The sequence below is a fragment of the Misgurnus anguillicaudatus genome, chromosome 5, assembly GCF_027580225.2.
Source record: "Misgurnus anguillicaudatus chromosome 5, ASM2758022v2, whole genome shotgun sequence".
Lineage (NCBI taxonomy): Eukaryota > Metazoa > Chordata > Actinopteri > Cypriniformes > Cobitidae > Misgurnus > Misgurnus anguillicaudatus.
This window is the reverse complement of record NC_073341.2, coordinates 11,946,905-12,018,993: the sequence shown is the minus strand read 5'-3', so window position 1 is coordinate 12,018,993 and position 72,089 is coordinate 11,946,905. Positions and strand designations below refer to the sequence as shown.

At 37.1% G+C, this 72,089-nt stretch overlaps 3 protein-coding genes across 6 annotated transcripts; all 3 read right to left on the bottom strand.

Moving 5' to 3' along the window:
• Positions 1-4,623: 4,623 nt before the first annotated feature.
• ankrd39 (ankyrin repeat domain 39) lies at positions 4,624-7,492 on the bottom strand. 4 transcript variants are annotated; one of them, XM_055167561.2, is made up of 5 exons: positions 7,339-7,492; positions 6,953-7,093; positions 6,404-6,507; positions 5,850-6,053; positions 4,624-5,747 (listed from the first exon to the last, which is right to left on the bottom strand). In XM_055167561.2, the coding sequence occupies exons 2-5, from the start codon at positions 7,020-7,022 to the stop codon at positions 5,598-5,600; spliced, it is 528 nt and encodes a 175-aa protein (XP_055023536.2). In that variant the 5' UTR covers positions 7,023-7,093; positions 7,339-7,492; the 3' UTR covers positions 4,624-5,597. The 4 variants fall into 4 exon arrangements, with proteins under 4 accessions (XP_055023536.2, XP_055023534.2, XP_055023533.2 ...); XM_055167559.2 differs by having other exon boundaries at positions 7,002-7,093; positions 7,339-7,491; XM_055167558.2 differs by having other exon boundaries at positions 6,953-7,123; positions 7,339-7,413.
• A 911-nt stretch (positions 7,493-8,403) lies between these two features.
• Positions 8,404-18,918, bottom strand: kctd9a (potassium channel tetramerization domain containing 9a). Its single transcript, XM_055167551.2, has 12 exons — positions 18,700-18,918; positions 16,766-16,887; positions 16,353-16,396; positions 16,172-16,268; positions 15,375-15,433; positions 15,159-15,287; positions 14,356-14,423; positions 14,181-14,276; positions 11,954-12,103; positions 11,437-11,542; positions 11,212-11,345; positions 8,404-10,012 (listed from the first exon to the last, which is right to left on the bottom strand). The coding sequence occupies exons 1-12, from the start codon at positions 18,745-18,747 to the stop codon at positions 9,896-9,898; spliced, it is 1,170 nt and encodes a 389-aa protein (XP_055023526.1). The 5' UTR covers positions 18,748-18,918; the 3' UTR covers positions 8,404-9,895.
• A 23,218-nt stretch (positions 18,919-42,136) lies between these two features.
• npy8br (neuropeptide Y receptor Y8b) lies at positions 42,137-69,831 on the bottom strand. Its single transcript, XM_055167552.2, has 2 exons — positions 69,598-69,831; positions 42,137-45,390 (listed from the first exon to the last, which is right to left on the bottom strand). The coding sequence occupies exon 2, from the start codon at positions 45,151-45,153 to the stop codon at positions 44,008-44,010; it is 1,146 nt and encodes a 381-aa protein (XP_055023527.2). The 5' UTR covers positions 45,154-45,390; positions 69,598-69,831; the 3' UTR covers positions 42,137-44,007.
• Between the last annotated feature and the right edge of the window lie 2,258 nt (positions 69,832-72,089).

The window sequence follows — 72,089 nt, the reverse complement described above, 5'->3', positions numbered from 1 at the left end:
CAATGCATCAGCTCTTTGAAGTTTTTCATGCGTCAAGAGGTCAGTGGAAGAAGTGCAGTGGAGGAAGGCAAAAGGTTTGTGAGATGTCTTACCTTATTTGTCTAAAATATCATGATATATCTAAGAATTCTGAGATAAGATTTTTTGGATGTCATTATTGTTACTCTTTTTATAGCTGGGAGTGTTAAGATCTTTACATAAAAATACATTATACTGAATAAGTATGTGATTGTTACTGATTAAATAGCACATGGCTGGTGGCAGCCATTTTGTTAAAATGTTTGTTTTTTCTGTAAATTATCATTGGTGTTACCATCATTGGTGTTATCATCATTGGTGTTACTTCTCTAATGAGTACTTCCTCAGCACTATTCCTTTAACTGACCAACATAAAAGCATACAAACAAAACAAGATGGAAAATATTATGAAAGTTTATAAGTTTTATCATGTTCATTATCTATTATGATATTCTAATTGTGTCATTGGTGTTACATTGTGTCATTGGTGTTAAACCAAGTTTTGGTGTTATGAATGTATTTTCTTGTACTTTCTAGTAATATTTTGCTGTTGATATGGGATGTAAGCAGGGTTCCAGACTGCCACCAAATGGTCGCATTTTGCCACCAAAATTTGAGAGTGTGCCACTGAATTTTAAATCCAGTCGCACACGTGCGACCAGTAAATTTGACCTTTTTGTGATGTGACACTATATTTAAAACAGAACATTGTACTTTCTGCATCTATCATCAAAGCCTTCATTAGTAATGCAATGTACTTAATAGAAATGTGAATATTTGGTTAGCATGTTGATTTATGGTATGTGCCCCTAAATTTTCTGGTTGCGCCCCTAAAATTTTCAGTTGGGATCCACTGTGCTCCTAGTGAAAAAGTTAGTCTGGAGCCCTGGATGTAAGACATTGTTGATATTTCAGTCTTTGCATCAAAGCCTTTTTGGTTGAATATTTTTGTTTTTGTTGGTTTTAAAGAAAAAAATCAAACTGAGAATCAAATAATTTCAAACAATGCTGTGTAAAAATGAAGAATTTAATTAAACAAATATTAATAATCAATTATTTTTCTTGCTGTTATCATTCCTCTACAACCTTTAAATACACAAGCTGTAATGAGAAAAAATATTTAGTATCAACATTAATGTTGTTTAAATCACAGGTAACAGCAATGACAAATAAATGACTCATGGATTCTTTATTAAAAAGTTAAAAATAGATTAAGCTCTCTGTTTTGGGGATTCATAGATTTGACAAGTTAATTAATGCTATTAAAGAAGTTTTGGGTATGTTGAAAGAAGTAAATTTAAGCAGATTTCCATCACCCTGAATTCTACCATTACTGTTGAATGACCCAGTTATTTTGGTAGACCAGTAAAAAAACATGGTTCTATAAAATAACCATGGTTTTGTTATACGAAAAACATGTTTACTGTAGTAAAAGCATGGTTTTGCTAATGGTAATTAATACGACCAAATTGGTTACTACAAAAACATGGTTAATATTCAATAGGGCTGTTATAGCTCCTTACAAAGTATGTATAACGGAAACCCACCATAATTAATATCAATAATATTTTAGGCAATTGTTAATTGTTGGTTTAGGGTTAATAATTTTAATCTCTACACCCCTATAACTACTTCAATTTCAACTCGTTTGTCACAAAAATATATATATTCTTTTCTTTTCATGTTTTTGATTTTTTTTCATATGGCAAAAATCATATGGAGGTTTTATGATACCTACAGCTTGTAAATGAAAGAATAGGATTTCACAAATGACCTTCTTAACTATTCACAACTAACTTGTTACCTGTTTATTCAAGCTGTATGCATGAACCCTAGAAACCTCAGACATTGTAAGCTCGGACTGATTTTGGCAAGTGAGAGATGTCCTCGGGGCAACATATTGGGTTGACCCAAGGACAACATTTTTGTAAATAATACCTAAAACCACCCTAACCATAACCAAACCCTAAAATCAGAGGGACATGATAAGTGAACAACAATGGTCTAGAAACAGCTAATCCTGGTTGTAAGCTTAAACTTAAACAAACTGTAAACTTATTTCTGAAATCTGATTGGTTGATTGAAATGTTGCCCTGAGGACATCAACCACTTGGCAAAATCAGGAGAGCCACATTGCAAGTCAAGGTTTTACTTGTTCCTTAAATTTACATCAGGAAGTTCAGAAAGTTAAGTTGATTTAAAAAAACTCTTGTACTGTGGTATTTTCCAGATGTGTTGGCTATCATGTGTCTCACCGGTGCACATCCGACATCCAACAGTGCGATGTGTTGGTTTAAGTACAGGCCACAAACCTCAGCCCAAATATCAACCATACAGCCTTGATCCGACTGACGCAAAATGCTTTTTTTGTTGACAAACAGCATTTTATTAACCCTATTTTTAGACCCGTGTTGTCATTTGAAGTGTTGCAAACACGGCCACATTAAACATGGTTTGCTTTTATAATGCATCTACAGTGATCAGTCAAAGTAAAATCGGTGCTGCTAGTATTTACAAAGATATTTAAAGGTAATCTTTATAATCAGCACTTGATAGGTATACAAAGGAAAAATGTATTCAAGCTTCACAGCGGCAGAAGTCCTGGGTTTCCTTATGAATTAAAACAGGGGAATTGCACCCTCTACTGGAGAATTTAGAAACTACACCTCACTTTATTCTGAGGAGGTTTGTTGTGGCTCTCCTGATTTTGTCAAGTGGTTGATGATCAGAAATAAGTTTGTTTCGAGTTTAAGCTTACAATCAGGATTAGCTGCTTTTAGACCGTTGTTTTTCACCCATCATTTCCCTCTTTTTTTAAACAATATGCCGCCCTAAAAACATCTCTCACATTAAAATCAGGTCGAGGTCATTCAAAGAGGGAGCATTCAAGCTGTTCAACCAAAATGCAAATTCTCTTATAGTTTACTCGCCCCAGATGTATATGAATTCTTTTCTTAAGCTGAACATAACATTTTATAAAAATATCTCAATGTACATATACGTAGGCCTAAAGTGTTGTACGTTTCAAATAACACACAGATGCATCATAAAAGTCATGCAGACAACTCCAAAAGTGCTTTATTTTTGCTAAACAATCTCTAAATATTTTTTGTTTTTCTTACATTGTTTCACTTCAAGATATTTATTGACACAGTGGAATTGCCTGGATTAATTTTATTATTATTATTATTATTATTTTAATATTATTATTAATGTGCTTTTGAAGCAAAACTTTGGGACATACAGTATGTACATTAAGTGATGATGATTATTTAACCCCTTAACTGGCACAAATCCCTTTGGGGGGACTGTGATGTAAACATTCAAATTATATACCTCTGGCATTTTTTGGTCTAGAAGCCTAATCTTGGTTTTGTTTTAAAGAAGACAATTTAAGGTTTTTAACAGAAGTGGAGGTGAAATTATCAAATACAAAATTGTTTTAACAGTTTTTATTTTAATAAATAAAAATAATGCAATAACATTATTTTATAAATAACATATAAATTAAATTATAAAAATGTAAATAAACACGAAGCCACAAGTCTCAAGTAGTTGGGATCCAAATTTCAAGTAAAAAAAAAAGAGGTTTGTGACACACTTTTAGAGGTTTTACCAACAACTGCCACTAGGTGTCAGTCGTTTGCGGCATACTCTTGTCACAAATTAATAAATTACTGTCACTGCATTAGTATTAATGCACAAAGGTTTTGAAATATGAAAATTACATTCTTAGAGCTTTCCAATGATACATAGTTTGTCAACATTTTTGAAGATTTATAATAGGATAGTGTTATAAGTAAATAATAATTAATATGCATTCCTTTGGGGGGAAGGTCATGTAACAATAAAACTGTCACTAAATTATTTCTATCATCAGATGACCTTAAAATATAAAAACTACATTCTGAGAGCTTTCCAGTGATATATAGGTTGTCATGATTTTTAAGGTATAGAGTAGGATGTTAGTGTAATAAATGTCAAAAATGTGGCCTACCTGTGGCCCCATGACATTTTAGAAACTGCCTCTCACTACGTCATAATTTTCCCAAAATGGTAATGAAATATGAAAACTACACCATTAGCCATTTCCACTGATATATAGTTTGTCAAGATTGTTTAGGTTTAGAACAGGGTATTAGTGTTACAAATATATAATAACAAAGTGGGCCCACCTGTATACCCGTGGCATTTTAGAAAATGGCTATGTCATTCCTTTACCACAATGGTGATGATCAATTAAAACTCCACTCTTAGAGCTTTCAAACAATATATGTTTTGTCATGATTGGATAAGAATTCACACCCACAACACTGAAGTAAACGTAGGGATCCCACTGGCGGGACAGTGACATTTCGCAGGATAAAAATCTTTTGAGGCACACTCTTCATAAATAAATCAATTACTCTCCCTACATAATTTATTTTATAAAACACTGTTAAAATGTCTATTCTAGAGGCTTAGACCTTTACAATGATACATAGTTTGTTGTGATAGATAAAAATGTACATGCAAAATATTGAAGTAAATCAGGTGTCCCGCCTCAGTGCCAGTTAATTAAATAAAATATCTGGGACGACAGGAGGATGAGTAAATTATGTGAAATTTTTTGAAAATGTATAACTTTTTTATTTGTTACAATGGCTGTTGCTCAGCTGGTGCATACAGGGCTATGTGACCTGCATGCTTTGAGTCAAATGGTTTTTTAGCCAATCAGCTGAGCCATAAATAGCATGTGACCAATCAATCTTAAGCGGCATGTGAGTGCTGATTGGCTGATGACATCACAAACACGCACAGTCTGAGGCTCTGTCCCAAATGGCACACTCCAGACTTATGGACTTCCTCAGAGTCCACATTTTGATGACGTCATGTAGTGCAGACCTTAGGGACCCTTGACGCGAGTACACAAGGGCGCACTGGATTCGTATTTTTGGACAGACTTGAGCATCATGCCGGAAACAGGGAAAAGACCGTCATCTGATTGCTCTTTCGCAAGGACTTTTGGGTTGGTAAAGTGCGTGGAGCCTCCAGGCTTTGCAGAAGAGCGCATCAAGGGTGCAAAGCAGGCGCTGATGAGCACATTTCGGACATATAAATGACACGCGTGCAATTTAAGGCCACAAGACTGAAAGTGCGCAATTTGGGACAGACCTGATGCTTTTGATGACTATCTTGGGTCAAAGTACATGAAAAAAAATCACACATTCAATTGCACCTCATTTATACAATTTTATCAGAATACACGGCTACTTGCCATCCATAGAAAATATGTTTTTGTCAATAAAATTGTTTAGTACCATCCTTTACCTGTTATGAGGTAACTATCTACTGTATGCTAACCAGCCAAACCTTGTTCTTCCAGTCACTGACTCAATATAAAAGACATTTGAAAGCGTTAGCCATCTTTCTAAATGTGCCATCTCTTCCAAGCCCTTTTGCTGATCTGGTGGCAGAGGATCTGGTAGTTTCTCTAGGTGATCATTAAAGACCTCCTTCCAACCATAAGAGATGTCTCCAAAGGCACAACCTTGATAAGGTTCTTGATTCCTTTATGAGGAACCCCCAGGCACAACAAGTCATTGCGGTGGTCTCAGAAACTCCCAAAACGTGTCGTGCTCCAGACAGAGATCAAAAGGTAACCGTGATCTCTTATCCTTCACACCTCGTAAGGTTGGAAAAAGCTTCACCAACAGCTCGCAAACCTCAAGATGCTTCTGCTCAGCAGCCTGCATGTACATACAAGCACAAACCCAGTCAATCATGTAAACAAACTGTACATCTATTAAGTACGTCTGGCACGAGTTAAAGGAAACTCTGATCAGTAGTACCTTATGAAGTGGTGTGGCTCCATCATCATCAGTCAGGTGTGGATCAGCACCACGGTCTAACAGTAGATTCACCACTTTGAGATGACCACAGTAGGCTGACCTATGAAGAGGGGTCGCTCCGCCACGAGTCTGGACGTTAAAACAAGCTCCGTAGTCCAGAAGTAACTCGCACACTGACAGGTGACCTGCTCGACCGGCATAGTGCTTGTAAAAACAAAGAAGATCTGTAAGACGAGTTTATTATTTATATTATGAATGGGAGAGAATTATGATGTTAGAAAATATCTTTGATAGCCCAAGATATTTATTCACTGCATGAAAGTTACTTTCATTTAAAAGCAAAGAAATTTCAAAATTACTCTTTCTTTTCTATTTATTATTTATAATTATTATACATGGATATTTTATCACCTTACATTACTTGAGAATATACTTAATATTTCCACTTATAAAAATGTATCAGACACGCTAAAAAATTATTATAGACCAGTGAATGCAAAAATACATTTACAAAGCGAAAAATGATAAAAGTGAATTATACAAAGACAACAAACCAAAGCGGTGTAGTTTGCCTGGTCCCTTATATTTGGATCAATCCCTTTTTTAAGAAACGACTTGACTCTCTCAATATCTCCATCCATCGCAGCTGACCAAATACCTACAAGACGACAATACGTGTTAGAAATACTAATGCTGTCGTAAAAACTGTATATGGGTGATTATAATTGCAGGTACGCATGCGCACGCGTCTGTCAAGAGGTCTAACTATTACCTTGGTAACAGAGTTTGACGGTAAAAGAGTTTGACAGTACCAGAATTGACACTTGTTCGACTTCATGGGGCGCCGCAAGAAACATCAAGCGGATGACGTCAAAGTACCGCGAGAGCGATTCGAGAAACCATACGGAGAAGTCTAATTTCGACTCGCTCTCGCGGTACCTTGACGTCATAAGACTGTCAGTTCTTGCAGAGCCGCATTAAGTCGAACAGACGCAAACTTACTGACTAATTCGGACAACAGGAAATCACGATGAGTAAGTTACCAAATATTAAAATAATTAAAAATATAACCAATTGGAAAAAAGACTTTGAAATTAATGTACCTGCAATTATATATTCACCCTGTACAGAAATAGTGTGCATGTGATGCACCTCTTTCAAAGTCCATCTCATCCAGGGTTTGATGAACGCTTGGTGTCGAGCGATGAGCGCTACATGTGCATTGAGTTTTATGCGAATCCATCCTAAAATGCCATATAAAGCAACACAAATGTCTAATATACAAAGAGTCGACATAAATATGCGCAAGTGTATGTAAATAACCGTGCTCTTATTTTGTATAAACTAACACAGCACAAGCGACAATCTGAATAACATTATAAACAAGCGGCATATATGCGACATAAGCGATTAAAAAAGTATACTTTTTAAGTCAATTAAGTAAACATGCGAGTATTTAAAAAAACAATCAATATATAAAACTCATTACCTGCATATAAATAAAAAGATAAAGCTCGAGGTAGCGAGCTAACGTTACTACCACCGTCTGCTATAACTTAAGCGGCGAGCTTTCAAAATAAAAGTCCGCTAAATGAAAATCAACACTCCCGAGGACCTACAGTGAGGTATAGGTTCAAATGAATATTCATTAATTTTTTTCTGTATTTTTAGGGAAATGCTTTGCAATAAACATTGCTTATGTCATGTAAAGTTATGAAAGTAATCATTTGTTACTGTAGTACACGTACATCACTGTATTTATGAATTAATTTGATATACATTTATTTAAAATAATGGTTTATCCATTCAATACCAAACAGCTCACATAAAAGTTATTAAATATTACACTTTGTAGTGTGCATGGCTGACTGTGATGCTCACTTGCATAAATTAATATACACCTTAACACGTTCTTCAAAATTATGATTGTTCCTTCTTGTTGCTATCTGAAATAAAATATATCATACACATTTTGTGTACACAACATTCTTTATCTCAAATATAATTATTTATTTATTTATTTCAATTGTCTATTAGAAATGAAATAACAGTAATTCTAAAATCTTCTAGTCATTCTTTAAAAAGTTGGGGCTCTGCTTTTTCAATGTAAAAGGTTATACATAATGGGTTTCTTGCAACCACTCATATAAGTGTTTAGTGTATAATGTTTTTTTAAAGCACAGAGGCATCACTTCTTTCACAAGTGTTAGTTTAAATGTGTCATTATTATGGCTGTGAAACTAAACCACAGCTGTGAAATTACATTAACATGAAAGTTATGAGTCATGTTTCATAAGCCCATATTTTGTTGCCGGTTTCCATGATTATGTCAAGACTTCAGCATATCACTGGCTTAAACCGTAGTCAGATCAGACCAAGATGGATTAAACATTTACTGCAATATGACTAGAAATATTAAACATGAATCGTGTTTCAAAACGATTAGTACTTTCATAAACTACTGCAAGATTTTGCAAAGCACCATGTATACACCCATATTAGAAATATTTATGATGCATCAGACAAATGCAAGCAAATAAAGAGACAACAGCAGTTTGATTATAACAGTCTATTTATGGAAATATACTTCCGTAATAGAGTGAGTGCAAGAGAGTTAGGTAAGTATTGAATAGGATCCTCACCTATACCTTACATAAATACAGCCTGATACATAAATAAATAGCTTGCACCCTTTGCACAAGGGTCTGATATACATAGAGAATCACACTTAAAGTGCAAAAGTCTATTTTGATTGCCTTCATTTAACAGGATTGATATAGTACCTACAATAACATTTGTGAAAAATAACATGAAAAAATAACAGCATGTTATATATATATATAACAAATAAATGTCGCTATCATTTCTGACTGAGATGTTTCGGTTTTCATTTAAACCATGCAGCAAATAGGTCGGCTGACATTAAAAAGTCTATGATGCAATATATGCGAAACACTAAGGCCAAAATTGCATGTTATAAATGTGCTACTTAGCCTTATTTTATATAAGAGCTAAATGTGTAATTAGATATTGATAGTTTAGCTTTGGATATGATTGCACAAAGTTCAAATTTAGTGCTTTGAAGAAAAAAAGTAGGATTATGCAAAATACAACGCAACGATAACCATTAAGGAAGCACCGGATTAGAAAATGACATAAGAAACATCACTTAAAACTTTTTGGTATGAATGAACAACAGTTGGTCGCATCAACATGTTCAACAACTAAAACAAACAATATTATATAAAGCTGGGGGGGGTTAAAGAGCGAGGAGTTGAAAAAATAACATTCACATAGATAAAAAAGTAATCATGTAAACCAGCATATTGGCACCACTGGTTAATTATTGTGCATATTAACCTATGGCTATTACACAGTTATCAAAGGGTTAATATGTCTGAAAGTGTGCAGCAAATTTTGGTGTGTTTTTGGTTGAAATCTTTGCATGACTGCATGGATTCGAAAACATTAAGTGAAGTGAAACTAATAAAAGAGGCGAGCGGGATGGGAGGTAGATGAAACAATGAACAGAAAACACTTTGTGTTTAAATACGAGAGAAAGGACATCATGTAAGAGCTATGTGTTGCATATTTAAAACCAGACCTATCTGCTACTCTATATACAAACGCTACGAGCATGTTTTATCTGCGATAAGCTGTGCAACAATGGCAATATAAGCCTCTATTATAAGCCTTATCATAGTTTGATATATTTGGTTGTGAACTTCTTCAGCTGGAATCAAACACAACACAAAACGTATACATTCTGTAAAATCAATGGTTTAACTCGAACCATAAATAAAACAAAAACTTAAAAGCAAATAGGTTTGGTGAGATGTTTAAACATTTGTGATCTCTACAAGAAGCTTTTTCCTTTTTTGGCCGTGGATGTGCACTAGTGCAGGAGAATAAAGCTTAAATTGAAGGGGTGGAGCAAATCAAGTGCTAGTATTGTATTGCATACGGTTCCACGGGAGCGTGAAACAGGAAGTGGGGGGAGGCGTGGCTGGCTGGTGAGGTCGTCGGGCAAGGAGCAACATAATTGGTTATCTCACACTTTGGGACATGTGCAATGGAGTCAGCATCTCTTCGAAAATAGCTCCTTTCACGTTTGAGCCACGCAGGTTCGCTTCTTGTAGATCACAGCCTGAGAGATCGCAGTTCTGCACAAGAAAAACTCGGTTTGGTAACACTTCAAAATAAGGTTGTATTTGTTAACAGTCAGTCCACTTTTTTTGATAATAGGCTCATTTTTCAGCTCCCCCAAAGTTAAACATTTGATTTTTACCGTTTTGGAATCCATCCAGCTGATCTCCGGGTCTGGCGCTAGCACTTTTAGCATAGCTTAGCATAATCCATTGAATCTGATTAGACCATTAGCATCGCGCTCAAAAATAATTAAAGACTTTTGATATTTTTCCCATTCAAAACTTGACTCTTCTGTAGTTACATCGTGTACTAAGATCGACAGAAAATAAAAGTTGTGATTTTCTAGGCAGATATGGTTAGGAACTATACTCTCATTCTGGCGTAATAATCAAGGACTTTGCTGCCGTAACATGGCTGCAGCAGGCGCAATGATATTACGCAGCACCCGAAAATAGATTGAAAGTTACCAATAGCAATAACTGCGTCATTTTCCGTCGGTCTTAGTAGACAATGTAACTACAGAAGAGTCAAGTTTTAAATAGGAAAAATATCGAAACTCTTTGGTCATTTTTGAGCACGATGCTAATGGTCTAATCAGATTCAATGCATTATGCTAAGCTATGATAAAAGTGATAGCTAACATGAAGTTTCAATGAACAATACTACTTCTACACAGTGCACCTTTAACATGAACTAAGATTAAGAAATGGTTTAGACTTTAGTGGCATCTAGCGGTTCGATTGCAATCAACAGCTCACACCTCCCTTTCGAATCGCATAGAGAAGCTGCGGTACCCCCCACAGGACAAACATGTTGTTGTCTGAAACAACGTAGTAGCGAATCGCGCTCTTTGGAGCACTTTGTCCGTTTAGGCCTACATGGGGGTGCAAAATGGCAACTTTGTGTAAGGGGACCTGCAGTGAATGTAGATAAAACCGGTTCATTCTAAACTAATAAAAAGAATACAGTTCATTTTGTAAGGTCTTTATACATCACTCATATATAGTTATGTATATTATATTGCATTTCTGTAAAAGATCTTTTTAAAAGTTACACAATGAACCTTTAAATTGTATAGTGATTATACATATTTGGTTTGGTTTGCGAAAAAATCTAAAAAGGCTAAGTTTACAACTTTTAAACATTTTCAATAAAAAGTCTGCTTTATTTCCCAATTTAAATAAGCAGATGTGTGACAACAATGATTTCTTACCTCGAGATCTGTGCCTGCTAATGTAGCACCGCGCAGGTTACAGTTTTTTAGCTTAGCATTTTTCAGGGTAGCCACACGCAGGTTTATCCCAGTCATCTGACTGCCTTCCATGTCAACCCCTTTCAGATTAGCTCCTAGTACAACAGTTAACCGATTACAAACAAGATAAAAACGTAACATTCATTTCGCAAAGATATTTTGTTCAAAGATTGAAATAAATTTTACCCTCCAAATTAGCCTTCAGCCCAGATGGATCCTCAAAGTTACAACCTTTCAGAGACGCTCCCTCTGCATTCGAGCAAAGCATCTTCACACCCTGAAGATTAGCACCCTGTAGCACATCATGTTGGCATGTCAGAATTGATTAAGGGGATAGTCAACACAATGTTATAATAATTTGTATGTATCTTACGAGATGCCTTATTCGTAATAGTTTGTTCGACCACATACATTTTTGTACAATTTGCTGTCACCCATGATGCTGCGGTTAGGGGCTTGGATTTTATTGTTTTTTTTATTATCATACATTGTAGTTCATACAAATTAGCCCACTTCCCATGAGATCAGGCTGGGATAGTTTACCCACAAACTAAAAAAAATTAACATGACCTCCATGTAATAACAAAATGTGAAATTGTAAATCATGCATTAATCATGCTTCACAAAACCATAAATAGTACATCATTCACAATTTCACATTCAATTGCTATTATCTAAAATAAATGAGAGATGTTCAGCTCACATCCAGGTTGGCTCCAGATAGGTCCGCCCTCTCCAGGTTTGAGCAGCACAGGTTTGCATAGGTGAGATTACAACGACTCAGATTTGCCATCTTAAAATTTATATAGCGTAAATCCAGCCGAGAAAGATCAGCTCCACTAAAATTCAGACCCTAGAAAGAAAAAAACTAATATGAGTAGAGGGCATCTAACACTGAACCATGACTGTAGCTGCGTTTCCATTACTCTTCAAATTGCGCCAATTGAAATAGCGAATTGAAAATGCGCCCAATGGAAACACGGCAATTTCGCATCCATGTCGTATTAATGGCAAAAATGCTCAGGTGGTTTTTCCGGTCATTCCAAAAAGAATATACCGTATTTTTCTGTCTATATGCCGCGTTTTTTTTCATAACTTGGCTGGTGCTGCGTATTATAGTCAGGTGCGTCTTGTAAGTCAGTATGAATTAATATTGACATTTATGAGGCAAGAGACAACATTACCGTCTACAGCCGTGATAGTCCGCCATATGCTGCTTCTGTATTTATGTAATTCAGTGGATTCAGTAATGTGGAATGACGAGTATGCGAACTTCACGCTAGTTGGCTTGTTTGGTTATTTTAGCCTATTCAACCTTCCAGGTAAGTTCTGTATGATATGGTTTATTGTTTAAATAACTGATAATATTACTTTAACGTACAGACATCTATTCAGCCTGCTGTTGTCTGCTATTGTTTAGTTGAATAACTTGCCTTTCCAGATTAAATGTCTGTTCTTCGGCTTGGATTTTGTGAAATAATTTTCTAAATAAACGCGACATATAGTCCACTGTGACTTATATATGTTATTTCGTCTTAAAGCAATATTCCATTTGCGTAAAAGAAAAATTCAGATAATTTACTCACCACCATGTCATCCAAAATGTTGATGTCTTTCTTTGTTCAGTCGAGAAGAAGTTTTTTAAGGAAAACATTGCAGGATTTTTCTCATTTCAATGGACTTTAATAGACACCAACAATTAACACTTAACAGTTTTTTTCAACTGAGTTTCAAAGGACTCTAAACGATCCCAAACGAGGCATAAGGGTCTTATCTAGCAAAACTATTGTAATTTTTGAAAAGAAAAATAACAAATATACACTTTTAAACCACAACTTCTCATCTATATCCGGTCCTGTGATAAGCCAGCGTGACCCGACGCAATACGCCATGAAGTCAAGAGGTCACAGAGGACGAACGCGAAACTCCGCCCGCCAAGTGGTTGAAAGAGGACCGTTCCTACGTTGTTGTATGTCAACTGATACTAATTAATGTCTTTGTGTCAGTTTATTGTTTAAAATGGTCCGCAAATGTGCGTTTTATATATGTAACACGTGACCTCCCTACGTCACTACGCATTTACGTTAGGTCGCGCTGGACCGGACCCAGACGAGAAGCTGTGGTTTAAAAGTGTATATTTGTTATTTTTATTGTCAAAAATGACAATCGTTTCGCTAGATAAGACCCTTATGCCTCGTTTGGGATCGTTTATAGTCCTTTGAAACTCTGTTGAAAAAAACGGTTACGTGTTGTGTTAAGTGTTAATTGTTGGTGTCAAATAAAGTCCTTTAAAATGAGAAAAATCCCGCAATGTTCTCCCCAAAAAACACAATTTCCTCCGGACTGAACAAAGAAAGACACCAACATCCCGGATGACATGGTGGTAAGTAAATTATCTGGATTTTTCTTCTAAGAAAATGGAATATTCCTTTAATGACGCATTTATGAATAATACGGCTTATACTCCAGCGCGGCTTATAGTCTGGAAAGTACGGTATCACAAAACTGCAATGAAAATTCACCGGTTACCTGACATGCGTAAAAATCACATGATCATTCTTTAAATATGGCGCAGTATGTTTGATTTAAGGACAAGACAGAGGAGGTGGGGTCAACTTCATGCAACGCCACTAAAAACGACAAGTGCATGACATCAAAATACCACGAAAGTGATCCGAGAGTCGACTGCTCTATATGCTTTCAAAATACACTCTTGTATTTTGATGTCATGCGCATGTCGGTCTGTGTGGCACCGTATGAGGCCAAACACACCTTTCCACACACATAATGGAAACGTTGGAATTTCGTAAAAGTTTTTTGTGGACATTAAGAAAATAAAGCAAAAGTTTTGCGCAAATCTGTAAAGGAAACGCAGCTTGTGTGATGTTAAAACACGACTAAACTATTTAATCCCAAAAAACATCCTCTACCTGACAGCGTAGCTCAGATTTGGTTGGCGTAGCCAGCAGAAACCGAACAAATTCTTTCCGGGAGAGCGGAGAGTGATCTTCAGGTGGATGAGAGTTCTGTTATGAAACAAACAAATAAATTAAACATCTATACGTTAACGAAAGTGAATGTATAGAAACATTTCCATTCTGTTACCTTTATGGCGACCTCTAGCTGTTCAGCCAACTGCTCAACTCCGAAGAATCGAGCTTCTTCCAGTACTCCTAAAACCATAAAAACATTACTATTGAAATTTGGCTCCCCTGGTGATGTCAGAAGGGGATAATACTGCCCCTTTATCTGCACTATCCAACCACAGCACTGCCATTTAGTGCAGAGATCAGCTCATTTGCAATTTTAAAGGCAAAAAATGGCAAACATTTTTGCACAATTTTAACTTGCTATAATAAATTATATGCTATTTTGAGCTAAAACTTCACATATGTACTCTGGGGACACCAAAGATTTATTTGACATCTTAAAAAATGTTCCCTTTAAAATATGTCAGTGCAAGCTGTTTTTCGTTAAGACAGCATTTTAGTCTTGGAAAGTCTTGAAAATAAAAATTTAGATGTTATGATGTTTATTGGACTTTCATTAAACATTAAGGGGCGGTTTCCCGGACAGGGATTAGACTAGTCCTAGACTAAAATAAACTTAAGAGCTGTTCAAACTGAAAACCACTTGCACTGACATATCTTAAAATACATCAGAGCCCTTTTTTTAGCCTCAAAATGCACACCAGTAATGTTTTTAGTAAGACATGTTTGTTCAAACTAGTTATATTTTCTAATTAAACTAAGGTCTAGTCCTGGTTTATGCTAATCCCCGTCTGGGAAACCACCCCTTAAAGCTGTAGATTATAGTGATTTTACCAGCTACATTTATTATTTTATCACGCAGTAACAAATGAGATGAATTAGATGAATAAGTCTTGCCCATCAGTAAATGCCACTCACCGAGTAAGTTTATTCCTTCATTGACAATGATCTGGCCATGCCTTAGGTAATTTAGGATGGGCTCAAAGTAGTCCGGGCTGCGGTCAATGAGGTAAGCCCCGTGTTCATCCTGCTTATTACCCCAGACATCTGCAGTTCACATAGTGGAGAAACAACATTAAACTAGCAAAACAATGCATAAACAAAGTTAGTGTAAATGAAGTTTACTAAACTTACTCTTCTCTCTAAACATGTTTGCCAACATACTGTCTGGCTCTTTATTCACAAGAGTACTCCTGAAACAAGAGCAAACATTTGACATAAATGATAGTGTTCAAAGGTTAAACATGCATGTGCAGACAACATATCAATGCAACAAGTAAGATTTAACATCTGATAGTTTAAGTCACATTCTGATGGTAAACCACCAAAGATTAAACTGTGCGGTATGGTGATTTTACTACAGTTAGAAGTCATGTCTAACCATTGTAAAAAAAAACATCACTGTAATGCATGACCTTTCAGAGGTCATAGCTTGATTTTCTTCATATTTTCATTAAAAAGTATCACTTAGAAAAAGCTTAAAGTATAACACTTAGGGATGCATGATATATCGGCCGACATATCGTTATCGGCCGATAACTGCATATTTTTAATATTATCGGTCTGATAGCAAAATTAGGCCGATAAATGAAAGCGGATAAATGATGGATTATGTTGGTTTGTTGAACCACTTCACTTGCTCATTGCTGGCCATGTGGAGTTTTGATTGGTGCTTTCTGTGACATAGCACAAAGATGACACGTGTTGCGGGCTTAAGAAGAGTATGCTAGTCTAGCGCAAAGACATGATGTCCGCGGTCTGCGAGTTTTTTCATTGTGAAAATAATATGAGTATTTATCGGCCTATAGATATTGGTTATCGGCCCCCAAATTTAAAGAGTTATCAATGCATCCCTAATAACACTGATTCAATTAAATTTTACGAATACTTCATTTTAGGCAAATATGACTGTAAAGCCTCTGTATGATTACCTAGTTGTTGTAAAAAGCCGGCCACCAATATTAAGCGTCAGCCAATCGGTCTGCGAACCTGAGTTGTCATCTGATGTCTTTCCATCGCTCTGAGGACCTAAAACATAAATATAGTGATACTACCCTGTAAGAGTTCATCTTATTGTGTTATTTGTAAGAAAGTCACAGCTGATCAACTTACTGATAAAAGCATCTCCTTCTGACACGTATAACACATCATCATCTCTGTGGAACACATACACAGTTATTAGCATCCTGTCACATGACCTTCGATTTCCCTCTTCTACTTAATAGTCGAGTACAAAGCTCGATGTGATCTCCGTTAGGTCTTTTGTGTATTCATACTGAGCTCATGCTGATACAGAATAACAGAGAACAGAGGTGTGATTTTCCATTACGTTTATTTTAAGGTGTTACATGATATCACAGAAAAACCATTTTGGGCTGAATGTTTCCATAAATACCCATTATATGAAGAACCTGGTTCTATGTGGCATCGCTGTGAAGACATGCTTACTAGGCACCCTTATTTTTAGAAGTGCGCACTGTGAAAGCTCTCTTTCCTGAAATATGAAAGAATTAATGAAATCTCACCTGATGAGAGCAATGTCATCTAGGAGTCCACCTTTCCCATTATAAAGGTTACAAGCCCTGATTCCCAATTTATTGCTGGCGACTGTCAAAAGATCGGACAGAGTCCCATAAACAGCTACAACCTGCAAAAGAAATTAGGCATTACAATATACTCTTTAAAGAGGACATTTCACAAGATTTAAGATGTCAAATAAATCTTTGGTGTCTTATGAGTACCTACGTAAAGTTTTAGCTCCATAATACCATATTGATAATTTATTATAGCATGTTAAAATTGACACATTGTTGGTGTGAGCAAAAATGTGTCTGATCTCTGCATTAAATAGCAGTGCCATGATTGAATAATGCAGAACCCCCCTTCTGACCTCACACAGGGAGCAAAGTCTGAAATTACCTATTTTTCACATGCTGACAGAGAATGGTTTACCAAAACTAAGTTTAGTGCTGCCTCACGATTAGTCGCGACTAATCGTTTGCAGAACAACAGTTTTTGTTTACATAATTTATGTGGATGTACTTTGTATAATAATAATTATGTATAAATACACACACACACACAGACAAGCATGTATATAATTAAGAAACATTTGCATGTGTATATACATGTTTATATTTATATATAATCTATATTATATATAAATATTTATTATATAAATATATATATTTTTTAAAATTATACACGTATGTGTGTGTATTTATATAAATATAATTATTATACACAGCACACACACATATATTATGTAAACAAAAACTTTTATTCTGCAAACGATAAGTCGCGACTAATCGTGAGGCAGCACTAACTAAGTTACTGGGTTGATCTTTTTTTAGGTTAATAGAAGCACTGGGAACCTAATTATAGCACTTAAACATGGAAAAAACTCAGATTTTCATGATATATCCCCTTTAAATAAAGACTCCTAGAGGTTCTTTATTGGGCTGTATGGTTTCATAAAAACCCTTTAAAGGGGTCATAGCGTGAAAATCTAACTTTTTTCATGTTTAAGTGCTTTAAATGGGTCCCCAGTGCTTCTGTCAAACTAGAAAACGTGAAAAAGAAAAACCCAGTAACTTTGGTAAACCATTCTCTGCAAGCATGTGAAAAAAATAGGTCAATCAGATTTCACTTATTTTGTGACAGAGGTAGTAAGTCTTAGTACAATAATACCACTCCTTAATCTGCACTATCTAACCACGACTCTGCTATTTAGTGCAGAGAATGAGAGAAAGAGAAAAAATAATTGACAGCACAACTGAGTTTCAATTTCAACAAACCACCATTATTGCGAACAGTGTTTGTATTTCTTCAGCTCATTTGCATTTTAAAGGACACACCCAAAAACAGCAAAAAGTGGCAATTTTAACATGCTTTAATAAATTATCTATATTATATTTTGAGCTAAAACTTCACATACGCACTCTGGGGACACCAAAGACTTATTTTACATATTTTTTAATCGCATAATATGACCCCTTTAACACCCACAGAAGCTTCTGGATTCATAAGGCGTGGAAAAAAACCTATTCATATTTATTAAATCTTTAACAATATATAAACTGAAGTGATTTAATTCATTCTAACTCAACATGCAATCCTTCAGAATATAAAAGAAGGTAGACTACATAATACAAATGTATATTAAAATGTATTGATCTACCTCATTAGTCTGAATAATGTTAGTACAGTACAAATAAACAACATTATAATAACATTAAAGCGCGAGCCCTAAAGCTTAACTTTGGCCTTATCAGAAGGTGATAACATCAGGTGATTAATCACAATTTTAAAGGTTAGATCTGCGTTTTATCTAGTCGTCTGTTATATCTCTAGTAACTAAAGTGAGATGAAGGCATCGATATGCTTCGTGCCATTATCAGGACATCACTGTGCTCACTTACTGGAGTTAAACGTGGACTGTGTGTGCGTACGCACTCACCTTGCCATTTTTGGAGGTTCCGTTGACAAAAAGCGTCACCCTGCGCATGCTTTGTTTAAACGGACTAAACGTATGGCCTGTACAACGATTAATTAATTTAGTAGATCGTTAACTTATCTATGTATTAAACTAATACCTACGTTAAAGAGAAGGAAGAACCAACCTAGCTACATTGTATTGAAGATGACGACGTAGCAGCTGTCCAATCACAGCGCGAACACTGTGGCAGACTTAGGGTAAGGACCAATCACGGGACCGGATTCACAGACTGGGCCTGTAATTCGGACCAATCAGACACAATTGTGGTGTAACCTTTTTTTAATGTAAACTTGCCTTTCAAGAAAGGAATTTTGACGCAAGGGAAATGATTATTTCTGTGGCTGTAGGTCAATCTAACTACATATTTAAGTAAATGTAAAAGTATGACTAACGTTAACTTTGTAGAGAAGACACAGCCTGTCAACAGACAGTAAACAAAACTGCGAAGCCGAAAGAAAACTAAATGAATAAAAATATATCTGAATCTAATTCAATTGTTAGAATATTTAAAAAATAGATTTGTAAATAGAAATGAAAGGATTAAAATATTTTTTCACTGATTTACAGTAACATACGTATCTTTCAGCACCTATGTAGTGTCGCTTTTTCTTCACTAGATGGCGTAGTAGAACATAAATCTTTGTCCATACTTAGTCAATAACATATAAGACGATATAATAATGACATAACAACAATAAGTATTTAATTAACGTAACATGTTATATATTGTATTATTTATATTATATGTAAATGTATAAATATAGCAGATATACTTTTTAACTTTCCAGGTGTCATTTATTTCAATACATAATGTTGCATAAAATGCTTGACAGACATATGAACTTTGAAAAAAGCTGTCACTGGGCTAGTAACAGTTAAAATGGTCATAATATGTACAATTTACAGACATGTATACATATGATGAACTAATATGAACTCTGTAGGGTGCAGATTTGTACTTTTTGAAAGGTATGTCACCCCAGTGACAGCTAAGGACCTTTTTTGACCATTTTTTTTTTCTGATAGTATAATATTAAATCCATAAAGTGTTGAATAATAAGCTATAAGTTATTACTTAGAGATAATTTAATAATCAGTGATTAAATGACTATTCAATATAAAATTAGTGTAATTATTTTTTTTAAAAAATTCATACTTTTTAATTGCTGTTTTATAAGTTGTAGATGATAAGGATTATACCAAAGTTAACTGCATTAATCTTCAAAAATGTGATATTCTTGCCAAAAACTAGCTGGTAATTAGGCAAAAACTAAATTAGACAAATAAGGTTAGTCCTACAGTAGTATATGTATACCTTATATATCATATGTTAATTTGACATTTAATTCAGAATTTTATGAGCTCATAATTGAAATGTTTTTGCTCATATTGTTTTCTATTTTGCTTCCTATTAAAATATTAAAAACAAGTGGTGGTAGTGGCTGAGATTCACTCTATGGGCACATATTTAAACCACAGATGCAGAAAATCCCACTTTAATGAAGACACTTTGCATAATGTTTGGAGGCCATTATGGATAAAAGATGGAAATCTACTACATTTTGAATTCCGTTATCCATTGAAATTCACAGCCTGGACTCAGTTCCCCCAAGTCCCTTTATTTCCAGCCTTGTTTTACAGTTTCATATTGCATGTGAATCACAATTATTTATATATTTATATACACACATCTTTGCATAGAGGTCATATAGGCTACCTGTTAAATAATGTTCACATGTAAATCTAGTTAGAATGAATATTAAAGCAAAATGCTTTCTCTAATGTGACCTTAACATTGCATGACAGTCCTGCATACACACAGTTTCTCTATCTTATTCTGGCTGTAAATGTTTAAACATCTAAATTACTTGCAATGGGAAAATTGTATCCTTTCCAAATTGTTGCAACTATAATTTTATAAATCTAGTATGAAGCTAATAATATTTAATAGCTTCCACATATGCTAAAAATTATTATTACAGTACTTGGCCAACAAATGTGTTTGCCCATCTGTCAGGAGCGTTTTGGAAAACAACCAAAATAGGTAAAATAAAAGATGTTGAACAATAAGGAAGTAGATAGATAATATCCTGTATACAGCGACTGATTCTTACACTGTGACCACAGAGTCTTATCTTTTGTTAAAAGACTGTCTCCCGAAATGTCCCTTCATGTCTGCCCACATGCTCTGCAAAACACACATGAACCATAATCATTTTGCAGACTATTGTTGACCAAATGTCCTCCGGCTGTAGGAAAGTTTCCAGTTCTCCCTTCAGATTCCTGTTGGAGGTTTGTGCTGGTTATTAGCTTCTTGAAAAATAAATTAGATAAGGGGCCATATGTACACACACACAGTACAGTGTGTTTCCTTTACACAGGTTTGCAGAGATAACACTATGACATTTATATTTAATATCACTCTCGGGGTATATTTGTGCTTCCTGACTGACCTGAAAAGACTTATTAGTTGTGTTATCAGTGGGGATGTTACCCAGATTCAATCATCTAACTTTGACTTTTTAAAGATGTATTCAGTATGTATTATGGAACCAACTGTACCATGCAGTAGTCTTAGTCAAAGGCTTGTCAGAATACTAAATCTATGTAAAAAATAAAGTTTCTTATTACTATATTAATTAAACATTGAGACCCAGCAATGCATTTTAAATGTACACAGACAGAGCACAATGGGAGTAATAATGAAACTTCAGCCTTCCAGTATTAGAAAATTAGTTAAAGATCATTTCGGGGGAGAACATTGGCTTTAGTGCATTAAATACATTTACATATTTTTTTAATATCATCTTATGGTATGTAACAAGACTTCTGTCACTACTCTCCCTCATATATGTGACCCTGTCTGTGTAATCCAAGATAAAGTCTTATGATGAGATTATGAGCATCAAAGTTTGACTTTTAAACCCTTGACCCTAAAGATGTCAAGGTTATGTTTTCACAAAATATGTTTTTTACATTATGGATGATTATATGTAGAAAACGTAAATCACAAAAATGACTTTAGATAGGTATTCACAGGCAGGGTCACATATTGTCAAGCACATTTGATATTGATTTCCTTTAGAACAAGAAATAGGTGGTATTTGAAAGATCTATTTTTCATGCGCTCACAGCTGATCTGAGGCCAAATTACTTACAACCCCCAACCCCTATAAGGACTATAACAGCAAAACTAACAGCATTATGGGGCATAAACACCGAATTCAACGATTTGCGAGAGTAGATGACATACAGAGTCAATGCAAAGATGCAAATTCACGTGAGGTGATGTGAATGACGCGAATTGAGGGGTGCGATGGCTGCAAACAAATTCACCTGACCCAACGTTAAAGGCGGGGTGCATGATCTCTGAAAGCCAATGTTGACATTTGAAACACGCCCCTACCCATAGATATGTATAAAGGGTAGATGTCTCGCCCGCGCTGCTGGCCAGTTGAGTGGAACATCCGCATTGCGTTTAATGGAGCATGTACTTTTAAATGACCATAGCTTGCTAAATTTTCTACCGATTTTCAAACGGTTTGGTTTGTTATAAACGTCAGAGATGTACCTATGGCACGCATACTTAATGAATAATTTTCATGAATCATGTTAAAGCATCCAGAATTATAGCCACGTTAATAACTTTTTTAAGAAACCAAACCGTTAAATTTTTTTTTAGCAAGTTATGGTCATTAAAAAGTACCTGCACTATTAAACACAATGCTACGAGTGAGCGAGCTATCTGAGGTAAGATGGCCGCCATGTGATGACGTTAGTGATGACATGGCCTTTATTATACATATCTATGCCCCTACCCCAATAGAATCTGGACCTTCTTTTGATAGACCCACCCCAAACCCGGGCAACGATGTCGGTTAGTAGACACGGCCCTTACGGCTGATTGGCTAGAAGTGTCTTTTGTTAGTCGGCCCGACTCCCTTTTGCAAAGTGTTTTTCAAAAATCATGCACCCCGCCTTTAAATCCAGCAAATATTATTGAGTGAGGAACACGACGCAAGTACACGCTTTGCATTTGGCGTATATGCCCGTATATGGTTCACATTTTGAGTCTTTTGCAAATACGTTATTTGGAATGTAGACGCGCGAATCGAGAGCGGCCAGTTGAGATTACTTAAACTTTTCAGAATGCCGCACCGTAAAATGCGTTGGGAAGGAGGAGGCTGTCGCATTTTCCACACGGTTTTAAGCTTTGTTTATACTTTTGCTTTGCTCGGCACAGCGGGTTTCAGCTAATCGTGTCCGTCTAAACAAACAGACGAGGCGTTTATGGTTGGTGCGCTCGCTGTTGCACTATTTTTTTATGGTTATGGTTGTTGCACTAGTCTTTATTAAACATTATCATTTCATTAACATTTTTATCCAATGGTACATTCAATACAAATATAAGCCAAACATTCTGAATTATATGTAAAAGAATATGTGTTTTAAATGGCAAAGTTTCCATACTTTAAGAGTTTCCGATAAATATATGTAGGCTTGTGCCGGTGTTAAATTTTCATGTTGCGGTGATTTATGAAGGTTTTATTACGGTAGTCGGTATTACCACGGTGTTGAAATGCATTACAAAAACAAGTTGAAAGATGAGCAAATGTCATTGTTATAGTGCAAATAAAAGATTTAATAACTTAAACTTGTTAAAATGATATAAATAAAACAATACACAGTAAACTGAACCAATCAGATTCAAACAGAATAAAGTTCAAACTGCAAAAGCAGTCAACTTTAGTGGTTTAAATGATTAAATTGCAAAATATCATCAGTCCATATGCAGCCTGACGATGGAAAGCCACTTTGACCGTTGACTGAATGGCTTCAGCTAAAAATGAGCCAGCAGCAGCACTGCTAGATGATTGGATGCTCTGTAAAACAGAGAAGAAAAATGTTACTTCATGCCTTAAAGATGCATTTTAGACAATTATAGAGAATAAAAGAAGGTAATTAAAGCTTACTGATAGTTTGTCTTTTTACTTGTTTGTATGATTAAATATGATACATAAATATATGTGTTCCTTTCATTTTAGTAAAAGAACACATACAGCTAAATATGCCGATTTGTATTCACAGTACTGTTTATTCAACATACAGAGTCAAATAAATTACGTAACATATTTAAATGGTTGTTATTACTGACTGACAGTCAGACAGTGACACATCACTTAATTCACATAACACATTTAACAGTCAATGCAAATATAAATAATGTACACAATTCAAATATACATAAAACACAATTTAGAAGATTAAAATCATTTTTTTCTGTAAAAAGATAATTTACCAATGTAAAGATACTGAAATTTGGGTTATATGATCAAACTTGCGTGACCTGGTAAGAACTCTAGCAGCTGCGTTTTGCACTAACATTAATTGTAGTCTGTTTAACTGTTTGATCAACTTAACGTTACCTGTCAAGCTCAGTGTCAGCTATAATTAATAGTATATGTTTTACCAGATAGCAAGCGGTAGGATAGCTAATACGTTAGCTTAATACACGTAACGTTAATGATATTAGACAAACCAAACAGCGTAACGTTAGCTAGCGGACATTAGCATTGCTAAGCGGAAACTTAACTGTTATTATTTAGACACAAGATATGAAATATGATGCCATTTATCTTACCTTTATCTCCGTGAACTGTGGATGATTGTCTGGAAGATGCATAAGGTTAGTGTTCCCGTAATTTTCTGACCCATTCCGTCCACAAATTTTACACATAGGGGAATTGTCTACCAGCACTCCCTCTTTGTTTTTTCACGAAGCCAAAAAAACTTCCATACTTTACTCCATACATTATTTTTGTAATGTGTAAAAATAGTCAGCAGCAGCAGCACTCATCCTTCCGTCATCTTTCTCCACGAGAGTCTGTAGGTGTGCACCTGCGTATGAGTGACACCTGCGCAGCATCCGTGCAGTGTAATTTGAACCGGTCAAAGGAAAAATAATAATGCACGTCTTTTCGCGGTAATTTGAAGACCCCACAATAACACTACCGTGCAGTTTTACTACCGTGGTTTACCGTATTGCCGAACACCGGCACAAGCCTAAATATATGCATGGATTTTTACACACGGCACACGCACCAATGCGCTCATTCGGACGCGTCGAGTATAAACAAGGCTTTAGATGCGAAATGTGAACGGCCCCATAAGAGAATATTTGGAACGACGGGAGGACAAGTGTATAGATGGTTTCATCGGACGCACGTGCGGTGACGCGATTACTTGTGTGGTCGGAACTTTCTTCCGGTTTCTGTTTGTTTAATGGTCTGACTTGATAAACTGAACTTTCGAACAAATACCTCGTCGAAAAAACAAATGTTTTGCTTTCTTAGGTAACCTACGTCTTGTTTATTTTGCTTGTTATATAAATGAACTACTTTAAAAGGACTTTGTTGTTATTTATTCTTAGCGGCGTTTACCGGAAGTTACGTGTTGACCATGAAAGCCGCGTGTTGATGTTGTTACTGCTGAAACTGCTATACAGTACTTTGTCAAGTCTTCACGTATACACGTATTGTGTTTGACACATCTACACCAACCCTGCAGTGTCTTTTTGCGGTTAGACGAAAAAGTTTTGCATCCTTCCCATATTTAAGATAGATAGAGATGTGTAAACACAGAGCGGTACTTAGCATCTGTCTTGATCTCTTTAACTTGTTTAACTTGTTCCCAAGCAACTGTGACTCTCAACATGATTTTGAGATTGTTAATGGGTTAGCAAAGCTCACAGTCATAAACATACACGAATGTCCCCCAATTAAAGGTACAAGTTTTAGTAACGCTCCGTTGTGCAGTATGGCACGGCATTTGTGTTTCTCTTCAACTGAACCCTTTATAACAGATGTTGCTGATATGGGAGGTCAGAGTGCAACATTTCTTTGGCATTTCCACAGATGTCCCTGTGACTGTGGATTATCTGAGGGAGATGAATAAACCATCAGGTTTCATCCAGCTCTGATCTGTTTTTGAGGAACTCTTTGAAATAAATCAGATATATAAATAATAAATGCATATACTCAGAAAGGCGACTGGAGAGATTGAAAACCGAATACAAACCCAGAGGGAGAAAGAGCGAATGAGAATAGGAAATGCATCATCAAAATTTCAAGCCAATAAGTTTCTCATCACATACATCATTGTAATTGGTGCTTACTAAGATGCTAATTATGAACCTTGTTGAAGAGACGGTGTGCTATGTTTAAAGACTTACATTTTTTGGCTGGTAGATGATTAAACAGGTGAAAAATGATATAGACTTACACTTAAGGAGACAACTAAACCATCTATAGTATCGTTGAAGCCAAGTCTCTTCCAAAACACATAAGCGTGCCAAAAGTGAGATGAAGACAAGGAAAGTTAGACAAGCAGGCTGTTTGCCTGCCATTCTTGCCCCCATCTGTAGACGCGCAGATGATGTATGATGTAATGGTATGCAAACACACGCTAACTGACAGGGAACACTATATTCGGACTGAATGCAATGATTGGGCGAGCATTTGATGGTCCAGCGTCTTCCACAGACAATATAATTATATCAAAATACATTAAGATCACCTAACATATGCGATCAGGATATGAATGGACTTTAAACCAGCATAACTAAAAATGTTTTTGTAGAGAATCACCTATCTTTACGGGTCTTATCATACACACAGCACAAAGCACAGCGCTACTGTTTTTTTGCTAGTTTCAGCCCGGCGCAGTTACATCGCACCACATTATTTAAATCGCAAATGCATCTGCGTGTACTTAAAGGGACAATCCACTTTTTTTGAAAATATGCAAATTTTCTAGCTCCCCTAGAGTTGAACATTTGATTTTTACAGTTTTTGAATCAATTCAGCTGATCTCCGGGTCTGGCGCTACCACTTTTAGCAAAGCTTAGCATAATGCATTGAATCTGATTAGACCATTAGCATCGCGCAAAAAAAAATAATCAAAGAGTTTTGATATTTTTCCTATTTAAAACGTGACTCTTTTGTAGTTACATCGTGTACTAAGACCGTCAGAACATTTAAAGTTGCGATTTTTTTAGGCAAATATGGCTAGTAACTATACTCTCATTCTGGCGTAATAATCAAGGACTTTGCTGCTGTAACATGGCTGCAGCAGGCGTAGGGATATTACGCACTGCCCGAAAATAGTCCCCTGCTATTGAAAGTTACCAAGGGGACTATTTTCAGGTGCTACATAATATCATTCCGCCTCCTGCAGCCATGTTATTGGCCATGATTATTACGCCAGAATGAGAGTATAGTTCCTAGCCATATTGGCTTAGAACACTAGCGTAGCCAGGATTCACAATGTGGGTGGGCCCAGAGAAAATCAGGTGGGCCTTAACCAAAAAAAGCATCTGTTATCAAAATATACAAACACACAACTACACCAGTTTCAATATATCACCGTTTAATAAGAACAAAAGCCTGTATGGGCCCTATTTTAACAATTTAAGCGCAATGTGCAATAAACCAGTAAGAGTCTCATCTCCTTTACAAGCCAGTTGCGCTTGCGCCATCCCGATTCCATATTTTGGCAGAATTTGTAAACTAAAAAACTAGGCAGAGGAAGAAGACCACCAGTTTAAGATTGATATTAAAAAATTTCGTTGTTTTTATTTGTAATGAAATTGTTATTCTTTGGTATTAAAACCTTTAAAAGTCGTTTTCTTTCAGTCATGATCATTCAAGTAAAAATAGCAGGCTTTTAATTGCTGTAAATGTATTGATAGCCCAAATGATCCGTGTTATCTCAAAGATTAGTTTACAAATATGCAAGAAAAGCTTTAGATCTACTTTAAAAATACTTTAAATAGTAGCTTAATTTGTTGGTATTTGAAAAGTTTCGTTGCAAAATAAATCTCGTTTTTTGGTTGTGCATTCCAGAGTCATATAAAGAGAGAGTTACGAAACGCTTTGATCTCGCCGCTGCGCGGTCAGTTGATTCATGTAACGTTCTACAGTTCCTAACCAAGCAGGGCTGTCAATCTGTTTGCATAGGTTTCAGCTATTTTAGGTAAATATTAGCTTGTAATGTGAATTGATCACTATACATACTATGTTTATAACGTTTTTTTTTTTTTACTAGGGAGTGATGGAAAGTACAGTAAATCAGTTAATAAAGATAAACAGTTAATGATGACCCAAAGATAACTGTGGTTATCTATACCAACTACAGCAACACAGTTTATCTTTTATTTTTATAGCAAAAATATGGCTATATAAATGGCTATCAATCTGCTAAAAACATAATTCCTACACTTTTACTATATTAAAATCACAAAAAAGATCACCAACACGGTTATTTATATCAGTAAAGCATAACAGAAACACACTAAATTCATATTTAATTGTATTTATAGTAGACATTAAATGTTAATATAATTATACATGATTTTCGAGGATACATCACTCGTATTACTTACCAAACACAATGAAACACATAGCAGCATTGTGAAGCAGTGTGACTTTCTTATAAGACATTTAGCTTGTCGCTGTTGCCCCCTAGTGTTACTCGTAATATATAAAAAAAGATAAGTATAAAGTAGATGGCCACCAGAAATAAAATATTAAACCATTAAATCTATATTATTCACACATTATACACAACTCATTAAAATATATATTTTTTTCTAGTTATTATTAACGATAATCATTACCTACAGCAGAGTTCATAAAATATCACTGTTGACTATATTCATAAAATGTCTGAAAATGTAAAGAGAAACGGTAAATTCATCGATTTACCAGCAGGTGTCATTGAAATTAATGGGCTTCAGTGCTGCGTTTGGAACTATGCGTCACTACATGACACGCTGTTACTTCCGCATTCCATTCTTACAACGGACGTCTATGTGAGTGTCGTAACTCTATTATTATACGACTCTGGTGCATTCCAATTAATATCAATTCAACTGCGGTTGGTTTGTTTTGATTTAAACCTTCATAACTTAAAAAATACAGCTAAGTAGCACTATAAAACAAAATAATAACATGATAACATAATAATAATTTGATAAAAATGTTAAAAACGGAGTTCTCTCGTTTTGCAATGAAATTCTTCATTTAAACCTTTAAAAGTCGTTTTCTTTCAGTCATGGAAGTAAAAATAGCAGGCTTTTAATTGTTGTAAATGTATGGATAGCCTACATGATCAGTAATCTCAAAGAATAATTTACAAATATGCAAGAAAAGGTTTGTAATTTAAAAATAGTTTATTTGTAACAATAAATAATTTATAAACGCAATTTCAGCACTAGAACAGCGCTGTGGGTGTTTTGAAATTTAAGCATAACATAAAAACGGTTCTCATCTGTGATGACTGGTTTGAAAAATCAGGAAGCAAATGCAAGATAAATGGAACAGGTTTATTAAACAGATGACACAGATGATATGGTGGTAAGTTGGACAGACAAAGGCTGCGGTGACGAATCCAAGTGCTCGTGAGTGAAGTCAGGATGACGGATGAAACCGGATACACAGACTGGCAGAACTCCAAGCGAAGACGAGACCACAGGAACACACGACACGATTAACACAGGTACGACACGAAGCATAATCATCTGGCAGTGGGAAGAGAGAATGAGTGAGTATATATGCCGTTTGGGTAACTACCACCAGCTGGAGCAAAGCAATCATGCACACCTGCACTCACTCAGATCATTAGCGATCAGACACGCACACACACACACTTCAGTCATACAGACAAACACAACACAGAAAGTCACGATGGACTTATCCTACCGTGACAGTACCCCCTCCCCCACGGACGTCACCTGACGTTCCCGGGCTCCTTGACCTGCGATGGAACTCATCAATAAGGGAGTGATCCAATATGTCCCGAGCCGGAACCCAACTTCTCTCCTCCGGACCGTAACCTTCCCAATCCACCAAGTACTGAAATCCGCGTCCCCTCCGTCTAGAGTCCAGAATACGATTAATCGAATAGGTTGGTTCCCCATCTACGATACGAGGCGGGGGGGGAACCGGGACAGGCGGACTAAGACGAGATTTAAACACGGGTTTGATTTTGAAAATGTGGAAAACCGGATGAATTCGTCTGTACACAGGAGGGAGATTAAGGCGGACTGTTACTGGATTAATGATTTTAGCAACAGAAAATGAACCTATAAATTTGGGAGTCAACTTATTCGAGACGGAACGCATCGGAATATTCTGAGTAGAAAGCCACACTTTTTGACCCACGACGTAAACGGGAGGCTTCGACCGGTGGCGATCGGCCTTGGCCTTGGTGCGCTGTCTCACTTGGAGTATGACCTCACGTGCCCTACTCCAAGTGCGACGACACCTCTGGACGAAAGCGTGCGCGGAGGGGACCGCGACCTCGGACTCCAGACTGGGAAATAATGGTGGTTGGTACCCTAAACTACACTTAAACGGAGATAGGCCCGTAGCTGACACTGGTAATGAATTGTGCGTGTACTCCACCATAGAGAGTTGTTGGCTCCAGGAGGAAGGATTCTTGGAGACCAAACATCGCAACACTCTTTCCTCATCCTGATTGGCTCGCTCGGTTTGACCATTGGTTTGAGGATGAAACCCCGAAGACAGACTAACCGTAGCCCCTAGCAACCTGCAAAACTCACGCCAAAATTTAGATATAAATTGGGGACCCCTATCGGAAACCACGTCTGTCGGAAGGCCATGTAACCGGAATACGTGGTCAACGATAGCGACCGCTGTCTCCTTGGCTGAAGGCAATTTGGGCAAGGGAATAAAATGAGCCGCCTTCGAGAATCGGTCCACTACGGTTAAAATCACCGTATTACCCTGGGAGGGTGGGAGGGCGGTAATGAAATCGAGCGAAATATGGGACCAGGGTCTCGAAGGGACCGGCAGCGGTCTAAGTAACCCGTCAGGAGGACGATTAGACGCCTTACCCACAGCACAAACCGAACAAGCCAATACAAAATCGTGTGTGTCACGAGCCATCCCTGGCCACCAAAATCGTTGCTTAACCAAAAACTTGGTTCGACTGACCCCTGGATGGCAAGCTATACTGGAATTATGGCTCCATTTAAGTACCTCTGATCTCAGTCCCTCTGGCACAAATAACCGGTTCGGTGGGCAACGGGCCGGGGGCGTTACCCCTTCTAAGGCTTTGGTCACCTTCGATTCGATCTCCCATGAGAGCGCGGAGATGAATATAGTCTCCGGTAAAATGGGCTCGGGAGATGAGGCACGATCGGAACGCTCAAAAATGCGGGACAAAGCATCAGGTTTGGTGTTTTTAGAACCTGGACGGTAGGACAAAGTGAAATCGAAACGACCGAAAAATAAAGCCCACCGAGCCTGCCTAGAGTTCAAACGTTTAGCAGATTTGATGTATTCAAGATTTTTGTGATCAGTGTAAACTATGAAAGGCACACCCGACCCCTCAAGCCAATGACGCCATTCTTCCAGTGCTAGTTTAACAGCCAACAATTCCCGATTACCAATGTCGTAATTACGTTCGGCAGGCGATAGACGATGGGAATAAAACGCGCAGGGATGCACCTTTCCGTCTGAGGATGTGCGTTGAGATAACACGGCTCCTACCCCCACATCTGACGCATCGACCTCCACTATGAACTGACGCTTACGATCAGGGGCCACAAGAATTGGGGCTGAAACAAAGCAGCCTTTCAGTTTGGTAAAAGCAGTCTGGGCTGCCTCCGACCACCTGAACGCAGTACTAGCGGAGGTCAAGGCAGTCAGAGGTGCGGCTAGTTGGCTGAAATTGCGAATGAAACGCCGGTAAAAATTGGCGAACCCCAGAAATCTCTGCAGGGCCTTGCGAGACTCTGGGGATGGCCAATCAACCACAGCCTTAACCTTCTCCGGATCCATACGGACGCCCTCAGTCGAAATGATGTGCCCTAGGAAAGAAACAGACTGTGCATGAAAATCGCATTTCTCCGCCTTGACAAAAAGCCCATTCTCTAGCAACCTAAGAAGCACTCGTCGTACGTGTTGCACATGTTCCTGGAGAGACGTAGAAAAAATCAGTATGTCATCCAGGTAAACATACAGAAACTGGTCTACAATGTCTCGCAACACGTCATTAACGAGTGCTTGGAAAACTGCCGGCGAGTTAGATATGCCTTTCGGTCTAACGCAGTACTCAAAATGGCCACGAGGGGTGTTAAAAGCAGTTTTCCATTCGTCCCCCTCCCTTATGCGAACCAAATTATAAGCATTGCGTAAATCCAATTTTGTGAAAACGGATGCTCCTTGCAACCTCTCGAAAGCTGAAGACATTAACGGCAAAGGATAGGTATTCTTTACCGTAATGTTATTCAACCCTCGGTAATCAATACAAGGTCGCAAAGATCCATCCTTTTTACTAACAAAAAAGAACCCCGCCCCCGCTGGAGATGAGGAAGGACGGATGAACCCGGTTGCTAAAGAATCAGAAATGTATTTCTCCATGGCCTTCATCTCAGGAACAGATAGAGAGTAAAGCTTGCCCTTAGGCGGAGACGTACCTGGCAATAACTCTATGGCACAGTCATAGGGACGATGAGGAGGTAGAGAATCGGCCCGAGACTTACTGAACACTCCCTTCAGGTCCTGATACTCCACGGGCATGTTAGTTAAGTCCACCGTCTCCTCCTGAAACACAGACGCAGAGACAGATACACAAGCAGAGACAAGACAAGACTTATGACAAGCTTCACTCCAACCGGTGATAGTTCCTTATCTCCAGTTGACGGATGGGTTGTGTTTAAGCAGCCAAGGATGTCCAAGTACAATGGGAGCCAGAGGGGAAATAGTGACATAAAACTGCAAAGTTTCAGAATGATTGCCAGAAATACAGATGGTGACCGGGTCCGTGATGTGAGTGATGACAGATAATTCGCTACCATTGAGTGCGAAGGGTGAAATGGGTTTGGAGAGAGCTGTCAACGGAACCTGGAGCTTACGTGCAAAGTGGTGATCGATTAAATTCCCCTCGGCTCCCGAGTCCAGTAGTGCGTCACAGGTGAGATGTGTGTTGCGCCACCGCAGCTTCGCCGGGAGGAGGGTAGATGTTAAAGGGGTCTTTGCTGAAGAGATTCCGCCCGAAAGTAACCCCAGCACTACTCCCGGACGTTGCCTTTTACCGGACACCGATGGAGGAGGTGCCCGGCCTCTCCGCAGTACAAGCAAAGCCCCAATGATCGACGGCGAATCCTCTCCTCCCGGGAAAGCCGAGCTCGACCCACCTGCATGGGCTCAGGATCGGACATGGAGGAACCGGCCGCATTCTCCCTCGACGACGGTCTTCCCTCAGAAAACGCTTGAGAACAACCATCATCGTCATAAGCGGGAATACTCCTCAGACGGATGTCCGCTCGGATCGCCGCGTCAATGAGTCCATTGAGAGAAGCGGGAATCTCCCCATGTTGAAGTTCGCGCTGGATGCGGCCGGTTAACCCATGCAGGAAAATATCCCACTGCGCTTCCTCGTTCCAATTCGTGTCCGCCGCTAGTGTGCGAAAATCAATGGCGTAGTCCGACACGGACCGTGTACCCTGACGCAGATCGGCCAACTTCCTTGCCGCATCTCTACCAACTGCAGATCGATCGAACACCTTCCTCATCATAGCTGACAGCGCCTCGAAACTCAGGGTACACGGGTCGTGATTCTCCCACACCGCTGTTCCCCAACGCGCCGCCTTTCCCGTCAGGAGGGATAACACAAATCCCACTTTACTCTCCTCCGTGATGTAAGTCTGTGGCTGGAGAAAGAAATGGAGAGAGCATTGAGATAGAAATGGTCTACAACATTCTGGATCACCTGCGTATTTCTCAGGCGTAGAAAGTCTAGGTTCCTGACGGGACGCGCTCGCGGGTGGTGTAGGAGGAACAGACGGTGCGGGTGGCGCAGTGGGTAGCGTCAGCTGTTGGATCGCCTGGGTGAGCTCGGACACTTTGTCTGTCATATCCTTCATTCCCCGGCTCAGTTCCTCAATCCGACTGTCCTGGGTGGTGAAGCGATGTATGGCAGCGGAGATAAACTCTTCAAACCGAGCCGGGGATCCTTTACCTGCTGCTTCCATGTTGGCCAGATGATTCTGTGATGACTGGTTTGAAAAATCAGGAAGCAAATGCAAGATAAATGAAACAGGTTTATTAAACAGATGACACAGATGATATGGTGGTAAGTTGGACAGACAAAGGCTGCGGTGACGAATCCAAGTGCTCGTGAGTGAAGTCAGGATGACGGATGAAACCGGATACACAGACTGGCAGAACTCCAAGCGAAGACGAGACCACAGGAACACACGACACAATTAACACAGGTACGACACGAAGCATAATCATCTGGCAGTGGGAAGAGAGAATGAGTGAGTATATATGCCGTTTGGGTAACTACCACCAGCTGGAGCAAAGCAATCATGCACACCTGCACTCACTCAGATCATTAGCGATCAGACACGCACACACACACACTTCAGTCATACAGACAAACACAACACAGAAAGTCACGATGGACTTATCCTACCGTGACATCATCTCATCATATCCACAGGTACAAAGTCATCATATATAATAAATCTTTTGGGGTGGCATTAAAAAATTCTAAATAAATGCAATATTTGCATTTGTTTAAAGCAAAACATTTAATTACTTACCATCAGGCTGCAGGTGAAGCAGGTTTTTACGCCTTCTAACGTCTCATAATCAGTCCTCATTTATGTCCAAGACACTCAATAATAATCTTAAAACATTTTAACATTTTAATCCTTTGATTTTTCATATTTTAAACGTTTGTGTGCTGCTGCGCATCCATGTGATAAGCAAATGCACGTTGCCGTTTATAGGCGCAAATGCGGGTTGCCGTTTATAGGTGCATATGCGCTCATTAAATAACAAAAGCAATATTTCTCCATTGGCAGGTTTTAGTTGGTCAGTGGCGTAGGCTAGTCTATCAAAATAGCAAAGCACCAACAATGCGCCAGAACACATCTCGTTTTCAGACCAGAAGGCTCATGGGCGCAAATTTTATCTGCAAAGACTTTTCTTTTTTTAGCTGCTGAACCAACACCTCAGGTTCAGAAACCTCAACGGTAATGTTAAAGGGTGCACCATCAAGCTGTAATAAAGTCTTCTCACCGAAGCTCTTCGTGACCTTCATTCTAAGACAATGAAGCAGCGCAGCTTTCATTATTCCTTTCGTGTCAGCCTTAAACCGGGTGTTAATTATGATGTGGGGTGTAGGAGGGGCCAGGAGGCTGTTCGAAATGCGCTATTTATTGCACTACTATTTACAAAATTAACTTATTCCTTATTATAATAGCAAACAAGAGTTAAAAAAAAGATTTATTTTATAGGTCAAGTATAGTGATAAATGCAACATAATTTACTCTTTAGGATAACTTATAGGCTTTACTGGATAGGCAGGTGGGTGGGCCTAGCTGACAGGTGGGTGGACCCAGGCCCACCCATAGCTACGCGACTGGCTTAGAAAATCACAACTTTCAATTTTCTGTTGGTCTTAGTACACGAAGAGTCAAGTTTTAAATAGGAAAAATATCAAAACTGGTTATTTTTAGCGTGATGCTAATGGTCTAATCAGATTCAATTTATTATGCTAAGCTATGTTAAAAGTGGCCTGGAGATCGCAAGGATGGATTCCAAAACGGTAAAAAATCAAATGTTTAACTCATAGGGGAGCTGAAAAATGAGCATATTATCAAAAAAGTGGAGCATCCCTTTAAAAAAACGTAGTAAATTTAATTATTAAGCATATAAAATGCATTATATTTAAACATTCAAGTAAAATGAACTTAAAATGATCAGTACATGTGTAAGGAATACCCATAATCCTTTGTGCCTGAAAATGTTTATCTTTTATGCTTTTCCACGGAATAAAAACTGATAAAACGTCACATATTTGTTAATAAAATGTCATAGAGGTTAAAGCTCTTATATTATTAATGTTGTTTTGGTGATCAGTGTTTACTTACATGAACCCTGTTCAGCACATATTATTGTAGTTCTATCTATAAGTACTGACAATTTATGTCAAAAACGCAGTTTTGTGTGTGTTTCTGTGAAGAATCAAATTCAAGAATTTTGTGTTATAATACCGTTTATAACAATAAAAGTAATATAAATGAATAAAAAATAAAAAATCTTTGACCTCAATTACGTGGAGATGTTGGACAGAGCACATGATATTACAAATTATTTCAGGTTAAATCAACTTAAAATTAAGTTTACTGAACTAGAAATGTTAAGTTAAATGTGAGCACGCCCCAACCATAGATCCTTAAAATAGGGCCCAATATGTGTCAGATTATTGATTTAAATAACGAGCATGACATCTGAAAACTATTTTTCTCATGTTTTGATTCTCCCTTGTTATGCATTATGCAATAATACCCAACAAATAAAGAAATTATGGCTCTTCAGGGAACAAATAATATGTATTTTATTTTTGTGTGCGCATTTATGAGGACGTTAAGGACGCTACAATTCTGTTATGGATGTAACAATTAAAAAATGTACACTTTCACACTTAAAAAATGACTCGGAGAAAAAACTGGGTTACATGAGTTATTACCACCAAGTATTGACATCGGACATTTCAGTATGGTTAAAAATGACTTTTCATAATAAAGTTGACATTTAGCCCATGGCAGTACTTAGAAACGTTTTACAGAAACAATAGCCGTGTACTTGTTTGCTGGTTAGTCAATAATGTCCATGCTTCATTTGTAAATCTTGGCAAGTTGCATGCTCATACAGATTTCACAACACAGATGCAGGATCCAAGTCAGCTCTCTCTCTCCCTTTCTAAAATCAAATTACTTTATTTGTATGTTTTATGCTGTGCTTCGATTGCTATTCAGTATAATTGCTTTAGTTTGGAGAGCTGCCTCTCAGCTATAATAACATTTTCTATTGCAGAACATTTCAGTAAACCCATTTAGTGTTTAGTTCAATTGTGCATCATATTGTTATTACATTTAGATACACAAATGACTGCTGTTAGATGGGCCTTGGACTGAATCGTCATGTGTGATCTGAAGATCTGGGGTAGTAAAATGCGAGTCCCAATAGTGCTTATTTCCTCACAACAAAGTAAAAACAACAACAACAACATTTACATAAAAGAATACAAAGCTCTTATATTTGAAATTTTGCTATATTTAACAAATTGAGATATAAATGTATATGGATTGAGTCCCTTATCCACAGTGATGCTGCTTTATACAGTACTTCATATAGAGACCCAGGCAGATTGGGCAACCTATGAATAAGACATGAGGTTTAATCATGAAGAAAGGTGAAAATTGAATCCCACTGCAAAAAAGCGAAGCATAAGAAAGGGGGGTGTGAGGGTAAAAACACAGAAAAAGGTGGGAAAACAGATCTTATTATAGGTATGAGCTGGTGGATGGTAAGGGAGAAAATTAAAATGAGAGAGGCTTATTAAATCAGCTCGTGTTGTACAGTCAAGTCTCCTTCTCGGTTATTACACGAACGCTGTCAGATTATTTGTCTAAATCTTCGAAGGTTTCCCTCACACTCATTAAATGTGAAATTGAACTGCTGTGGCAAGGCTTGTTAAATCCTGACAGGGAGGGTATGTGTGTTAATAAAGGTTTTAGTTAAAGTCTAGTATTGAAATATAATAACTCATAGAGGAGGAAATATGCATGATCATTTATCTATAAGTTAGGCCTGTATTCATTAAAACATGTTGAGATGTTTCATTAAGGATTTATTTTGTTTTACATTCAATTTTTTAAATGCACAGTTGTTCTGTTATTTATCCCAATTATTTTGGAAATTTGCTCAGTAGCTTGAAATGAATATACTGTATAAACTGACATTTAAAACTTATTTTAATTGGTGCAACTTAATTTATTCAGGTTGATTCACTACCATAAAATATATGAGACTTTTTCCAAGTATGTTTTGATTGATATTTTTATTTCCTAATGTAATCTGACTGAATCTATTGCATACTCATTTGGTCCAACTGTCTGCTGTAGGAAGTTGTCATACAATGATTTTATTCGATAATTACTCCTAATTGCTAAACAATGTTTGTAAATATGACTCATACCAAGTAGTCTAAGATGTGATCTGAGACACAAAAAAAATACAAGGCATGGAGAGGTTAAAATCATTTTAATATACATTCAAGAAAAAAACATCAATATATGTTTAATATAAACTTTGGTCATTTTCATATGTACATTATTACTAAATACTCAAATGGCATGGGTAATGTACAAATATTTATACAAATTATTTCACCTCTGCTGACAGTAACTAGTGAAACTCACTGGATGTTGGATGGGTATCTACACTCTTCCTAAAATATGGCATTTTTAAAGGTGCAGTGTGTAGATTTTAACCTCATCTAGTGGTGAGGTTGCGAATTGCACCCCTCCCTTTTGAACCACAAAGAGAAGCTACGGTAGCTGTCATAGGACAAACATGTCATCGTTACGCTCTGTAGAGCAGTTTTCCCGTTTAGGGTTACTGTAAAAACATGGTGGAAGCAACATGGCGGCCTCCATGTTAGGGGACCCGCAGTGTATGTAGATAAAAACGGCTCATTCTAAGGTAAAAAAAAACTATTCATTTTGTATAGTCTTTATACACCAATGACAATATATAAACACATCTATATTATATTGCTGTCAAAAGATCTTTCTAAAATGTACACACTGCACCTTTAATGAACGTATATTTGTTATTGACATTTTCTGCTTAACAGAGTTTTTACAAGCTCATATTTCTGAACTACATGACACATTTAATTTCTGTGAGCAAAGACTACGATACATTCATGTCTGCTGCGCATGTCAATGACACATGTTGTGTTAAAATATGTGGCCCTGTCCCACAAAACCAGTCATAAAGGGAAATTAATACTTATACATCTAAAAGTTGAATAAATTGAGCTTTCCATTGATGTATGGTTTGTTATAGGACAATATTTGGCCGAGATACAACTGTTTGAAAATCTGGAATCTGAGGTTGTCCAAAAAAGTTGTCCAAATGAAATCCTTAGTAATGGCATCCAATAAAGTTTTGATATATTTAAGATTGGAAATGTATAAATGATGATCTTTCCATAATATCCTAATGATTTTAGGCATACAAGTGCTACGTAAGGTTTTGTGGTCACAAATAAAGACTTTACTCTTTTCAACAGAAATATATTATAACATATTTTAACAGAAACCGTAAAATGCCAAAAAGCTAGCTGACCTCCGACACACATGTTCTGGCCAAGAAAATATCTCAGAAATAAAAGGAAAAAGAAAGTATATTGATTCGTATAGAGTCTTCAAAGCAATTTCACTGATTCATATAAATACTTCAAAGCAATTTCAAAGCTGATACTTTTGAAATACAGACCCACATTTCAACATAGCTGGCTTTCCAGTTGAAAATGATGTATAAAAGCATAGACTAGAAGAACACATGGAGAAAGAGAGAGGGGGGGCAGAGATAGAGACGAAGAAAAACTACTGATAAGAGTTGAAGCTTTAAAATATACTGCAAAATCCAATACAGTATATCTTTGTATATGTTGAGTTTTTCCAGTGTTTTTATGGTCAGATGTTAGTGCCTCTTAAGAAACTCCAGCATGCTTTAGGAATGCTTAAACACGTCTTGTTATACATACAATACATTTCTTAAAGCATGGTGAACCCATCCCAACTGCTATACCCAACAGTCTATGCCGAAAGTGTGAATTTTGGGAACAACTGCAAAGGTAGGAAGTTTTTGTGACAGTACCATGGAAAAAACATTGTTGTTTTGGCACTGAATTCACTGTAAAAAATTAAGTCAATTAAACCTACTATTTTAAGTTTTGACTTGTGATCAGTTGGCATAAGTTATAATAACAAGTTCAATTGTTTAACTTAATTTGTTAGGTTCAAGAAACATAAAAATATATGTTGATTTAACATCAATGCTTTTATACAGTGTTGTACACATTTTAACTGATATACAGTTGTACTTCAATAGCAAAGGACTAAAAATATATAGTAAGAAAAGCATTCATATGTATAAATGATCCATGTAACATTCATCTAAAAGTGCCAATTTATTCATATCTAGTACTTTAGTGCTAAAACAGTGAATATTTATGAATCATAACCTTAAAGGTGCAATGTGTAACTTTTATGAGGATCTCTTGACAGAATACAATATAATCTACATAACTATATTATCAGTGGTGTATAAAGACCTTACAAAATGAATTATGTTTTTATTACCTCAGAATGAGCCTTTTTAGCCTCTTACATAGAAATCTCAATTTCGTGTCATTATGTTTTTACAGTAGCGCTTAACGAACAACTGCTCTGTAGAGCGTGTCACGACTGTGTCTTAAACGATGAGATGTTTGTCCTGGGGCGGCTACTGTAGCTTCTCTATGTGTTTCGACAGGGAGGGGTGAGCGGGGGACTGAGCCGTTGGTTGCAATTCGCAATCTCACCACTAGATGCCGCTAAAGTCTACACACTGCACCTTTAAGTTTTAAGAGTTTGGTTCCGAAACGCGATAAACGCCATTTTTGAAAAAAATGAGTTACTGCCAAAATCAGTATTGTTTCAGGTCAGTATTTAAAAGTAAATTCTTAATTTTACGCAAAATCCAATATCCGCCGTGTTATTCTGTCATCTTTTCTCCCTTTTTTCCAAAATGCGATAAACGCCACTCCTCCTTTTCTACAGAATGCAATAAATCCGCTCCACAAATTACAGCGCACCATTCCACGCAATGTAAACAAACAATTGCAGCGCGCAGAGTACATGGAGTCTAGTTTTCCTCATCTACTTTGTACTTCGTGATCAACAAACAAATAAAAGCAAAATAATACTTTAATTGCATTGATAAACCTGTGATGGTTTTCTGTGACGGGAAAGAAATGTTAACCATCAACATCTAATAATTTACACGAGAGGCACTCAGGAGCCGGTTGTTCTCCCGAGAGCAACAAGCTTCTCATACTAACACATTGACCCCAGGGATCTTATGAAAAACTTTACATTATTTTACTCAAAGTCAACGAAAATCGAGCAGGACCAAAACATTTGAGCTGATCGCTGTGAAAAATGTTAAGTGACGACGTCAAGTATAACCGCAGCAATGACAGCTTTATTAATATGACAAACTAAGTGTTTTGATTAATGCCATTAATGTTTATTTCTTTAATCAGTGTGTACAACTGTTCAACTAAATGAATATAAAATGGCAAACATGAATGCACATTTATACATTGAATTAATAGATTTCTAGCATTTTGAAACAAAAACCGTCATGGATTTATTGCATTTTGTGGAGAAAATAATTAGTTTTTATAATAAATCTTTGAAAATCAAGTTATGGATTAGATTTTTTTCATGTTTTTATAACCTAAAGATGCTGTGTGGTGATGTCTCTCCAGGGCGATGAGAACCATCGAGAGGATCGAAACTGTCACAGACGTACACTGGACGAACGGCGTCACCTTGCACAAAGTTTCGCCCAAAATCCATCGATCCATCAGCTTGTAGATAATGGTGACCGGTAAACACACGAGGCAAACCAGGATATCAGAGCACGAGAGGTTCACGGTGAAGATGTTGGTCACGTTACGCATCTCTTTCTGTCATGTGATAACCAAAACCAAAAAAGTGTTGCCCACCAAGCCCACCGCTAGCATTGCGCTGTAACAGAAAATAGTGGTTTTCATCTTGTCACTTGAAAACACGTTTTTACCGAAATTTGTCAAAATGGATTTATTGCGTTTTGGAACCAAACTCTTCACATATATTACAATACTATTTACAGCATGCAAATTGTTTTTGTTTAAGCGAAATTGCAAATCCAGAATGTTATCTTAAAATGTAATTTAGAAGAATAGAATTGACTTTAATAGCTTTGTCAAATATAGGCAAAAAGAAACTGTGCTATTATATGAATTAACGCTGCAATCCGTTTCTGTGCACGTGATGCAAATTTTGTCATCAGAATAGTACACGCATAGTACAGAGTAGCCAGGTTTTTCTAGCAGCGCATACTTTGTGTCGCGCATGCGTGTACAGGAGTATGTAGTACTGCGTCGAACATCTCTGTACGTGTATGAGTCAAATAAACTATGCTCCCTGCACTGTAAAAAAAACTGTGCTGCCTTAAAAAATTTTGTTAAATCAACTCAGATTTACAAGTCATGTCAACAAAGATGAATTGTCACAACTAAGTTGAGAAAAGTCAACTTAAATTTATAAGTTATAACAACTCACCTGTAGTTATAACAACTCATCTCTAGTCAAGATAAATAATAGTAAGTTAAAATGACTTGCAAATCCAAGTCGATTCAACAAAAAATTCCAAAGCAGCAAAGTATTTTTTTACAGTGTGTGCATTCGCTCACGTACTATCCTCCAAGCGTAAGTATGTAAAGCAGGGGTCTTCAACTAGTCTACTTCGAGGGCAAGATTTTAAAAATGTAAATATGATGCGGGCCAAATTTTTACCCCTATTTTTACCTTTTATACATTTTTTTAATTTTACCTATTATATGTATTATTTATACCACTAACTGTAATGCAGAACTCTTAAACGTCTTGGCGTGGTTTCCCAGACAGGGATTAGACTAGACCTTAGTTTAATTAGGAAATATAACTAGTTTAAAAAAAAGACATGCCTTACTAAAAACATATCATTGCATTTTGAGGCAAAACAAAGGTCACTGATGTATTTAAAGATATGTCAGTGCAAGTTGTTTTCAGTTTGGACAGCTCTTACATTTATTTTAGTCTAGGACTAGTCTAATCCCTGTCCGGGAAACCTCCCCTTTGTTAAAGGAACAGTATGTAGGATTGTGGCCAAAACTGGTATTGCAATCACAAAAGTTGTGGCTAAAACTGGTACTGCAATCAAACAACTGGTGGCCAATACACAAAATGACAACATAAACATCAATTGAGGGCTGCAACTCCATTTTTTAAATGACTATATCCTGGCCAGACCACTGTTGTCAATGATATAAGTATTTGAAATGAAAATGATTTCTTAATGTCTAGTGACATATCAGGGCCATTTTATGATTAATTGATAAAAATGTCTTACATACTGTTCCTTTAAGTATCAAATGTTACTGATAAAGTTAAACAAAAAAGGATTAATCATTTTTACCTTGCACAGTGTTACAAAAATACATTACTTTCTGTCTGTGTGTCACAGGTGGTGTTGTCGCACAAGTTAGTTTTTTTGTATGCATCCAAAGCAAAATTACGCACCTGCAGACGGTTGCCACCAGTGATGCGCGGGTCAATGTATAAACAACCCACATTCGACCGACGTTTTCAACTAACCTGCCCGCAACTCGGACCGCAAAAAAAAAAAGATATTGTACCCGACCCGCTTCCTGGCCCGCATTTTTTTTAATAGTAGTAATTGTTTAAAATAGTTAATTGGCATCTTTATTTCAAACAACCGGACCGACCGCAACCGGAATATCATAAAAAATATTTTTCGATGACTCGTAACATTGGGTAACCGCGGGTGACCACAGACAACTGCTCATTTTGGATCAACTCACGCATCACCCTTTACGGTTTTTTGGATGTCATTTGTCATGTACACTGGAAAGGCGCCTTTAAAGTAACCACGCTGATTTTAAATTAGGGCCGCCAGTTGACCAGGCCGTGATGTAAAGCAACCTGCAATTTTGTGGGGCAAAAGTTACAGATTGCAGCTTTAACATTCAGCATAAATTACGTAGCATAGCATTACATATTAGTTTGAAATGTTGCAAGAACGTAAAACTTATACAAACCAGGTTCAGTTAACTACATTATAAATGTAACTGTATTATAAAACTACATATTATACACACAGTGCTAGTTCTGCCCGTACCTTAATAGTAAACCACAACAGTCAATTTTTGTTGCTACCACTATGTCTCATATTTTTACACAGGCCTAATCTGAACAAAGATAACAATAGAAGACCTTTAACTACTTTGTACATATTTCAACATATCTCATGAAGAATCACTCTGTGCATCAATACTGAGAATACTTACCGACATAGGCCAACAAGTTGAATATTCATCAAAGTCAATAATATACATTTACAGAAAGGTTAATTGGAAATTGGTCCTCTTCGGCAAAGCCCGGTCAGACTAAACTTGTCTTTAATGTGTTTAAGGACTTCTTTGCTCCAAATTGGGATTCAGTCTTTTGAAGCGGGATGCTGCTGTCATATATACATTGCATTATAGTCTATTCAGCACTGTTTAAACAATCTCTTTCTGTTCGAAACTGTTTTTCTTGTGTGGTTGATAGGTGTTGATACAAACAGAGCCATTGCTAAGGATAGACCCCTTTGTAGCGCCTGTGCTGACAGTGGACAAAGGAAAGCTTTCGTAACTCTCGGGCGACCCGCAGCAGCGGCATCGGTAAAGCAATGATTTAAGCTCCTTCTGAAAGTTATTGTTCAAAAATCCGTAGATCACAGGGTTAACGCACGTCGACGCCATGGCAGTGAGGTGGCAAGCTGAGAAAATAGTGTCATGCTGGCACGTCGCCATTGCCTCGTGGTTCCAATCGAAAACTGTATTAAAGACATTTAGCGGCAACCAGCACAGCGTGAACGCCGCTACGATTGAGGCTAACATGGCGTTGATTCGCTTCGAACCTTTGGCCTTTTTCTGCCGTTCACCTCGGGTCCTTTCAACAATGTCTTTGCGCCGACTCAGGCGCAGGAATATTCGGAAGTAACAGACTACAATGAGTGCCAACGGTAGGCAGTATTGGAACAGCAGTAGCGAGGTGGTATAAACTAGCCGATAACCTCCCGTCGGCCATTGCTCGATACAGATGAATTGATTGCTGAAGGGGTTGAACGGTAGGCTGAGGTTGTGCAGGGGAGATATCGTGAGGATTTGAAACGAAAGAAAAGGAAGGGAGATAAAACTCGCCACTATCCAGATAAGCGCTACGGCCAGGTAAGAGTGTCTGACGACTGGTTTCCATCCGGTCGGGTGGATGATGAGTTGATGTCTCTCCAGGGCGATGAGAACCATCGAGAGGATGGAAACCGTCACAGACGTACACTGGACGAACGGCGTCACCTTGCACAAAGTTTCGCCCAAAATCCATCGATCCATCAGCGTGTAGATAATGGTGACTGGTAAACACACGAGGCAAACCAGGATATCAGAGCACGAGAGGTTCACAATGAAGATGTTGGTCACGTTACGCATCTCTTTCTGTCGTGTGATAACCAAAACCAAACAAGTGTTGCCCACCAAGCCCACCGCTAGCATTGCGCTGTAGGCCACGATGAGAAAAGTGGTGCTGCTGAGGGATGGCGCACAATCATCCTCGTCCCAAAGTGAAGCCTTAGAGGTGTTGTTAAGATAAGCGCTATGCATCGCCATTAGTCAGCTGAGAGCAAACAGACTGTTATTTATTTCTGGCTTGCTGCAGTTTCTCTTTGAAAGTGTGTTGGTTGATTTGAGGAAGTCTTGCTGGGTTTTGCAATTAAACTCCAGGGAGGCGAGGAGGCAAAGGATTGTCCAATATAAGATTCTTTTCCACAAAAGCAATTTTTATTTGTTCTCAAGGTGTCTCATAGCGTTTTCTCATGTGGTTCAGAACTGTTGAACCTGTAAAACCTGCAGAGAGAAAAATAAAGATCTTTAGTAAAACACATCATTCGGAAACATCAAGCCGATTGAATTAAATCGTATGCATACATATAAATGCATTTATACATAAGGCAGGGTATCTGATTTGATCCAGAAACATTTTTAGTTATGCTGGTTAAAAGTCTCCTCACATCCTGATAGCAATCATTATGTTAAGTTGTTTAAATATATTTTTTAAAATATATGTCATCTGTGAAAGGTGTATGACAAAAAAATATTCAACAAATCATTAACCCTAACTTTGATGAAACATTGTGTTGCTTATGAAGTTTGTGTTCCTTTACGAATTAGCGTAACGATTTACTACTATGTCTACAGTACCGAAAACGTGCCTTAATTCTGATTTAAAACAGTTGTTTATGTTGGTTATTTTGGTAATTTTATTCACTTTGTACTGCAAAGTTTTTCCCCTCTTGAATGAGACATGTGATGTGGGGCTCTATCTTACACCCGGTGCAATGCAGCGAAAAGCGCGACGCAAGTGTATTTTGCTAGTTTCGACCCGGCGCAATTATAATTTTCACGTTTAGCGCCACGTTGTTTAAATAACAAATGCATTTGCGCCCATGTTTGCGCCCATGAGCGTTCTGGTCTGAAAACAAGGTTTGTTCAGGCGCATTGTTGGCGCGTTGCTATTTTAAGTCAACTAAAAGAGACTACGCAATGTGTTTTTTGTTATTTAAAGAGTGCGTTAAAAATATATGCGCTATATAAACGGGACGACAACGCAGGTTTGCTTATCACATATGAATGCTCAGCAGCACAAAAACGCTTTTCAAATATAAAAAGATTAAAGGATTGAAATGTAAAAGATTATTATTGAGTCTCTTGGACATAAATGAGGACTGATTATGAGACGTTAGAAGGCGTAAAGAGCTGCTTCACCTGCAGCCTGGTAAGTAAATAAATGCTGTGCTTTAAACAAATGCATCTATTTTTAATTTTTTTTTTTAAAGCTACCCCACAGATATATTGTATATGATGACTCTGTACCTGTGGATATCCTGAGATGAGAAACATTTTAAGTAATGCTTTTAAAAAATCCCATATGGCGCTGTCCCAGTGCTGAAACTTTCTGTGTTACAAATAAAGTATTTTTATAGTACCTTTTCTTGCATATTTGCAAATTATTTTATGAGATTACAATGATTATTTAGGATATCAATACATTTACAGCAATTAAAAGCCTGCTATTTTTACTTCTATGACTGAAAGAAAATGGCTTTTAAAATTTGTAATCCAAAAACTTAAAATTTTCAATAAAAATGAAAACAATACAATTTTTTTTTACATTATTCTTAAACTGGTGGTCTTCTTCCTCCGCTTAGTTTTTCAGTTTACAAAGTCCGTCATCTAAATAGGGATTAGACATAGCGCCAGCGCAACTGCTTTTTAAGGGGATGAGAGATAAGACTCTCCTTGGTTTATTGCACGTTACGCCCAAAACACACCCATTACTCATTACTAGAATGGATACAATCCTTTTCGACTGACACAAACCATTTTTCCCGTTGTTAAATTAGCAAAATGGCATCGGACACGCCCATTTAGACAGTGCGCCGTATGCTTTTAGACAATGCGGCCCGTGAACCATGGATGTCTGGTCTGTGGGTGTTCATGCTGCTCCCAATAAGTGACAAAATAACGCACAGAGATGAAAAGGGTACAGTATGTATGGACTTATCTAACTCTGGTGAATACGGTGAATACGCTAAAGTCCCAAAAAGTTGGCGTGTTCCTTTAAGTTATTACAACTTAATTTTTATCATTTATAGCAACTCCTCACTAATCAAGAAAGTTTATTTAACTTTGAACTTTTGAATAAAATTTAAAATTAATTGCAACATTGAATTTTTAAAGTGATAAATTACTTGTGGGATTATGAATATGTGACTATGTGTATCACACTGAAGGGTCTTATTTCGCGATCACAACTTACTACCTGTACATTATAGGGATATTAAATATTGATTTGAAATATTTTATTTGCTCATTTTTAAGACATCCCAATGTCAGGAACACATACACCACTAGCGTAGCCAGGATTCACAATGTGGGTGAGCCCAGAGAAAATCAGGTGGGCCTTAACCAAAAAAGCATCTGTTATCAAAATATACAAACACACAACTACATCAATTTCAATATATCACCGTTTAATAAGAACAAAAGCCTGTATGGGCCCTATTTTAACAATCTAAGCGCAATGTGCAATAAACCAATAAGAGTCTCATCTCCTTTACAAGCCAGTTGCGCTTGCCTTGCGCCATCCCGATTCCATATTTTGGCAGAATTTGTAAACTAAAAAACTGAGCAGAGGAAGAAGACCACCAGTTTAAGATTGATATTAAAAAATTGCGTTGTTTTTATTTGTAATGAAATTGTTATTCTTTGGTATTAAAACCTTTAAAAGTCGTTTTCTTTCAGTCATGATCATTCAAGTAAAAATAGCAGGCTTTTAATTGCTGTAAATGTATTGATAGCCCAGATGATCCGTGTTATCTCAAAGAATAGTTTACAAATATGCAAGAAAAGCTTTAGGCCTACTTTAAAAATACTTTAAATAGTAGCTTAATTTGTTGGTATTTGAAAAGTTTCGTTGCAAAAGAAATCTTGTTTTTTGGTTGTGCATTCCAATTAATATCGATTCAACTGCGGTTGGTTTGTTTTGATTTAAACCTTCATAACTTAAAAAATACAGCTAAGTAGCACTATAAAACAAAATAATAACATGATAACATAATAATAATTTGACAAAAATGTAAAAAACGGAGTTCTCTCGTTTTGCAACGAAATTCTTCATTTAAACCTTTAAAAGTCGTTTTCTTTCAGTCATGGAAGTAAAAATAGCAGGCTTTTAATTATTGTAAATGTATGGATAGCCTACATGATCAGTAATCTCAAAGAATAATTTACAAATATGCAAGAAAAGGTTTGTACTTTAAAAATAGTTTATTTGTAACAATAAATAATTTATAAACGCAATTTCAGCACCAGAACAGCGCTGTGGGTGTTTTGAAATTTAAGCATAACATAAAAACGGTTCTCATCTCATCATATACACAGGTACAAAGTCATCATATATAATAAATCTTTGGGTAGCATTAAAAAAATTCTAAATAAATGCAATATTTGCATTTGTTTAAAGCAAAACATTTAATTACTTACCAGGCTGCAGGTGAAGCAGGTTTTTACGCCTTCTAACGTCTCATAATCGGTCCTCATTTATGTCCAAGACACTCAATAATAATCTTTAAAACATTTTATCATTTTAATCCTTTGATTTTTCATATTTTAAACGTTTGTGTGCTGCTGCGCATCCATGTGATAAGCAAATGCATGTTGCCGTTTATAGGCGCAAGTGCGCGTTGCCGTTTATAGGCGCGTATGCGCTCATTAAATAACAAAAGCAATATTTCTCCATTGGCAGGTTTTAGTTGGTCATGGCGTAGGCTAGTCTATTTTATTTGCCTCAAAATAGCAAAGCACCAACAATGCGCCTGAACACACCTCGTTTTCAGACCAGAAGGCTCATGGGCGCAAATGTTATCTGCAAAGACTTTTCTTTTTTTAGCTGCTGAACCAACACCTCAGGTTCAGAAACCTCAACGGTTATGTTAAAGGGTGCACCATCAAGCTGTACTAAAGTCTTCTCACCGAAGGTCTTCGTGACCTTCATTCTAAGACAATGAAGCAGCGCAGCTCTCATTATTCCTTACGTGTCAGCCTTAAACTGGGTGTTAATTACTATGATGTGGGGTGTAGGAGGGGCCAGGAGGCTGTTCGAAATGCGCTATTTATTGCACTACTATTTACAAAATTAACTTATTCCTTATTATAAAAGCAAACAAGAGTTTAAAAAATAGATTTATTTTATAGGTCAAGTATAGTGATAAATGCAACATAATTTACTCTTTAGGATAACTAATAGGCTTTACTGGATAGGCAGGTGGGTGGGCCTAGCTGACAGGTGGGTGGACCATAGCTACGCGACTGACATACACTGTAACAGATTTTTGTAATTTAAATAATTGTAATATGTACAGCAAAAAACTGTAAAACATGTATACACTATAATAGCAAAGGATTATGGGACTTTAATTACTATCTGCTGTTATTCAACTTATAGTAGGGATGCACAGATACAAAATGTCTGATATCCAATCATATCTACCTATAACGAATTATATATCGATAGTTTTGCTTTTTTACTCCTTGTTTCAAATTGTTATGTTGTGAAATCCTAAAAAAAAAGTGCAGAGCCTACAAACTGAAATTCTGCTGTCATTGTCATCCAATTGAAAATAATGACACAACATCAGATCTGATGAATTTTTTTGCCCCTTTTGATTTAATCTGCCCTGATCATTGAGTGTTTTTAAACAATCAGTCAATGTCAAATAGTGGGAAAAATTGCTTGCATGTGCCGATACCGATTAAAGGCCAGTCAGTATATTGCTTTAAGGCAACTTCAAAAAGTAAATAAAAAAACTGTATGTCAAAGCATGTTACCTTCAACTACTCCGCAGATTATTTTGTTATACAATAAGAGTTATCTGCATGTCGTCTCTTAAATGAATGGTAATCATAGCTGTCAAGTTCAATGATTTATTGAAAAAAGAAACATTATCTTAGTCCCATTATCAGCTAAAAAAAACCTCTGTAATGTGGTCTAACGTTTATAACAAGAACGAAGGCACAAAGTGACCCAGAACTGCCAATGGTGTCCCCAAAAACAGAAAAATTGTGCATGATATTTACCCTGCTGCAGGAACTCGCATTAAAATAAAAAAGTGTACTGTTCAAAAATATTCAAGTGGAAATATGGCTGTGCGATACTGATGTTTTCTGGAATGAATGCCGATATACGTACAATAAATATTTCAGTATTTCCTTCAAAGAAAATCCCAAAGCCTCAATCCTCATCACTATCGGCTTTATCACAACAGCTTATGATGACAATAAAAAAAGATACAGGCTTTTCCTTCCTGTTTAAAAATATACAGCTGCACAACATGCGAGCTGGTTGGAAAGCTTTCGTCTGACCTCAGTGCACATTAGAGCTTCTGTTGTAAACAAGGAGGCTCATATCAGACCATATCGATATATAGATGGTATTGTCCCATTCCTGCCATTGGAAAAAACTACAGATATAAACCCGATATACCACCCAGCTCTAAGTGAAATAAGGAAAAGCACAACAGAGTGCTTATCTCTCGTGGCACATAACATAAAGCATAATATCAAGAAACAACAAGAAAACATACGCTTGATTAACAACGATCTTTGACTTTGATGTAACTGCTTTTGTCACATTTAACTTTAAACAAATTGTACACTTGGCTGCTGTTTTGACTGGAGTGTTTGGTTTTATGCTACAGTACTTTGGGCTTTAGGAGGCTCTTAATGATCATCTACTGCACCATTGGGAAATGCTGTTGTTTTAGTGTTAATTGTCAACATGTTGTGGCATGAATCTTAATTGTCTGTCAAATTTAATTTTATTATCTTGCTTTAAGATTAATTGCTATCTTAGCAACAGAACCAGTGCCAGTGCAGTCTCCATAAAAGGCAATTTAGGCAATATAGGAGACATGCAGTTTAGTGGCAGCCAGTGACTTCTTTTTTCAGAGGGCACAGTATTTTGTGAACGTGAGCGTCTCTTTAATTATAAACCCTTTTGATCCTTTTGAATTCATGCCCCTCGGAAGAGAAGTCCCTGGCCGCCAGTTCTGATGCGATTGTTGATAGACAAAAAGAAAAGATGGTTTAAACACACGCATACACGCACGCACGCACACACACACACACACACACATATTGTTTTTTTGAGTGTCAACTTATCATTTTTCTCAGGCCAGATAATTGTGTGATATTGCTTGGCTGAATAATCAATTGACAGCCCTCCTCTCATGTGGCAATGTTTTAATTTTAGCTTTTAACTAATTACTGTATCACACTTATTTAATCATGGGATGACTGAGCGGCATTGTAAACAAAAATAAGCATTTTATGAATATAAAAAAGTATATTTTTTGTGTGCATATAATAGTTTACTTGTGTAAATGTAATGGTAAATAAAAGTAATTACTGGAAATCAGTATCAGACAAAAATCCCAAATCAGTACTGAATGACATAATGACATAAATTGAAAAAGTCTATGGGCCCTATCTTCCACCCAGCGCAATTGACTTTGTCAGTGACACATGTATCATTCGTATTTTGCACCGGCGCACAGCGAGGTTTTTCCCTCCACAGACGCATGTCGGCAAACTAGGGAATGAACTTGCGCTCCCTGGGCGGTTCATCGCAAAAAAGGAGGCGTGTTCCGGTGCAAACCATCCCTGATGCTATTTCGCAGTTTCAAAAAACAATTGCGCCACTGACCACGCGTTGCGCGTGGTTCATTATGCTATTTTAAGGGCGCATGCTTGACCATAACCTATAGCGTGCACAACGCGCACACACTTTGCTTATCTAATCTACACAGACGCAACAGTTAATTTTGCAAATCATAAATTGTTACAATAAAAAATATTAACACATGAGATAAGGGAAATCATTGTGGTGATAGTTTTTATTTATTGTGTGGCTGCGTTAAAAAATTCTCATGCAAATAAGGATTAAAATATTTTCATAAGTTTGTTGTGTGGCTGTATTACGTTTATTTTATGTAAATAAATAATAATTAAAATGTTTCCATAAGAAACCTTAATGTATGTGAACTTGATTTGTAAGTGTACTTTGGGGTTGGACTGCTTGCGTTTCTTGGGTGCCAATTTCAAAGCCCCCAAACCCTTCAACACTTTCAGCGGTGAGAGTGGACGCAGCGATGTCTTCAGCTGGCGTCAGGTCATGTGTAGAGGCAGATCCACCTCCCGTTACATGGCGTGCCCGATTTATGCTGGCAAGCTTGGGATTCCCCCGTCTCCTGATATCATTGTAGCGCTTGGCGCAACGATGGGGGTGCCAGCTGATGAGACAATTGTGGCTATTTCCTCTCACGCCTGTTTAACCGACGCTGATTTGGGCGGGTTTCTCCCATCCCTATACAAAACAACTTCTCTGTCTTTGACTGCTCTTACAAGAATTTCGGTCTACTCTGCTGTGAACCGCTCCTGGCGTGCGCCTGTTAAATCCGTCATAATAATAGCAACCCGCCATGGAACTTGCGCACTTGGGAATGTTGGATGATGTTCTGATTGGTTTATTTGACGTTACACCCAAACCACACCTATGAATAATGAACCTACTTCAGACCAACCCTATATTGATTTGCGCCTGGCGCCAGAGTTATTTCTCCCGCCGGGAAATAGCAACAGCGCCCAAGATCCGCCCACAATGTCACTTGCGCTTTGCGCTTCACACTGCGCTTCACTTTGCGCTTTTAACATAGAGCCCTATATGTGCATTCTTGTTATATCACATATACATTGTAACAGATCTTTGTAATATCTGTAATATTTACAGTTAAAAACTGTAAAACATGTATATAATAGCAAAGGATTATGGGAAAATTTTGTTCAGTACTGTAATTACTATTTACTGTAATTCAACTTAAAGGGGTGGTTCAATGGTATTTCATGCATAAGTTATAGAGTTGTTTCCTCATGCTAAACGTAGACAAAGTGTCAAAAAGCAGTTTGCTTATTAGAGTATTTCTGTGCCGAATGCACTTCGCCAGGGTTCGTACAAGTTTCTGAAAGTTTTTTTCGATTACAGGTCCAACTCTTTTTATGGGCACTTTCCACGGAAAACCCCGCCCACCCGTCAATCAGCGGGAGACGCTAGAACTTGCAAATATCACATCACGCGACAGCTTTGTTTAATTTCAAAACTCAACAATGGCACGAAAGAAGTGTGTTTTTGGATGTAAGGAGAAGAAATACAGCCTTATGAAAACAATGGATATAGTTTATTATCCGGGGTAGCAGCAGAGTTTTGCGTGTGTGTTTGATGCAGTGGATTTCATTGAAAAGTCCCAACCGGGTCATGTTGGAAATAGGCGCGTGCATATTATATAAATGACACGAACATGTAGTGAATCATAAGTTAAAGGACAAGTTCGGTATTTTACACTTAAAGCCCTGTTTTCAGATTGTTTATGATGAAATAGAAGGGTTTTGACTGAAATTTGGACATATGATGCTGGCCCGAGAATTTTCAAGTGTTTCTTGTATCACCTCCCACCTCTATAATGGGTGTATAGGTGCACTGGGACAATCCTTCCTAAAATGCATTAAACTTTCATTTACAAAGACGTGAAACTCAGGGAGTCGTCAGGGGTGTTCACTAATATGCTCACACAAAAATTGCTGCAAAAGATTATCGCCACCAACTGGGCTGGAGTATTTATTATTCGAGCTCTCAACGGAAAAATGTACGGGCGTGAGGCGTTTGGAAAAATAGATCCACAAGTTTACAACAAATGGTAAAACACCTGTTGTAAAGCATCTTTTGCAGCGATTTTTGTGTGAGCATATCAGTGAACACCCCTGACCACTCGGTGAGTTTCACGTCTTTGTAAACAAAAGTTTAATGCATTTTAGGAAGGATTGTTCCAGTGCACCATTAAACCCATTGTAAAGGTGGGAGGTGAAACAAACACCTGAAAATTCTTGAGGCAGCCGCATATGTCGAAATTTCAGTCAAAACCATTTTATTTCATCATAAACAATCTGAAAACAGGGCTTTAAGTGTAAAATACCCAACTTGTCCTTTAAACAGTGTTGTATAGTGTTGCATGACTCGTACTTGCTCCTCCCGCGGTATAACTCCTCCCTCTTCATTTTTTCGTACGTTATTGGAAAGAATCTGTAAAGCTAATCTTTCTTTTATAAATCTGTTTAAACTAAAGACTCTTCAGAGATATAAAGGATGTAATACTACTCTATAGGTACTCCAGATTAACATCAGAAATGCAGAAACAGCGTGTTATGTGAGCTTTTTAAAGTGACGTTCAGTTTTTTAACCAGTAAGACATTATATCAGTATCAAAATACCGGTAAACTCAGAGAGAAAGCTGATTTAACATTTACATTACATTTACATTTCGTCAATTAGCAGACGCTTTTGTCCAAAGCGACTTAAAAATAAGGTAAATAGTAGAAGCAATTGTAGTAAAACAAGAACATACATAAGTGCACTGGAAAAGTCTAACACAGTATACATAGCCATGGGTTATTTTTTTGGTAAGAATGTACAGATAGAGACCAAGAAAAAAGGAAAAGAGAAAGATAGTAAGTCCTATATTAGGAAGTGAGGTGTTGGCGGAAGAGATGGGTTTTAGCCGATTCTTAAAGACAGCTACAGAGTCAGCAGATCGTGTCGCGACCGGCAGATCATTCCACAGTTGTGCAACAGCTCCAGAGAAGGTACTCGCTAATGTTTTATTCCCTTTTTGAGACGGCACCACAAGCCATCGCTCGGTGATAGAGCGCAGGGATCAAGAGGGTACGTAAGGAACTATAAGCAAGTAAAGGTAAGGGGGTGCTGACCCAGTGGTGGTTTTAAAGGCCAGAAGCAGATCTTTGAATTTGATGCAAGCTGCTATAGGGAGCCAGTGTAACTTGACAAAGAGAGGAGTGATGTGTGCCCTCTTTGGCTCATTGAAGACCACTCTTGCCGCTGCATTCTGAAACTTTTTTTACTGGTAAATATTCCAAATCACAGACTGTACAAAAGACTTTAAATCAACTTGATATCCTTGAAATCTTGTCATGTGTACACCTTCCCTGTGAGCAACAGCCAATCAAATTGCGAGAAAAGGGCACATATAGCTACAGGTGTGAGTTTCTGTTGAATTCATTTACATTTGAGAGAGAATTCATTTGGAACAAATGATCTGGTCATTGAAAACTGATTTACCAGAAAGGTTCGGTTCACACATGACATGTTAACTGCAATTTACCAGTAAATTACCAGTAAAGACTGTACAGTATGTGTGAAAGGGACTGTTGTCACCCAATTCAAAATAATCACACAACATGAGATCAACATTTCGTCGCCTTTAATGTTCTGAGTTGATGTATAGTTTGCAGCTATAGTCCAAATCCCAGACTGTACAAAAGACTTTAAACCAACTTGATGGGCTCTATCATTCAGCGCAATGCAGTGCAATGCGCAATGCAAGTGTCTTTTGCTAATGTCAACCCGGCGCAATTATCATTTCCATGAAAACAAGGTGTGTTCAGGTGCATTGCTATTTTGAGGCTACTAAAATAGACTACGCCATTGACCAACAAAAACCTGGTCTAAAGTCAATGGGGCAATATTGATTTTGTTATTTAAACAGTTTGTTAGTAATATGCGCCTATAAACAAGACAACAATGCGTGTTTGCTTATCACAAACATGGATGGACAGCAGCACATAATCATTTTAAAATATGAAAAATCAAAGGATTTAAATGTAAAAGATTATTATTGAGTCTCTTGGACATAAATGAGGACCGATTATGAGACATTAGAAGCAGTGTTCGAATTGAGGGGGGTCTGGGGTGGTCCCGGACCTGCTATAAGCCTTGAGGGACCCCCCATAAAGCACAAAAATATAAATTAGGGGGGTCCAACAAGTCAAAAGAAACACAAAATATTTTATTGGGAAAGCAGAAGAAATCACACATAAATGATAATAAATGATAGTCTCTTAATACTAATCACTCAAATACGCATCATTCAGAAATAACTATTTATAGAAAGTTAACTTTTGCATGTGTTTTTTAAACCTTGCAAATGTGAACATGCAAGCGATTTTAAACAATTTGAGCGCAAGATGTTAAAGTAAGCTGTTGTGTGTGCGCACAGACAATGACACACACACATACTCAAATGGACGCACACACTAAAGTAAGTGCAAACAGTTCAGAAAGAAATCAGATCTTTGTTTCTGAAAGTAGCAGTTCTTATCTGCTTGTGTTTCTGTCATTTATATTAATTGAACAACAGAAAACAAAGGAAAATCACTTCTGTATCTTTAAAGATGCAATTTGTATTTATGCGCCGCTAGATGGCGCCAGATCAAATCAATAACAATGTTGTTGTTTAATGATGCTCTGAAGCAGCGTGGAATTATGGGATTTGTAGTCTTTATCACAACCGCTGATGGCCATCAATCAGACGCGAACGAGAAATCACGTTGAAGGATAAGGTAATCAAGTCTTATAAATGTTGCGTTTGATGACATCGTTTATTTCATTATGTAAGTTTATATGTGATGTTCAAAACGAAATTGTTAGTCATAGATGTTACACTATTAGTCCAAATTCGATGGTTAACACAGCATAGAATTAAGTTTTCAATTTACAGTACAACTTGACAGTACAAATCTTATTTTGAAGTGTCTTAAAATGACCATTTATATTGCTGTACAATACCTTTTGATGTGCATATCGTCCGCGGGAAGACGCGCTGATTACAATATACACACTAATGTTGTGATCAATATAATAGCATACGTTTTTTGAAGGGTTACGAATCAAAACAACTCACCCATCGCGTAAAACACAAGCAGGATCAGAATCTCGGTCTAGTTAAATGTTGTCGTGAAGCTCTCTCCATCCAGATAATGCAACAACAAATTAATCCTCTCTCGTTTTGTTCCAAACTCTTCTTGGGTCGTTTGGTTGGCCTGTACGCTTACGGGAGCTGTCTTTGCTGACACAACCAGCGGCAGACGGTACAGAGTAATTGTGAAAATATACGTTTATTTACACTAAATTTGTGCACCAGCCGCTTCCTTGGCTGCCTTTTTTTTTTTTTTGAACTCGACCATTGTTGTCATGTGGTTTTACGTCAGTAAAGGCTGCAAATTGCACCTTTAAAAAGATGAATTATATTTAATTTATATAATTAAGAAGACAGTGTTAATGTTTATTTAATTCTATTTATGTACCTAAATACTACTGTTTGATCTTACTTTATTTGTAACTTTGTTCTTTTCTATTTTTATATGCTCATCATTTCTTTATTTGTTCTTATTTTATTTTCCCAGCCCCAGTTTTGCTGATCCGGAAATTATTCGATCTATGATTTAAAAAACGCCTGTTAATTTTACTTCCATGTCTGAAAGAAAACAACTTTTAAAGGTTTTAATACCAAAAAATAACAGCTTCAATACAAATTAAATTTTAAAATATCAATCTTAAATTGGTGGTCTTCTTTCTCCGCTTAGTTTTTCGGTTTACAAATTCCGCTTTCTAAATAGGAAATCGGCATGGCGCCAGCGCAACTGGTTTTTAAAGGAAATGGGAGCTGAGACTCTCATTGGTTTATTGCACGTTACCCCCAAAACACACCCATTACTCATTACGAGAACAGGAACAACCCGTTCAGACCGTGCACCATGCGGTTTAGACAATGCGCTTAGATCGTTAAAATAGAGTCCGATATCTTTGACATCTTGTTGTTTGTGTACACCTTCCCTGTGACCAACAGCCAATCAAATTACGAGAAATAGGAACATAGCTACAGGTATTAGTTTCTGTTTAATTCATTTTCATGTGATAGAGAACTCCTTTGGAATTAATGATCTTGTAATTGAAAATATTAAATCTGTTGTAGTGTGCACATCTGATCATGTGCAGCATGCAATAGCATAAAAATAGTAAATAGGAAATTAAGTCAAATGTGACGTTTTTGGGTGTGTCCTTTTAAATGCAAATGAGCTGATATCTGCACTAAATAACAGTGCTGTAGTTGGATAGTGCAGATTAAGGGGCGGAATTATCCCCTTCTGACATCACAAGGGGGAACCAATTTTCAATTACCTATTTTTTTCACATGTTTGCAGAGAATTGTTTACAAAACTAAGTTACTGTTGATCTAGGTTGATAGAAGCACTGGGAACCCAATTATAGCACTTAAACATGAAAAAAGTCAGATTTTCATGATATGTCCCCTTTAAAATCAAATAAATGACATCACCTCTAATTGAAAAATGTGCTTATAAAGTGAAACTTAATCCATTTGGCAGATGCTTTATCCAAAGTATACTGCTCATCCAAATTATGCATTTCATTACTTTGTGTTTTTCTTTGGGAAACAAACCAGTCAGTTTCACAAAATGAAGAGACGGACAAAATAACCCTGATTAAATCCAACGACTCCCACGAGGCTTTGATAACACAGGAGACTGGAGGAATTTCAAGTGTAGTTCTGCATTAAAACAAACAACCAAATGACATTTAACATCATGTGCAAATATTAAAAGCCTTAGATATTACATCATTACCATAATAATAATAATGGATGCAATCACCATTAATGAATAATTCATTAGATCATTGTGCATTTGAATGCATTCATGACTGTAGACGTCATGTTTAACAATGTTGCTTTTTATTTTCTATCTATAAATAGAACAGAGAAATTTTCCTATTTTCTAGAACAGAGAAATCAGAAAGCAGTCTAATCTGATCTAAATTCAGCAAACAATGCAAATCTGGTAACAGTGAATACGTAAATGTAATACTGAATCTATTTGCCTGGCACCCCATCTTGCAGGCTGCTTCTGAGTGCTAAATTGTGAACTGTGAAGGTTTACAGCATCTCCATCAATGCAATCCAGACAGCCACATTGTTCCTTTAAAATGTTTAATGTGTCCCACGGTGAATCTGGATATAGCATCATTTGAATTCTGCCATAATCAATGTAATTTTGAGCACACTGTCAGCCACCTTTATCGATTAAGTCAAGAAACATCCACCCAAGCAGAAATACCTATCTTAACTAGTGTAATTACAATTGATCCCAGGAGTCATTGAGGTTAACAGGTGACAGTAAATCAATCACAGAGACTAAGTCCATTGTGCCATAATAAAGCTTATTATTGTCTCAGTTCAACTGATTCTCTCAAACAAGTGCAGATGAATCTTCTCCTATTGAAGATGCTTTGTTCAATATCTGAGAGAAACTGTACCTGATACACTATTAACTTGAAACACAAAGGGTAAAATCCTGAAAATCATGCATCTCATTCGCTACCCATTCGAAAGGCTAAAGATAATAAATGCTGTCACTTCTGTAAAGAAATCAGTTTTTTAACTTTTTTCAGGTCAAGGACCCTTTAATGGATAGAGAGGAGAAGCAAGGGCCATTGCCCCCTGTTGAAGACCTATGTCTATCTGCCTCAATTTTTTATCTCTGTAATATATATAGTAAAGTGGACACGTGCCAGCGTTTGGTAATGCGGGACATCATGGTAGTGAAAATGCACGGAAGTGTTATTGTGGGCACTTCAAATTACTGTGAAGAAGAAAAGATGCATTATCTTTTCTTTTGACTGCATAAAATTACTCTGTTTGTATGCTGCGTGTCATGTGCACGCACACTTTGATGTAAACACGTCTCACGTGGGAAAGAATGGTGGAGCACAGACTATTTATCCCCAATCCGAAAGGGTCAAGTCGGATGTATCACTGCATAGAAACAAACTGGTGAACAAAAACGGCAAAATAACATGGATAATTGCCATTTGCATTTCTCGCAGTTAACCTGAGGTCTGTTAAAGTATCTGTCTCGTAATTTAACAACGAAAATTCTGTTATCCACTAATATGTTGTGTAGTTAATATGGCACAACAATTATTTTGAAGAACGCAATTTTATTTAATTTTTTAATATGTATTCAGCTATATTAGTTATCCTACTGCTTGCTCCCACTGTTTTGTAAATTAGTACATTTACATGCACAGTCCTACGCCGATTATGCTTAATAAACTGATAACGTGTGGGGTCATGTAAACACATAAAACGGTTTTCTTATAGCGTGGAAAGCCAAGAAACTCAAAAAACAAAGCAAAAAACAATCAGGTAGTTTTTTGCTCATTAACCCGATTTCGTATTGCATGTAAACACCTTAACTGGCTTGTTCATGTGCGCATGTCGCCACGTGTAACGTTTATCTTAAGTAAGTGCAAAGTAACGCATAAAGGTCTGCGCTAGACTCAAGCAGTTCAGAGAAAATGCGAAAATTAAAGCTCATGTTACATTTACATGTTCTGCAGACACGAGAACAGTATAGCTTAAGACAGATTTCCCACCGACAACACTCACCTAAAGGATTATTAGGAACACCATACTAATACTGTGTTTGACCCCTTTCGCCTTCAGACCTGCCTTATTCTACGTGACATTGATTCAACAAGGTACTAAAAGCAGTCTTTAGAAATGTTGGCCCATATTGATAGGATAGCATCTTGCAGTTGATGGAGATTTATGGGATGCACATCCAGGGCACGAAGCTCCCGTTCCACCACATCCCAAAGAAGCTCTTTTGGGTTGAGATCTGGTGACTGTGGGGGCAATTTTAGTACAGTGAACTCATTGTCATGTTCAAGAAACCAATTTGAAATGATTCGAGCTTTGTGACATGGTGCATTATCCTGCTGGAAGTAACCATCAGATGATGGATACATGGTGGTCATACAGTAAAGGGATGGACATGGTTAAAAACAATGCTCAGGTAGGCCGTGGCATTTAAACGATGCCCAATTGGCACTACGGGGCCTAAAGTGTGCCAAGAAAACACCCCCCACACCATAACCACCACCACCACCCTGCACAGTGGTAACAAGGCATCAAGGATCCATGTTCTCATTCTGTTTACACCAAATTCTGACTCTACCATCTGAATGTCTCAACAGAAATCGAGACTCATCAGACCAGGCAACATTTTTCCAGTCTTCAACTGTCCAATTTTGGTGAGCTTTTGCTAATTGTAGCCTCTTTTTCCTATAGTGGAGATGAGTGGTACCCGGTGGGGTCTGCTGCGTGTTGTGGCTTCACAAATGCTTTGCTGCATACCTCGATTGTAACGAGTGGTTATTTCAGTCAAAGTTGCTCTTCTATCAGCTTGAATCAGTCGGCTCATTCTCCTCTGACCTCTAGCATCAACAAGGCATTTTTGCCCACAGGACTGCCGCATACTGGATGTTTTTCCATTTTCACATAATTCTTTGTAAACCCTAGAAATGGTTGTGCGTGGAAAATTCCAGTAACTGAGCAGATTGTGAAATACTCAGACCGGCCCGTCTGGCACCAACAACCATGTCACGCTCAAATTGCTTAAATCACCTTTCTTTCCCATTCTGACATTCAGTTTGGAGTTCAGGTGATTGTCTTGACCAGGACCACACCCATAAATGCATTGAAGCAACTGCCATGTGATTGGTTGATTAGATAATTGCATTAATGAAAAATTGAACAGGTGTTTCTAATAATCCTTTAGGTGAGTGTATATGTACTTTAGGCGGTGATGTCACTGCTGCGAGAAACCCAACAAATCTCTAAATCCCATGTAAATGCAGTTTTCTGCATAGCCGGTTTATTGATTTGCATGAAAACAGCTTTCTATAATAAGCAGATTTTGATAGTTATTCGCTTATTGTGTGCATGTAAACGCACTCAATGACATTACAGTCACGTTGAACTCCACATTAAAAAAAGTTTGTATAAATTGAATTTCATAAGTCGTTTTGAGAGCAGCTAAACAGCAGGTCCCTGATGCTTAAGATTTCTATTGTTACACAAGTGCAGGTATGAATATTTAAGAGGCTCTGCAGGAGATCCTGATGAATATGAAAAGAAAATTTAATGTTGTAGTTATCTGTTCTGATTTCACAAAGAAAGCAAGAGAGAGAAAGAGAGAGAGAGAGAGAGAGAGAGAGAGATAGTTCAAAAAAAGGATTTTCCTAAAAATGGCAGTTCAATTACGCTACTTTCTAAATACCAAATCTTTTGGCAACATTTTGGCAGCGTCTTAATTACCCTTTATGGATAAGGAAATCTAATAATGCAAAGAGACAGCCCAGAGTCGTCTGCTGTCTGGGAGGCTCAGTGAAAAAATAAAGCAAAATGTTAAAGTGAGAAATGTTAATAGAAAAATATTTATATTTCATTCAGTACTGAAAAGTATTCCATTAGATTAGCAACACGCTAACATCAAATATTGTTGAGTATCTTATTAAAGTCACCATGAACTGAAGTAGCGATTTTCTTATTTTTGCCTTGGTGATGTTTATCGAGTGAAACGGCTTTTGAAATGAAAAAAGGTAGGGCTGAACTTCGGAAATTGTTTGTATTGTTTGAAGTCATGTTGGTATTTTGCTAATCTCTTTGATCTTTTTCTGGACCCCGCCCACCTGCTATAGACTTGTTTTAATGTGATTTGTTATATTTTCCTTGCCACTGCCACTTTATTTTTCATGTTAAACATTTTGGTTTGTATATTTGTTTAATTGAGAAATTGCTTAAATAAAATGTTGGCATTAATGGAAAATGTTACATCTATTATTTGTTGGTGAAATATATGTATAAAAAATCATTAGACTATCCGATTAATCGAAAAAATAATCAATAGATTAATCGGTTGAAAAAATAGTCGATAGTTGCAGCTCTAGAAGATTTCAAGACGGAGCTGTCAAGTCGAACACCTGCTGCTTGCCGTAGTGACGTGTGCGCCATGTGCGAATGAAGTGAATTAGATTTTGTCAAAAAACAAACATTTGTTTAAAAAGTTGCAACTAGAAACCCTTTATATTAAATATTTTAGTTGCTGCAATACTGTTTGCCCCAAAACAACGGGAAACATAAGCCTACATTTCTTAAATTCCAATAGAGTTTGGTCTTTTGCTTCTTTCATTTTTATTTTATTACATGACACAATATAACATATTACGGTTATATTAACGAGTTTTACCAAAAACAATCATTTATAAAGGGCATTAGTAGAACTGAAGGGGTTGGATTAAACATGAAACGCACGGGATCGTTGTCATCAGTGAGGCGACCAATCACAAAGAGCTGTGTCGTCATCAGAACTTGGAGCTCTCATGGTACTTTGATACAGTACGTCACAGTCACGTGCTTTTAGGGCCAGCTCAAGTCGGACAAAATCTTTAACCGGCATGCACTGCTTCAAGTCAGCACAGCACCACATGAAGTCTGAGGGCACATTAATTGTTGTTAAGTAATAACGCTCTCAGATAAGTATATATGTAAAAAATACCACAATATCCCCCCAAAAAAGGATTAGTTTCAATTTTACTGCGACTTTAACTGCAAGGTAAGTCTAAAGGGCTCGTTATAGTCGTGCGTAGGTCCTACGGCGTAGCAGCGATGGCATAGGTTCTGCGTCGGTTTTCATTTATACTTTTGCGTCGTCGTCCGCGTCGACGTGCAAACACACGCGCGACCGCTGGTAGGCAGTATCCACGCGTGCAACCACAGTAGCAGCACAAACGTGAAAGAAGAAGAAGCTTAGCAAGTTAACCCACAAACGAAGAAGAAACAGCAACTTGTTGTGTATAATTTGAGAAGACCAGCAATGATTGAAGTAAATAAACAACGACTTTTGATGCAGTTTGAGTTAAATCACTCCTCAACTTGCCCCATCTTTGTTTTCACCGTCACAAACGGAAATACCTATGACGCAGTTTTTTTTACCTGATGGGAGGGGTTCTGGTGGACCAATCACAGCGCTTGCCGTCCGCGTAGATCTGACGCGCTGTTAAATTTTTTGTGAGGTGCGCGTCAGGCTACGCAGAGCTACGCACAGGCTACGGATAGCCTACGACGTAGCTACGACGTAGAACCTACGCACGACTATAAATCGCCTTAAATTTACCCGATTTTCTGCTTTTTTTATATCAGTCACTTATTATTTACCATTTTTGCTTGGTAAACACACCACCACTTGCGGATTTTGTGACGCTTTGAGCTTCATAAACCTTACATTAGCATGCTTTTCGCTGTGAGCGCCTATATTCATGAGAGATTTCGCCACAGGCAAGTGCACACTGTCATAGCAGGGGGTTCGAAGATGAGCTCTTGCTTTGATAGTTCTCAGATGTGGCATATCCTACCATGATACGGACAAATGAAAAACATCTCATGAGCATGCACGTTTTATTAGAGTTAATGAACAGTGACGTGGAATGGTGCATACAGAAATTCATTAATGGTTTTATTGTTCAAATGGGAAAATCATGATTTGCATTCAAATGCATCAAAAGTTGTGTTTTAACTCCTGCTGCGAATTTAAAGAGACGAAAACAGCGTGAGCTTTTATAATTTCTGCACCCGTAGTGTCACCAAACACAACTGTGAATAAACTTACAGCATTGCCAATGACAGGCTAATTGGGTCTCTCAAAAAATGTGTTCCCACCACAGTATTTAGGGAATTACATTTATTTCAATATTAAGCTGGTATAGGTAAAAATATTCAACATAAATCAATTGTGCCTTTTACTATACAGTGTAACATTCGTAAACATTACACTCTTAAAGTAAAGGTGCTTTACGATGCCATATGAGGGCATTGTAGGTTCCATAAAGAATGTTTAACATCTGAAGATCTTTTCTGTTTTACACAAACATCTTGTGACATGTAACAGTACTAAAGGAGAAACTTTATCAAAATCTTAAAAGGTTTAGAGTTTTTTTTTTCTTTCATTCCCAAAATACTTTCTTGAGTGCTCAATACAATTCTCTTTCCCTTTCCCAGATCCACCATAATAGGGGAGGCTTTTAGATCAGAGAGGCGACCATCACTTGAATACGCCAAAGATGAAAGATGGGTCATGTGAACACCTGCACTTTATCAACCATCTCCACTTTAAGAGCTGTGAATAATAGCTGGGATTATTTCCTGCATGCTCACAAACACACACCGTAAGGATACTGATACACTTAAAACCCAAAGCAAACACCTCTCCATTGCCTTGCATCAAATAAACAATGACAATCTCTAGAGAATTAGGTTAAACATGTCAGTCTTGTAGTTAAATTAAATCTTTTAATTAAGTCTTGTAATTAAAGCTGATTGTCAAGTCGTTGTATTAATTCATTTCTGAACTCAAAGAAACAATATACCTGTAGCTCAGTGGTAGAGCATTGCATTAGTTGTGCAATAGGTTGTGGGTTTGATTCCAGGAACACACATACTGATAAAATGTATAGCTTATAATCTGTAAATTACGTTTGATAAAAGTGTCTGCCAAATGCATAAATGTAGATACCAATATGTAAAAATACAAAGTTTATTTCAAATGATTGCAAAACCCTCTTAGTGTCTGACATTTTTTCTTGTAAATTAGCATTTTTATTATGCTCTTTTGTTTAGGTTCAGTAATTTCACTATAATTTCAACTAGCTGCCAGTAACATACTGTAGATTTTACATGTATGTTATTTACTGGCAATAGTTTGTTCAAAGTTAAATGAACATGAAACATTTTCAGTCTTTATCTTCTACAGTAAGTTACTGGCAACCAGCTGCATAATTACAGCAAATTTTTTACAGTGTAGTAATTGAAAAGCATTATTATCACAAATGTCACTTTGACTGTTTTTCACTGCAAAACCCTCTAAGTGCATGTAAGCTTTTTTGGCAAAAAACTCCAGTTCAATGAAATCCACTTCGTTGGACACGAATATATAGACAGTTGCAAAATCACTAAAGATGCAACTAGAAACATTGCAAATAATGAAAGTCAATGTAAAAGCCAAAGTAGTCCATTTTTGTGAACATGACACAATTTTCGTCTTCAGAAGATGATAAAAAAATTGTCCGATTTTTGAATCCCTGCATACACTGTACGCGCATGCACCTACAGAACAATAGTATGTAGCCCAGGAGATGCATTGCATTTTGTCGCAATGCGCATGCGTCGAACATCTGCATACACGTATAAATTAACTATTCTTTGCAAAGCTGTATGTTTGTCTGTGCGCGTACATAACAGACTATACTCCAGGCTTAAAGGAACAGTATGTAAGAAATGTATATCAATTAATCATAAAATGGCCCTGATATGTCACTAGACATTAAGAAATAATTTTCATTTCAAATACTTATATCACTGACAACAGTGGTCCGGCCAGGATATTGTAATTTTAAAAGTGGAGTTGCAGCCCTCAACTGATGTTTATGTTGTCATGTTGTGTATTGGCCACCAGTTGTGTGATTGCAGTACCAGTTTTAGCCACAAGTTTTGTGATTGCAATACCAGTTTTGGCCACAATCCTACATACTGTTCCTTTAAAGGGATAGTTCGGCCAAAAACGATATTAAACCCATGATTTGCTCACCGCGAGGCCGTCCGAGATGCATGTGTCCATCATTTTTCGGACAGGCACATTTTCAGTTGTTTTAGAAAATGTCTTATATCTTTCAGCTGCTAAACAGTAAAGTTGCGGGGTCCACGTCCCTCAACTCCAAAAAATGTGCATACATCCCTCCCCAAAGAAATCCAAACGGCTCCAGGATGACAAACAAAGGTCCTCTGAGGGCAATCCGTGCGTTGTTGTTGTAGAAATATCCATATTTAAAACTTTATGAACCAAAATAACTACCTTCCGTTAGCGCCCCCATCTAAGACTCCTCTGTATTCCTGAGAGGGTATCAGCGTAGTGTACGCATTTTTCTTAGTGACGTATGACAAATTTGGAGGGCGGGGGCACAGAGGAGCAGCAGAGAAACCTCCGTAAGCTACGTAAGCTCTCATCTTGAATGCGGATGCGACTAAGATGGCGGCATTACCAGAAGCTACTTATTTTTGTCTACAAAGCTTTAAAATTGGATATCTCTACAACAAAACGGCGCAGATTACCCTCAGAAGACCTTTATTTATCATTGTGCAGCGGTTTAGATTTATTTTGTGAAGGATAGATGCACATTTTTTGGACAAGAAGGACGTGGACCCCGTAACTTCACATTTGATTAACTGAAAGATATAAAACATTGTCTAAAATTACTGAAAATGTGTTTGTCTAAAAAATGATGGACATATGCATCTCAGCCTTCTTCGGGGTGAGTAAATCATGGGTTTAATATAATTTTTGACCGAACTATCCCTTTAAGAATAAAGAAACAAACCACACATTAGGGGGTGCTGTAGTCCATGTGACTGCCACATTCGGGTTGTATTAGGTCCAAGCACTCACAAGATACCAAAGCACGGTAGTTTCACGCACCGTCGTTCACCCAATTAATCTTGTCTGCACCTAAAGGACTTTGCTGAAAAATAAGCGGATTCTGCTAACAAAGCGGTATTTCTGAATGGCCTGAGGTGGGGATTAAGTGCACTTGAAGCAAAGGTATTTTCAGTGGCGGCTCGTGACTACTCATCCGAGGGGTGCTAATACAAAATAAGTGTTCTGAGTGTCATCTGTGTTGCTTGCGTTTTCAAAATATGTGTTTGTTGCATCATGTAAACCATGTGCACAACGTGTTTTGTCAAAATAAGTGCCTGCTGCACACGCGTCAAAACCACAAAATACACGCAAGACAAACAGTAAACCCTGATTACGCATGAGATTATGCGAGTATCTGGCAAACGCGAGCGTCTCTTTTACCATAAACCCTTTAGACGCGTCTGCAGGCACTTATTTTGACAAGACACGTGATGCACACAGGATCTCTCGAACGTGCAGAACACATATATTGAAAAAAAGGAACCACACACATAACGGGCTACATACATGTTGGGACGAACTTCGCATCGAGCGCCCTCAAATAAAGAAGTCCCTGCCTGCCACTGGGTATTTTATTAACATATAATATGTGCTGAGACCAATCGGCTAATCTCATTATCTAATTTTTGAAGGATTTTGCATCTGAGCTCCTCATTTTTTTCTTACCTTTTCATTACCTCTAGATATTAAGGGTTCCTTATGGAACCATGTAGCCATAAAAGGTTCTTCTATAGCATCAAGAAGCCTCCTAATTTTAAACAGTGTACTCATTTTCAGGCTTTAAGATAATCACAGACATACCAGATAATGTAAAAAAGACAAATGTTAGCCATCGATCGCCAAGTAATTTAAAAAGGGACATAATTAATGTCTACCTTTGAAACTCTGGCTAATATTATCACAGTAATAAGTGAACAAATATGAATTGATCAGTCTCAGTCCTTGCCACCGTTTATCTGGATGGAGTTTTACACTAATGATGGGAAAATAGCTCACATTATAGTCCTGTCTGCAGCAGTGGTGGCTTATTTTTTTTTTGGGGGGGGGTGCACATCTTGTTTATAACATTGTGTTCCTTTATATAACTGGTTGCTTAAGTCTGTGTCTGTTTAGCTGGTGATAATGGGTACAGTAACAGCAGTGTGAAATTTTCTGAGGAAACAACACTTGCCTATTTCTCCAATGCATGAAAATAAATGCATTTCACGTCGTAATGTTTATCACCTAACTTTAATAAACATATATAAAGTTATAGAAACACCACAAACAAAGCATACATATTATTTTTATTGGTAAGTAATTATGTGTATAGAATTATTGTGTGCGCGTGTGTGAGTGTCACGTTCCGCTGTTAGATGTGGGCTCCTACCTCATATAAAAGAGCGTTTATCTTTAAAAAATATATATATAGTAAAAAAAGATTATTTACAAAATATACACTAATAAAAGCGAAGATTGTGCAATTGCGTTAGATTACGGTTGACAAACATGAATTTCTATGGTCTTCATGGAATGACAGGATATAAAAGGCATGCAGGGATCATTCCCTATTATTTATTAAAATACTTTAACAACATTACTTATATCCAAACCTCTATTATACACGAATAAATGTATGACGTCTTCGATTTTTTATATCAATTGTAGGCTACATGCACGTGAGTGTCACACAAACATGCAAGAACATAATTTATTATGGCAGGAATTTACCAAAAATATCCTAACCTTACTTCTTACTTAATATCAGCATCGCACAAACCGTACCCTTCTGTATTTTGCCATTGTCATGAACTCGTCATTAGGTATGTTTCAAAAGAAATGATGCTCCCACAAAACAGAGAAAACACACAAACACACGTGCGCGCGCACACACACGTGTCTTTGAGATGAATATAGCCTAATAATAGACTAGATGATGATTATACCAAAAACTACGGCGCAATCCATCCGATCTAAACCACAGACCACTGACATCTCCAACGTCAAGTGAGACTCCCAAGTATTAAACATCTTTTAGACATCTCTGTCTCTCCAAAAGCAATCTATTGCGAACCGCCAATTTATACGGTCTAAAGATTTTCACTTCTATTTTACTATTTAACAACCCCCATCAGTTAACCTTGAATGTTTTCACAAGTTTTCTTACACAGTAATATCTGTCAAACTACAGCACCTCACAAAGCGCATCTTTCCCGACCTTACCGTGTTCACTGCTGGCGCCGATCTTCCGCCGCTCTTATCCTCGTCAGTGAGGGACTAACTGCTTGTTTGAGGAGGTGTGCTGTGCTCTCCGGTAAGGGACCAACTGCTTGTTTGAGGAGCTGATGCTGTCTCTCCTGTGAGGGAGCAACTGCTGATCTGAGGAGATGAGACTTCTTCAGCGAAAGAAGGAGGTGCTTTACAGATATTGACGCGCGCACAACGCAGCGGTGTATGACATTTAACTCTGGTGTTGATCTGGCGTTGACTAGGCTACGTTTCAGTAATCGTTTAGTAATTGAAAATGATCTCATTATTTTTTAAAGTCTTTATTAAAACACAATTTTTTTTGAAGCTGTAACCATCTATCCTACCAATTATTTCCTTTATTCCTTTCTTTATTATCAAACGCACGTCCAACACTTCATAGTAGTAATAAATGTCTGTTAATATAAAATAAAACAAAACTTTATATATTTTTAATTCAGAAAAACAATTCGTCATCTACTGTAGGGAACATTATAGGGAACAATTATTGTGTATTAACATAATAAACCTCTTCATTCTGCATGGTTTGACACCAAAGATCTGTATTTAACCAGATTAAGAATTCATCTTGACATGTAATCAAAATGTCAAGGAAATGTAACAGTTATTGATCTTATAGCAGACTCTCTTTAGATAGGACCCTATCATTAAACACACACTGGGCTTTCTGGAAAGATCTATATTTAGGATACCCTTAATTATACAAATGTTTAATCGGCTGTGTAGGTTTAATTTAGACCTACCAGAGACTTCCTGATGTACTTATAATTGACATTTCCTAAAACAAATGTTTTTCCATGACAGATCACTAAAAACGACTTTAATTGTACTGTTTGTTCTCTTTATAAAATTATTGCCTACAACATCTGTTATTCATCTGTAATGATGTAATTATCACAATTAAAAATCATAAATGTGCACGTGATCGAGGTGGCCCCAATTTGCTTGTAAATGTCATAAATAACATGCACTGCAAAAAAGTTGCTGTATGCAGCAGTTTTCCAGTAACTTACTGTAGATTTAAAGTTATTTAATTTACTAGCAACAGTTTGTTCAAAGATAAATGAACATTAAACATTAACAAGTCTTTGTCTTTACAGAATAAGATGATAAAAACAAACTCATGCAAAGCATTCTGGAAACCAGAAATCCTCATTAACCTTTTTCAGTTTTTTTCTGATTTTGGTTACCAGAAACGCTTTGCATAATGTTGTACTTTTTATAGTTTTTTCATGTAAAGATAAAGTCTTTAATTAATGTTCATTTATCTTTGAAAAGACTGTTGCCAGTAAATAACATAAATTTAAAACTACAGTAAGTTACTGACAAACTGCTGGCAGTAATACCGTCATTTTACCAAAATTGTTAACAGTGTGATAATCTGAGCCAAACATCGGAGGACCAGGACCCGAATTTCTTTTGGATTCTCAGGAGGGGGAAATACATTTGGACTGATAATCCTGTAGTTTGAGCCTGGCATAAGACTCCTTTCTGTTCCTCAAATAGTACATTATTATTACATTACAAACCTGAACAATTAACTACTGTAAATTTTAAAATAATTGATGGTTCAAAAGAATATTGTTCAATCCTTTTCCTGTCCCTTAAATCTGGTTAAGGATCATCACACTGTAAAAAATTCAGTAGAAATTACAGTGTTACTTGCAGCTAGTTGCCGGTAACTTACTGTAGATTTAAATTTATGTTATTTACTGGCAACATTTAGTTTAAAGTTAAATGAACATTAAGTTTTTGTCTTTATAGAGTAAAACTAAAATAACAGCATCAAGCAAAGCATTGTGGAAAACAAAATCTGAAACAAAAAACAGAAAAAGGTTTATGATGATTTCTGTTTCCCAGAATGCTTTGCATGAGGCTGTTATAGTTTTATTTTGTAAAGATAAAGACTACATTTTTTTTAACTTTGAACAACCTCTTGCCAGTAAATAACAAAGATTTAAATCTACGGTAAATTACCGGCAACCAGCTGCAAGTAACACTGTAATTTCTACTGATTTTTTTACAGTGGTTGGCCAGAAAACTGTTATTTGTAGTGAAACACACTATTAATTTGGACCTTAAAGTGTTATCCGAAAGATTAAGATTTGCACCTTTTTTCTTAGTGGGAAATGCATAACAACGCATAAAAAATAATAACATCAATGCGTGATGCAGGTTAGTGTCAGATTACATAAAATTACTGTAGATGTAGCTGAAAAACCTCAATGAAAAGCACGATAGCATGTTAATAATAAGCTTTTAATAAGCTTTTTTCAACCTAACTCAGCTTTAAGGGAACATTGCTTTTCTGTCGGGATGCCCATCCACAATCAGAAAAAAATTCAGAAAATAGTCCCAAGCTGACATACTGTAAGCATGCATTGCAGCATTGAAACAACATGCATAGTGAAAAGCACTATACAAATAAATGTGAATTGAAATTAAAC

Excerpts from the sequence above, each read along its gene's own strand:
- ankrd39 (XM_055167559.2), bottom strand. The coding sequence starts at position 7,092 with ATGGATTCGCATAAAACTCAATGCACATGTAGCGCTCATCGCTCGACA. Across the intron at positions 6,054-6,403 it reads AGGCAAACTACACCGCTTTG|CACTATGCCGGTCGAGCAGG; the intron begins GTTTGTTGTCTT and ends TGTTTTTACAAG. Across the intron at positions 5,748-5,849 it reads GAGCCACACCACTTCATAAG|GCTGCTGAGCAGAAGCATCT; the intron begins GTACTACTGATC and ends ATGTACATGCAG.
- kctd9a (XM_055167551.2), bottom strand. The coding sequence starts at position 18,747 with ATGCGCAGGGTGACGCTTTTTGTCAACGGAACCTCCAAAAATGGCAAG. Across the intron at positions 16,269-16,352 it reads AGAAGGAGATGCTTTTATCA|GTCCTCAGAGCGATGGAAAG; the intron begins GTAAGTTGATCA and ends TTTATGTTTTAG. Across the intron at positions 11,346-11,436 it reads GCTGAAGGCTAATTTGGAGG|GAGCTAATCTGAAAGGGGTT; the intron begins GTAAAATTTATT and ends CTGTTGTACTAG.
- npy8br (XM_055167552.2), bottom strand. The coding sequence starts at position 45,153 with ATGGCGATGCATAGCGCTTATCTTAACAACACCTCTAAGGCTTCACTT.